The sequence below is a fragment of the Hyperoodon ampullatus genome (assembly GCF_949752795.1).
Source record: "Hyperoodon ampullatus genome assembly, chromosome: 17".
Taxonomy (NCBI): domain Eukaryota; kingdom Metazoa; phylum Chordata; class Mammalia; order Artiodactyla; family Ziphiidae; genus Hyperoodon; species Hyperoodon ampullatus.
In genome coordinates this window covers 37,252,000-37,324,088 of record NC_136930.1, presented here as the reverse complement: position 1 = coordinate 37,324,088, position 72,089 = coordinate 37,252,000, and the positions used below count along the sequence as shown (strand labels likewise).

General features: G+C 41.9%; 1 protein-coding gene across 2 annotated transcripts; it reads right to left on the bottom strand.

Moving 5' to 3' along the window:
• Positions 1 to 42,607: 42,607 nt before the first annotated feature.
• On the bottom strand, positions 42,608 to 48,263 carry PDP1 (pyruvate dehydrogenase phosphatase catalytic subunit 1; the record flags this gene model as incomplete). 2 transcript variants are annotated; one of them, XM_079722405.1, is made up of 3 exons in its annotated part: positions 48,182 to 48,263; positions 47,905 to 47,939; positions 42,608 to 44,268 (listed from the first exon to the last, which is right to left on the bottom strand). In XM_079722405.1, the coding sequence occupies exons 2-3, from the start codon at positions 47,933 to 47,935 to the stop codon at positions 42,608 to 42,610; spliced, it is 1,692 nt and encodes a 563-aa protein (XP_079578531.1). In that variant the 5' UTR covers positions 47,936 to 47,939; positions 48,182 to 48,263. The 2 variants fall into 2 exon arrangements, with proteins under 2 accessions (XP_079578531.1, XP_079578532.1); XM_079722406.1 differs by lacking the exon at positions 48,182 to 48,263 and having other exon boundaries at positions 47,905 to 48,161.
• Between the last annotated feature and the right edge of the window lie 23,826 nt (positions 48,264 to 72,089).

Genomic DNA, 72,089 nt, shown 5'->3' with positions numbered 1-72,089 from the left:
ATCATGTGCCTCAGTGCAGGTTTCTTTCATCGCTGCATGGTTGCCTAGCAACCAGCCCCACTCCTTCCTGCTCTTTTGCTTACATTGGTCCTCACAGGTTTTTTTTCTGTTTGTTTTGCCCCACAGAAGCAGGATCTGAACACCCAATACCTGCAAGGATGCCTTAGAAGTTGTCCAGGATAGTGTGGCAGTCCTCAGACGCCAAGCTGTGGAGTCTCTCCCTCATTTGGGAAATGATGGGGAGCCACTGCTATTCTGAAGCAGCGACAGGATAAGAGCTGGCTCCTGCTGAGGAAGTTGTGAGTAACAGACCACAGCGATGACCATCAGAATGGAAAAGAGGGTGTGGATGAGACTCATGTGCCTGCAGGAGAAGCAGCGCCAGGCTGTGAGGGCCCTGGAGATACCAACGGTGTAGGCATAGCTTCAGACCTAGGGGCGGGGCCCTCTACAGGAGCAGCGAGTCAGGAAGGTGTGTGCCAAGTTAGACATAATGAATCTGAAGTGTCAGAGGAACAGAGAGGTCAAGATGCCCACATTTTTTCCCAAAGTGTCCTCCAGGAGGTCTGTCACCAGAGAGGCTATTCCAGGAACAGGAGCTTTACTCGGTGACTTCCTTCAAATCATAAAGATACTGCGAGGAAGTGGACACATTGGGACAGCTGTTAGTGATTTCTTCAGAAGCCCCACCATGCCACCACCCACCCACAGGGCTGTCACATGACCCAGGCTGATCCGAGCGTAGCACCTCCTCCCACTGGCCCCATGATTGGTCCAAGCTGGGCAGGGGTCCTTGGCTGAGGAATCAAATTCCCTGGAAATGTCTTCAATGGAAGCTCAAAGAACAAAGGTTTTTATCTGGAAAGACTTGAGTCTAGAGCATGTTCCCTGCTGTTGAATGCTGCCCATCTTCAGAAGGAGAGAATGAAACCAAATTTCAGAGTCAGCAAAGAAGAGAACCTGACAGTCCTGGTAGTGATCCAGTCCTTGAATCCAGCCAGCTCTGAGGTGAAGCTTTTCCTTGGCTGGGCCCCATGAGCTAACAAGAGTTCCTTTGTGGATGAAGCAATTCAGGTTGAGTTTCTATCACTTGCAGCTTAAGGAGTTCTGAGCAGTATCGTATTGCCATCTTGATTTTACAGAGAGGGGAAATGATGCTCAGAGAAGTTAGCTAAATCCCTTGTGATCACAAGAACACATTAGGGTACAAGCTTCGGAACCTGAGTTTGCCTGGAACCCAAAGCCAGTGTTCTTTTCTTTTTTTTCTTTTTTTTTTTTTGCAGTACGCAGGCCTCTCAATGTTGGGGCCTCTACTGTTACAGAGCACAGGCTCCGGACGCACAGGCTCAGCAGCCATGGCTCACGGGTCCAGCCGCTCCGTGTCGTGTGGGATCTTCCCAGACCGGGGCACGAACCCATGTTCCCTGCATCAGCAGGCGGACTCTCAACCACTGCACCACCAGGGAAGCCCCAGTGTTCTTTTCTTTATACCATTCTGCCTCTCAACTTGTCCCACAGCTGTGGTGCTCAAGAGAAGAGGTAAATAAACAGGTGTGTCTGGATCTCTGCACATTGTCCGTAATCCTCTAATGAAACCATCTGTGACATTTTTAAATGCCCGATGCCGTGGAAAACAGGAGGTCTGTTCATTTTACAAATGTTCTCCATTCTTCTTTCAATGACAACTCTTCCACCTGCTCCAGCTTTACAAACAAAACACCTACTTTCAGCTTGAGAAGAACCATCAGACAGGCTATTTGCAGCTTGCCACTTAAAGGGAGTGTGAGAGAACTTTGTGTTTTGGGGCACAAGTCTTCACTAAGGACCAGGGTGGAGAAGGGGAAAAATGCTCTAAATGGGGCAGCCATCCACCTTCCAGCTTGCGAAGAACAGGAGCTGACTCAGTTGAAGAAAGTGTGGCTGGGGATTCAGGATTGCATAACATCATGAAACCTTCTCTCTAGAACATTCTTGTTAGCATGTGTTGGTTCCAGCAAAGACAACTTCTGAGCTTGTTCGGTCCAAATTTCAGATTCACAGAAGACAGATACTGCTTCGCACAGGACGGATCAGAGGACAAACCCTAAATTACTCACCCAGGGAGGGGGCCAGGGTCACACAGGTCAGCGGGACCATAGGGGCCAGAGGAGAGAGGGTGGTGGTGAGTCAAGCAGACATCCTAGGAGAGGTTCTCTGCAGCATGATGGTGGCCCGGAGGTGGTGATAACATACTCTCTAGCTCTGCGGGCAGGGCCTTGGGAGGACCGAGAGATCATGGCAGATGTTACTTGCCTATGAGCAAATGTGAGACACAACCTGGAGACCCAGCAACATGAACGATGAGGCAGCTAGTGTGGTTAAAAATGAATAGTAATTGTTATCAGTTACTCAGCCCACATGTACACAGCCCCGTCCTCAGCTCTTACTTGTGCTAACTCATTTAATCCTCACCACCACCCTATACAATAGGCACTACTGCACTGGACAAGTGAGTAAACCAAGGATGGAGAGATTGAGTGACTTCAAGGTTACACGCAACGGAGAGCAACGTCTTGGCTTTGAACCCAGACACTTCAACTCCAGAGGCCCTGTGCCTTACAGTATTTTACTCAGCAAATGCGGCAATGAAACATGGGTATTGCTCTTATAGGGGCCCCATTTGAAGCCACAGATTACAGTCAGGCCTGCTGGGGGCATTTGGCTTGTGTTCTGTGTTGCTTTAGATCAGCCTTATTCACCACTTGACAAAACACATCCAAGGAGTAGTTAATTACTCAGAAATACTTTACTCTTCAGAATCCACATATGTCCTCACATATGAAACTGTCCACATCCTTGTGGCTACAACAACCTTTCTCTGTTGTAACCCATAATGATGATACCATTACATCCCATAGCATGCAATCACTCTGTCTCATGTACAGATACTCAACTGTGTCATCCAGGGGCTTGTCCAAAGGGTACCTAAGTCTGGACTCGTATATTCACAGAACCACCCAGTCCTTTCTAGAGGAAGGCATGGTGCACACCTGCTGGGATTTTGTGTTTATTTAGAAGTTGCTGCTACTGTTGTTTTTAGTTCTTCCTCTGGCATTCGTCTTAATGGTCCAAATAGCATTTACTTTTGAACTAGACCTTACCATGCTGATATACATCTGCTAGAGGCTTTCCTAAGTCAACAAGTATGGATTTGTACACACATATCCAGAGTCAGGAATGGGGCTGGAGGGTGAAGCAGCAGCTTGTGCAAGTGGGTTTTAAACAGATAAACCACCAGAGGGAACTATACAGGAATGCATTCAGGGAATGGAGCAATTCATATTCACAATCCCGGAAGAGTCAACGAATAAGGTCTTTATCCAAGAAAGACTGTGGTCTGGGGCTACATTTCTGTCATGAAGAAGATTTCCCATCTAATTCCTGCATGTTTAGCTAATTATATTTTCTCAGCTCCCCTTAATTATACAGACCAGACTCTTTATGACTAGAAATAAACTCAAAAAGAGAAAGAGCATCAAAGAAAAATCGTCTGTGACAAAGAGTCATAAATTGAAAGAAACCAACAAATTAAGTAGTCTAGTCACAGTCACAATTCACTTGTTGCAGTTCATCTTCTGAATTCAATTAGTTTTAGCACTGACTGTAATGATAAGCATTTTTAAAAATTGGAGGCAAAGTATTTTGGTTGTTTTCTATTCTTTTTTCTTTTTTGAGTAAGCAGTAAAGGAAGATACCAATGCTAATTTCCAAATCCTTTAAAGGAAAAGTTCATCAACTGGAGAATGCGGTCCAGAAAATCCTTTGGTAGTGCTCATTTTTTTAAATTAATTTTTAACTATACAAGTAATACATGAATACATTCTCCTTGTTAAAAAAAAGTCCCCTTTGAACAACACCCACAGTCTTCCCCCACCCTCCATCTCCCTGGCGATAATCAGGATTTCCTGTTAGTGTGTTTTCTTCTGGACTCTTCTCTAATTGTTTATGTAGGTGATGATACCCTATCTGAAGGACACATTTCCCTTATACCTTCCAATCAGCCAGGCTTGTGTGAGGCCTTACAAGACATTGTAAAAAGCACTGGGCTTGGATTTTGTTGGCCTACATTTGAATCTCTACTCTGTTCCCTGTTATGTGGCTGACTTTGGAAAAGCCATGTAAAGTGCCCTGCAAATGGGATTAGCAAAACCTGCTTCACACATGTGCTCGTTCATTTATTCTACAAATATTTTACTGAATTCCTTCTAAGTGCCAGGCACCTGGGCAAAGCTCTGGTCTAAGGTGGCTCACAAAGAAGTAAACAGACAATTAAAATATGATATAGTATAATAAGGATCATGTTCCAGAAGTACAGAGTGCTCTGGGATCATGGCACCCAGGAGTCAGGGATGGCTTCCTGGAAGAGGTGATGACTAAACTGCAATCTGAATGATAAGAAGACATAATCGAGCAAATAGGAGTTTGGGGTGTGGATCAATGTGTTGGAAGTTTGGGGAGGTAGAAGCAGTTTTCTAGACAGAGAAAGTGTTCTGTCCAAAAGCTCCCTGGCTGAAGAGAATGAAATACATTTTAGATTAAAAAAAAAAAGTTCAGTAAGCTGAAGCTTGGTTGAAACAGATAATTTGGAGGGGACATAGCTAAAGATGAGGTGGGAGAGCTTGGCAAGGACTTTATATACCATGTGAGGGAGTCAGAGCTGATACCATGGACAGTGGGGAGCCACTCAATTTAGCCAGGTGCATGCTGTGTTCAGATTTGCCCTGGAAATGGTGAGTGCTAATAATATTAGCTATTTCTCACACACTATATTCCTTTAGCCAACATAGCCTGCACTGTTGTCAACAGTGGTTGCTATCTAAGAACCAATTTCCAAGAGAAGAAGGAAAAGAAAGAGAAGGCTGGCTGGGGAGGGGCGGTGTGACAATTGCCAGTGGTCATTTGGAATCAATACTCCTTTACTTGAACCCTTCATCCCAGTGGTCGCTGTGGAGTCCAACTGTGACTTTCACCTTTTTCCTTCCCTAAAACCAGAGACCGAGAAAAGATTGAAGGAGAAAGACAGGCAGATTTCCCTAAATCTGCCCAGGAGCACAGAATCCAGAGACTCAGGGCTCCAGGTCATCGCTGGTCCTGTCCTGTTGGGAGAATTTCTGCTGTTTAGGTAACCCCCTGGGACTCACGTGAGCGGGATCATCGCGTTAGAGGCCAGGCTCCACTGATCTCACACATGACGCCTGGAGCCTTGCTGCTCTCAGGATCTCTTTCAGCACAGGACCAGGTCATCAGACGGGAGAAGAAGACTACAATTCATGTGGCATGTTCTTGATGAGGCCACCCCTCATTTCTCCTCATTACACTCTCCACATCTCATGTATTCATTGTTAAAGAGGAGGGAGATGCGAGGCAGGGTGTGAAGAAAATGGTTGACATTGCCATCTTTTCTAGCTCACACATCCCATGATACTTGCATTTGGTGAACCTGCCCAAAACAGCTCAGTAGAAGCCAGTGTCTCCGATTCTCCTGGGAAAATCGCTACCTTCATAGGGTGCTAGAAAGCGCACTGCACCAGTCCCAGCCAGATGTCTACCTGGGGATGAAGCCACAGAAGCATCAGCAGGAAGACAGAGATAGTGCCATGGGACGTCTTGAAATATTAATTGAGGCATTTTCCCTTCTCGTCATTAGAACCAGACCAGACTTACTGTGCTAAGGAAGGGAAGACACAAAGGAACCCCAAGAGAACAGTTCCATTCTTGACTTTGAGTTCCAAGAGTCTTAAAGTCATGGTTCTCAGTTGCAAGAACCAAGCAATAGGGTGGGAGTTGGGAAGGGGTAGATTTCTTTGGATTCCAAAAGCTTAGCTTTAAATATCTGGTGCCAAACCTAGAGGATTCAGAGCCTAGAACAGAGGTCAGCAAACTCTTCTGTAAAGGGCCAAAGTCCTCATCTCAATGACTCAACCCCGCCATTGTGCAGGCAGCTCACAGACAGTAAGTAGACAAATGAGTGAGCTGTGTTCCAATGTAACTTCATTCACAAAAACAGGCTTCAACCAGATTTGCCACATGAGCCTTAACCTAGGGTGTTTTTGGAAACCAGAGAATAGGAAAGAATAAGGTCCTTTTCTCTTATTCGTCTGGGGGGAAAGTTTTAGAAGGGAATGGAACAGGAAAGCAAGGAAATGGAAGTGCTAGTGTAGCCTTCATCTCTTTGCCCTCACCTGAGTGGACAAGGGAGGTGGTAATAAAATCTTGGATGGGCTTGGAGATTTGGAAACAGAGGGCCTTGTACCCATTATTCTTCCTAACTGTAGGAGGAAACAGTCCTAAAGAATACCCCCACATCATCATAGGATGGCCAGAGGAGAGCAGAAAAGGCTGTGTGGTGAGTTTAGCACAGAGGGTCTGGGTCAGCCCTCCCACACCCCCAGGTCTTCCTTGCCTCCCACAGTACAAAGAGGAAATCTGAACTTTCCACATGCCCAAGTAGGGGTGTGGAAGGAGTCTTGGAGAGTCCTGATCTGGTCAAGAGGATGGCGAAGAGTGAAGAGAGAAGACCCCATAGCAGAGCCAGCAGGTGTGACGCACAGAGGGAAATCACTTTGGTCGGAGCCAAGTGGATGCTTGGTCAGCAGAAGACCTCACCTAGCTCCCAAGCAGTCCTCAAGACTGGCCTTGCTAAAAGAAGGGACAAGTAACATTAGTGATGGATGTCCGGGGAAGAGAATCCGTGGAGCTCAGGCTTCTTTCCCGGCACCATCACATGTGTGATGATATACAAACTCCTCGGCTTAAGTTCCTGCTGGGAAAGAGGAAAGAAGAGAAAGAGGGAATCAGAGATTGTCTAGGGATTGAAATATTAATTGAGGCATTTGCCCTTCTCATCATTAGTACCCAGAGGGACATAGGGTCTAAACTGGAATCACCTGGAATTGGCAAGATTTGGCTTTCTATCACAGCATGAGAAGAGGCTCTTTGAGAATGATCCTAAGTTCAAGTATAGGGAAACAAAGTTATATTTGGGAGCAGCAGACTTTGTGACTATGAAATTGAACTTAGCTGTTTAGGATAAGAAGGGAGAAACCAAGGCAAGAGCATGAAAATGTGCGCAGGTCCCTAAGGTAGACAGTGTTTGCACCTCAGGGACACATTCAAGTCTGTCCTGGGTTTCAGGTTATATAGACGGTCAACTTGACCCCATCACTGAGGCCTGATGGAGTCTGAAGAAGGCATAATTTTTGAGTGGAGGATTGCAAGGCCTCAGAGGCTAAGGTGTAGAGTCTTTCTGAAGTCTGTGGGTTCGGCTGGTCCATACCTGCAAGTGTGTCCAGCCTGTGTAGGTGTCCTCACTTCAAACAAACATTGACATCTCGGGGGCAGAGACGGGGAGGCCCTGAGTGCTTAGAGTTTCCAGCAAATTTCTTTTCACAGCTTATGATTCACAGAGTAAGTAATTATCCAGCATCTGACACGGGGCTTGCATATAGCAGTTTGAATTAATTAATTAGTTAATGAATACCTCTACCATTTCCTCCTGGTTCAGTTATTTGCTCATCTTGTCATTGTCTCATAGCAATTATGCCACACTGTAATTATTTGTTGAGCTCTTTGTCTCCCCAGGTGAACTCAAGGGCAAGGACTGTGCCTTTATTACTTTTAGCTTCTATTTATGCAAATAGATAAAACGTAAAATGAATTTCCAAATACTCGATCCATCACTGTTTCCTGAGAGAGAGGCGGGAGTGCAGGGACACTGAGTGGTTGGCTCAGGGCTGACCGAGTCCCGGCAGGGTGGGTGACGGGGCTTGTCTTCTGCCAGCCACATACCGCTGTCTTTCCCAAGTTCCATTTCACAACCTGTTTTAAATATGTAGACCCATAGTTTAAATCATTGAAGACACTGTCTTAGATGGAATATTTATAGCATTTTAAGGTATTTTTGTGTTTTCATTCTATCTCAGATTATTTCCACAAAAGGACTCTCAAAATTTGGATCGGTGATGATCAACACTGAACTTTACACAGAAAATGTACAACTGATGTGAATTGATTGGGGATGAATAACCTGCTCCATCACAAGGAAGAGTTAAGACAATTTTTGCTGAGAACATAGCATAGACTTATCACTAGCATCACAAAACAGTCCCCACTAACTACAATAGTTAGAGGTAGAACTAGATGATAAATTAAATTGATGGTCCACCTCTATTAGTTTTCTATTCTGCTGTAACAAATTACCACAAACTTCTTGGCTTAAAACAACACAAATTTATTATCTTACAGTTCTGGAAATCAGAAGTCCTAAAATCAAGGTGTCAGCAGGGTTACATTTCTTCTGGAGGCTCTAGAGGAGAATTCATTTCTGTGCCTTTTCCAGCTTCTAGAGGCTGCTTGCATTTCTTTTCTCATGTTCCCTTCCTCAAATCATTCTGACCTCTGTTTCTGTCATCACATCTCCTTCTCTGACTCTGACCTTCCTGCCTCATTCATATAAGGATCCTTGTGATTACATTGGGACTGCCTGGGTAATCTAGAATAATCTCCCCACCTCAGCATCGCTAACTTAATCACAACAGCAAGTCCCTTTTTCCATGTATGGTAACATATTCACAGGTCCCAGAGATTAAGACATGGACATCTTGGGGGTGTGGGGGGTATTATTTAGCCTATAATACCACCCTTGACATGATGTCAGAACCAGAGCAAGCCTGCCACAGGAAGGCATCCCTTGATCTGCCTGACCCTGGATGAGAAACTTAAGGTCTGGAATAACCAGAAAAATAAGCAGCTATAGCTCTTCTCATCCTTTCCTCTCCCTTTGCTCCACCTTGTTCTACATTCAGTCCGAGATTGTCAGAACGCAATTAGAAAACAAGTGAGATTGGGACTGGGGGACCAGCAGAGGCACACTGCATCCTGGGAAATGTATTTCCTACAAGTAAAGTGCTGTGGGAAGGGCTGGTGACCAGGAGACCCTAATAGAAGTGCACTCTGGTAGTTGTAAGCTGTCGTGTCCTAGCTCCGCCAGAGAATCTGAGGACAAGGTAATGGAGATAGGGATGCAGACTGCCTCTAGTCAGGAGAACTGACTAAGATAAAAGACAGCTAGAGAGGGTATTGTGAACATCCTCCTGCCATTTAGCTAAGGAGCTGAAAGGGGGCTTTGGTCTCTTCTTTTGGTTTGGCTTCTTTCAGTCTGGGAGTCCACCTAAACAGTCTAGAGAGATCTTTTCATATCTGACCCACAACTGAGAGCTAAATTCAAGTTTTATCCCTTGGCAATCCTAGGTCCAAGCCAAACAAGGAATAAGGATTTCCACTTATGTTATGAAAAATAAGGTAATTAGGACCAATCCACCCACTGAGGACAACCAGAAAAAGCTGGAAGAAAAAAAAATTTGTAAAGCATCAAAGAACAAACAAGTTAGTGAGGAATTTCTGGGTTCAAATCTAGGGAAGGATAAGAACTCAGAGAGGTAAGCCCAGTGTTCAAAGTTCCCTTTGTCCTGAAAGCATTTGCTGATACAAAAGAAACAACTGAATGCTGTGTCTGGCAGATATCCAGGCTCAAGAAGATAAAACTCAAAGCCCAGAGCCCACCAAAAATACATACTGTGTTAAAACATCCCCTATTTAAGCTGGGACCCCAAAGGGCCTTAGCCTCAGAATAAGGTGAACCAGAAGGAAACCTTGTAGTGACCCATAGCCTAGTTTTATCACATCTTAGCAGTGGGAGAAAACTCAAGACTTAAACTTAGATGAACAGAGTCCTGGACTAGAAACACCCCTAGGCACCCAGCAAAAATAAATGAAAAAGCTCTCAGGAAAGACATGTCCTCATCCTACGCCTCATAATTAATATTACAAAGAACTTTTCAAAAACAATGACCAGCACATAGTGAAAGATAACCAGACATACTCAGAAACCAGAAATTCAAACACCAGATTCCATAAGTAAAAAGGAGCAGAAAGACCAAACAACAGAAATAGATGTACAAAGACCTAACTACTAGAATTATCATATTCAAACTATAAAACAACTAGGCTTACTATGTTTTTAGAAATAAAACACAGGCTCAAAAGTTTCAGCAAGGACCTGAAAATTGCATTTTAAAAGTAATATGGCAGAGCTGAAAAAGAACCAAATAGAAATTATATAATTTTAAAATGCAATAAGTAAACTTAATAGCTCAGTAGAGGGTTTAACAGTAAATTGTACATAGCTGAAGAGAGACTTGGCAAAGTGGAAGATGGGAGAGAAGAAACTATTAGATGCAGCACAGAGAAACAGAGAGATGGAAAATACGAAACAAAAAATAAGAGACTCCAAGGATCCAGTGAGAAAATCTAACAGGTTTTGAAGTTCTGGAAGAAGAGAGGGGAAAGAATGCAGTAGAGGCAATATCTGAAGAAAGAAATAATTTGGATATGGATATCAGATTCCCTGAATATTCCATCAGAGATTAACTTCCTGAAACATTCCCAAATTAGTTGCCTGGTTAGTTCAGAGCACACAGGAGTCATCTAGGGGGCAGCGTTGCCTAATGCCAAACACCAGTCTGAACACTGCAGATATGAAAAAGTCCAAATGCTCTGGTGGAAGAGGATGCAGTTAGCCAGAGGCACAGGGGAAAGAGAGTTCCAACCTAAGTAAGTTGCATATGCAGAGGCTGGAAGACAGAAGGAGAGTAAGAGACAAAGACAGAGAGGGAGAGGGAATATGAATAACTCCTAAAAACAGAATGTCCGGGGCATAGAAGGGGAGGACAAGATGATTAAAAAGCCCCCAAAGGGACATGAAGAAACTCATGGACCATGAGGACATTAAGGTCTCATTCTGTGGGCTATGGAATTTAAAAAGGGAAGTTAGAAGAATCAGTCTGGGTAGAGTATGGAGAATTGATTAGAGTGGGGAGAGTGATGGCTGGGGACCACTAAGAGACTGTTGTAAGTCATCCAGGTGGGAGCTGAGCGTGACCTGCTTCAGGTAATGGCATTTAAGAAATGACAATACCTAATGTTGGAGCAGGTGCAGGAAATGGGCATTCTCAAACGCTGCTGTTGAGATAGTTGCAACTTTTTGGAAAGCAATTTAGTAAAATGTAACAAAACTTAAAAATGGATATAACCTTTGATTCAATAATTCCCCTTCTAGGATTTATTCTAAATAAATAATTAAGAATGTGCAGTTCATCACAATATTAATTATAAAAGAAAAATGTTGAAAACAACCTAAATGTCCAACACTGGGAATCAAATATATGTACACAAATAATACCTTAGACATTAAAAACATATTTTAAAAGATTCATTTTTTTCTTTATGCTTTTAGCTTTAAAATTTTTCTCTAATGTACATGGACTACTTTGTAATTAGGAACAAATCAATGAAAATGTTTAGAATTTATGAAAACATATACAAAAATTCACAAAGAACACAGGAATAAGTTTCAAAAATGAAAATTATGCAAGGCATATGCTTCAGCCACTAGAAAATAAAATTCAAAAGTAACACGATATGTATAACTCACTCCACCCAGGAGGGATGCAAGTAATACCACATTTTATTTATTTCTCAAATTAATTGGAACTGGTTTGAGTCCCCACATTCCAGACTGGTGAGAGGTCATGGACTTCATTCTTGGGCCTTTCTCTTATCCATGGGCCCTTACACTCTTCCAAGGGGTTCATTTAGGCAGTTTAAAAAGGAAAACGGGCAGGCTTTTATTCTGAAGCAAAGAAGAACTCTAGCTTCTTTAAGCCTGCTGCCACCTTCACCATAGTTGCTCCTTGCTTCACAAGACAATTTTGCTAGCCTGGGTCTTCCTCCATCTGTACAGAACTGCTGGTCCCTGTGTCCCAAGTCATGTCTCAACAATGTCCTTCAAAAGGGAGCAGCATTGTGAGCAAACCCACTTCTTCCATGTGAAGCTCACTCCCCTTACATGGGCCCCGGTATTGCAGCTCTTGGTATCTGGACCTGTCTTCACACACAGCCACTTTCCTCCAAGGTCCTACACTTCAGAGATGTTTTGCAAAAGGGGGTTCCATCATCCTCTCTTCCTTAAACCAGTCTGTATTCCCAGGACTTGGAGATCACACCTCGGACTGGAGTGCCTTATTTCTTCATCCACTATCACACATCTCCAAACCCTCCTCCTGAAATTAAAGGTCCATCAGGTTCCTTGCTTTTAGAACAGGGCTTGCTTGTCTGTGATGAAGTGTCAAACTTTAGAAATACACACATCCTTTCTACTCAAAGAGGGATGAGGATGGAAAGATAGTTCCCATTCTTTCCTGATGAGTTACTATTCTTCAAGGACAGATCAGAAGACTTTCTGCTGAAAGAGAAATAAGCAGTGTGAAGATCATCCTAACTATAAAGATAACAAAAACTTGAAAGAGTCTTGGACAATAAGAAAACAAAACAAAACAAAACAACTCTCCTAAATACTTGGGGCACACAAGAAGCTAAAGCATAGTTTATAGACAATACTATACTCATTTGAAATTTATGGAATATTGTCAAAGCTATGCTCAGAGGCAAATAAGTAACCTTAAATGTTTTCTTTATTAAACAAGATAAAATAAGCTCCAATTAAATATTCAATGTACAAAATTAGAAATCTAACTTAGGCAAACTAAAAAAAGGTCAAATTTAATGAATTAGAAACAGAGAAACTGTAAATTGTTTCAAGTTCTATTTCTTTGCTGGGAAAAATAGCAACAAAAGCAGTTACAACAAAAAAATCTCTAGTAAATCTAATTAGTGAAAAAAAGGAAAGCAAAATAAACATAAAGCATTAAAAGGAGGGAATGTAAGAAGAAATAAATGTAAAAACTTTAATAGAATAAATTATTCTCTGGAAAAATATAAATTATCAATGTTTATCTAAAATGTTGAAAGGTGAATACACTGTCATGTAAGAAATTAGAAACTTTTTCAAAGGAGTATCTGCAAAAAAGAGTTCAGAGCCAAATAAATGTTACCAATTCCTTGCTATGTGAATTACTTCAGAAAACAGAAAAGGTTAAAAAAAACTTCACAAACTATTTTACAAAACCAGCATTACCCTAATGCCAAGATCTAACTAAGATAACAACCAAAAAAGTAAAATTATTGAGATGTATATATGTGTATTTATGTCAATTTATATATGAATAAAGGTGCAAAAATCCCACATAAACACTAGATAATCAAACTCAACCATATTTGGGGGGGGTGGGGTTAAAGGTACTGCTTTTTCAAAAAAAAGTTTTTCAATTTTTTTATACAATTTTTAAAGTTTACTTTCCATTTATAGTTATTACAAAATATTGGCTATATTCCTCATGTTGTACAATAATCCTTAAGCCTGTCTTACAGCCAATAGTTTGTACCTCTCACTGCCCTAACCCTATATTGCCCCTCCTCCCTCTCTCCACTGGTAACCACTAGATTGTTCTCTGTATCTGTGAGTCTGCTTCTTTTTGTTACATTCACTAGTTTGTTGTTAGATTCTACATATAAGTGATACCATACAGTATTTGTCTTTTTCTGACTTATTTCACTTATCATAATACCCTCCAAGTCCATCCATGTTGCTACAAATGGCAAAATGCTGTTCTTTTTTATGGCTGACTAGTTCTTTTTTATTCCACCTTTTCTTTATCCATTCATCTGCTGATGGACACTTAGGTTGCTTCCATATCTTGGCAATTGTAAATAATGCTGCTATGAACATTGGGGTGTATCTTTTCAAATTAATGCTTTAGTTTTCTTTGGATATGTACCCAGGAGTGGAATTGCTCATTCCACTCATATGGTAGTTCAATTTTTTAGTTTTTTGAGAAACTTCCATACTGTTTTCCACAGTGGCTGCACCAGTTTACATTCCCACCAACAGTGCACAAATGTTCCTTTTGCTCCACATCCTCGCCAACACTTGTTATTTGTATTCTTTTGATGATAGCCATTCTGACAGGTGAGAGGTGATATCTCATTGTGGTTTGATTTTCATTTTTTCATGTTGAACTTCTTTTCCTGTGCCTATTGGCCATCTGCAGTTCCTCTTTGGAAAAATGTCTGCTCAATTCTTCTGCCCATAATTTAATCAGGTTGTTTGTTTTTTTGATGTTGAGTTGTATGAGCTGTTATATATGTTGGATATTAATCCCTTATCAGTCATATAATTTGCAAATATTTTCTCCCAATCAGTACATTGTTTTTCCATTTTGTCAATGGTTTCTTTTACTGTGCAAAAGGTTTTAAGTTTAATTAGGTCCTGTTTGTTTATTTTTGCTTTTATTTCCTTTATTTTAGGAGAGGAGTCCAAAAAGTACTGCTGTGATTTATATCAAAGAGCATTCTGCTTATGTTTTCCTCTAGGAGTTTTGTAGTATCCATATATTTAAAAACACTATTTTAAGTCAACCATATATTTTATTTTATTTTATTTTATTTTTTTATTTTTTTTTTTTTGCGGTATGTGGGCCTCTCACTGTTGTGGCCTCTCCCGTTGCGGAGCACAGGCTCCGGACACGCAGGCTCAATGGCCATGGCTCATGGGCCAAGCCGCTCCGCGGCATGTGGGATCCTCCCAGACCGGGGCACGAACCCATGTCCCCTGCATCGGCAGGTGGACTCTCAACCACTGCGCCACCAGGGAAGCCCAACCATATATTTTAAAATGCTATTTTAGTTTTTAAAAACCTATGCTATAATACATTTCAAAAAGGAAAAAAAGAGATCAGCTCAATATATGTCAAATTACATTTGATAATATTCAAAACCTAATGCTGGCTTAAAAATGTCTCACTAAAATATAAAAAGAAGAATATTTACCAAATATAATATAAAAGTATAGAATACAGTATATATAGTAAATACAATGTATCAAACCACCAGTCAAGATCACACTTAATGAACACTGGAATCATTTCCTGTGAAATAAGGAATAAAAAGGAGTTATTCATTACCACTCCTCTTATGTAAATTCTTTTCCTCTTACATAACTTTTTTTTTTTTTTTTTTTTGCGGTATGCGGGCCTCTCACTGTTGTGGCCTTTCCCGTTGCGGAGCACAGGCTCCGGACGTGCAGGCTCAGCGGCCATGGCTCACGGACCCAGCTGCTCTGCGGCATGTGGGATCTTCCCGGACCAGGGCACGAACCAGTATCCCCTGCATTGGCAGGTGGACTCTCAACCACTGTGCCACCAGGGAAGCCCCCTCTTACATAATTTTAACTTGAAAAATAGTGTAATAAGAAACTCCAATGGAAGATTGGTTCAAGATGGCGGAGTAGGACATGCTCTCACTCCCTCTTTTGAGAACACTGGAATCACAACTAACTGCTGCACAGTCATCGACAGGAAGACACTGGAGCTCACCAAAAAAGATAAACCAAATGCAAAGACAAAGGAGAAGCTGCAATGAGATGGTACGAGGGGTGCTATCACAATAAAATCAAATCCCATAACTGCTGGGTGGGTGACTCACAAACTGGAGAAAAATTATACCACAGAAGTCCACCCACTGGAGTGAAGGTTCTGAGCCACATGTCAGGCTTCCCAACCTGGGGGCCTGGCAACGGGAGGAGGAATTCCTAGAAAATCAGACTTTGAAGTCTAGTGGGATTTGATTGCAGGACTTCGACAGGACTGGTGGAAACAGAGACTCCACTCTTGGAGGGCACACACAAAGTAGTGTGCACATCGGGACCCAGGGCAAGGAGCAGTGACACCAGGGGAGATTGAACCAGACCTACCTGCTAGTGTTGGAGGGTCTCCTGCAGAGGCAGGAGGGGGCTGTGGCTCACAGTGGGGACAAGGACACTGGCAGCAGAAGTTCTGGGAAGTATTCCTTGGCGTGAGCCCTCCCAGAGTCTGCCATTAGCTCCACCAAAGAGCCTGGGTAAGCTCCAGTTTTGGGTCACCTCAGGCCAAACAACCAACAGAGAGAGAACCCAGACCCACCCATCAGCAGACAAGAGGATTAAAGTTTTACTGAGCTCTGCCCACCAGAGCAAAAGCCCTCCACCAGTCCCTCCCATCAGGAAACTTCCACAAGCCTCTTAGATAGCCTCATCCACCAGAGGGCAGACAGCAGAAGCAAGCAGAACTACAGTCCTGCAGCATGTGGAACAAAAACCACATTCACAGAAAGATAGACAAAATGAAAAGGCAGAGGGCTAGGTACCAGATGAAGGAACAAGATAAAACCCCAGAAAAACAACTAAATGAAATGGAGCTAGGTAACCTTCCAGAAAAAGAATTCAGAATAATGATAGTGAAGATGATCCAGGACCTCGGAAAAAGAATGGAGCCAAAGATCAAGAAGATGCAACAAATGTTTAACAGAGATCTAGAAGAATTAAAGAACAAACAAACAGAGATGAACAATACAATAACTGAAATGAAAAATACACTAGAAAGAATCAATAGCAGAATAACTGAGGCAGAAGAACGGATAAATGACCTGGAAGACAGAATGGTGGAATTCACTGCTGCAGAACAAAATAAAGAAAAAAGAATGAAAAGAAATGAAGACAGCCTAAGAGACCTCTGGGACAACATTAAATGCAACAATATTCGCATTATAGGGGTCCCAGAAGGAGAAGAGAGAGAGAAAGGACCCATGAAAATATTTGAAGAGATTATAGTCGAAAACTTCCCTAACATGGGAAAGGAAATAGCCACCCAAGTCCAGGAAGCGCAGCGAGTCCCATACAGGATAAACCCAAGGAGAAACATGCCGAGACACATAGTAATCAATTTGGCAAAAATTAAAGACACAGAAAAATTACTGAAAGCAGCAAGGGAAAAACGAGAAACAACATAGAAGGGAACTCCCATACGGTTAACAGCTGATTTCTCAGCAGAAATTCTACAAGCAAGAAGGGAGTGGCATGATATACTTAAAGTGATGAAAGGGAAGAACCAAGATTACTCTGCCTGGCAAGGATTTCATTCAGATCCGATGGAGAAATCAAAGACTTTACAGACAAGCAAAAGCCAAGAGAATTCAGCATCACCAAACCAGCTCTACAACAAATGCTAAAGGAACTTCTCTAAGTGGGAAACACAAGAGAAGAAAAGAACCCACAAAAACAAACCCAAAACGATTAAGAAAATGGTCATAGGAACATACATATTGATAATTACCTTAAAGGTGAATGGATTAAATGCTCCAACCAAAAGACACAGGCTTGCTGAATGGATACAAAAACAAGACACATATATATATGCTGTCTACAAGAGACCCACTTCAGACTTAGGGACACATACAGACTGAAAGTGAGGGGATGGAAAAAGATATTCCATGCAAATGGAAATCAAAAGAAAGCTGGAGTAGCTATACTCATATCAGATAAAATAGACTTTAAAATAAAGAATGTGACAAGAGACAAGGAAGGACACTACATAATGATCAAGGGATCAATCCAAGAAGAAGATATAACAATTTTAAATATATATGCACCCAACATAGGAGCACCTCAATACATAAGGCAACTGCTAACAGCTATAAAAGAGGAAATTGACAGTAACACAATAATAGTGGGGGACTTTAACACCTCACTTACACCAATGGACAGATCATCCAAACAGAAAATTAATAAGGACACACAAGCTTTAAATGACACAATAGACCAGATAGATTCAATTGATATTTATAGGACATTCCATCCAAAAACAGCAGATTAAACTTTCTTCTCAAGTGCGCATGGAACATTCTCCAGGATAGATCACATCTTGGGTCACAAATCAAGCCTCAGTGAATTTAAGAAAATTGAAATCATATCAAGCATCTTTTCTGACCACAACGCTATGAGATTAGAAATCAATTACAGGGGAAAAAAAAGAAAAAAACACAAATACATGGAGGCTAAACAATACATTACTAAATAACCAAGAGATCACTGAAGAAATCAAAGAGGAAATCAAAAAATACCTAGAGACAAATGACAATGAAAACACGATGATCCAAAACCTATGGGATGCAGCAAAAGCAGTTCTAAGACGGAAGTTTATAGCTACACAAGCCTACCTCAAGAAACAAGAAAAATCTCAAATAAACAATCTAACCTTACACTGAAAGGAATTAGAGAAAGAAGAACAAACAAAACCCAAAATTAGCAGAAGGAAAGAAATCATAAAGATCAGAGCAGAAATAAATGAAATAGGAACAAAGAAAATAATAGCAAAGATCAATAAAGCTAAAAGCTGGTTCTCTGAGAAGATAAACAAAATTGACAAACTGTTAGATTCATTAAGAAAAAGAGGGAGAGGACTCATATCAATAAAATTAGAAATGAAAAAGGAGAAGTTACAACAGACACGGCAGAAATACAAAGCATCCTAAGAGACTACTACAAGCAACTCTATGCCAATAAAATGGACAACAAGGAAGAAATGGACAAATTCTTAGAAAGGTATAACCTTCCAAGACTGAACCAGGAAGAAATAGAAAATATGAACAGACCAATCACAAGGAATGAAATTGAAACTGTGATTAAAAATCTTCCAACAAACAAAAGTTCAGGACCAGATGGCTTCACAGGTGAATTCTATCAAACATTTAGAGAAGAGTTAATACCTATTCGTCTCAAACTCTTCCAAAAAATTGCAGAGGAAGGAACACTCCCAAACTTATTCTATGAGGCCACCATCATCCTGATACCAAAACCAGACCAAGATACTACAAAAAAGAAAATTACAGACCAATATCACTGATGAATATAGATGCAAAAATCCTCAAAAAAATACTAGCAAAGAGAATCCAACAACACATTAAAAGGATCATACACCATGATCAAGTGGGATTTATCCCAGGGATGCAAGGATTCTTCAATATATGGAAATCAATGTGATACGCAATATTAACAAACTGAAGAATAAAAACCATATGATCATCTCAATAGATGCAGAAAAAGCTTTTGACAAACTTCAACACCCATTTATGATAAAAACACTCCAGAAAGTGGGCATAGAGGGAGCCTACCTCAACATAATAAAGGCCATATACGACAAACCCACAGCAAACATCATTCTCAATGGTGAAAAACTGAAAGTATTTCCTCTAAGATCAGGAACAAGACAAGGATGTCCAATCTCACCACTGTTATTCAACATAGTCTTGGAAGTCCTAGCCACGGCAATCAGAGAAGAAAAAGAAACAAAAGGAATACAAATTGGAAAAGAAGAAGTAAAACTGTCACTGTTTGCAGATGACATGATACTATACATAGAGAATCCTAAAAATGCCACCAGAAAACTACTAGAGCTAATCAATGCATTTGGTAAAGTTGCAGGATACAAAATTAATGCACAGAAATCTCTTGCATTCCTATACACTAATGATGAAAAATCTGAAAGAGAAATTAAGGAAACACTCCCATTTACCATTGCAACAAAAAGAATAAACTACCTAGGAATAAACCTACGTAGGGAGACATAAGACCTGTATGCAGAAAACTATAAGACACTGATGAAAGAAATTAAAGATGATACCAACAGATGGAGAGATATACCATGTTCTTGGATTGGAAAAATCAATATTGTGAGAATGATTATACTATGCAAAGCAATCTACAGATTCAATGCAATCCCTATCAAAGTACCAATGGCATTTTTTATGGAACTAGAACAAATAATCTCAAAATTTGTATGGAGACACAAAAGACACCGAATAGCCAAAGCAGTCTTGAGGGAAAAAAAACAGAGCTGGAGGAATCAGACTCCCTGACTTCAGACTATACTACAAAGCTACAGTAATCAAGACAATATGGTACTGGCACAAAAATAGAAACATAGATCAATGGAACAAGATAGAAAGCCCAGAGATAAACCCCATGCACCTATGGTCAACTAATCTATGACAAACGAGGCAAAGATATACAATGGAGAAAAGACAGTCTCTTCAATAAGTGGTGCTGGGAAAACTGGACAGCTACATGTAAAAGAACGAAATTAGAACACTCCCGAACACCATACACAAAAATAAACTCAAAATGGATTAGAGACCTAAATGTAAGGCCAGACACTATAAAACTCTTAGAGGAAAACATAGGAAGAACACTCTTTGACATAAATCACAGCAAGATCTTTTTTGATCCACCTCCTAGAGTAATGGAAATAAAAACAAAAATAAACAAATGGGACCTAATGAAACTTCAAAGCTTTTGCACAGCAAAGGAAACCATAAACAAGATGAAAAGACAACCCTCAGAATGGGAGAAAATATTTGCAAATGAATCAACGGACAAAGGATTAATCTCCAAAATATATAAACAGCTCATGCAGCTCAATATTAAAGAAACAAACAACCCAATCCAAAAATGGGCAGAAGACCTAAAAAGACATTTCTCCAAAGAAGACATACAGATGGCCAAGAAGCACATGAAAAGCTACTCAACATCACTAATAATTAGAGAGATGCAAATCAAAACTACAATGAGGTATCACCTCACACCAGTTAGGATGGGCATCATCAGAAAATCTACAAACAACAAATGCTGGAGAGGGTGTGAAGAAAAGGGAACCCTCCTGCACTGTTGGTGGGAATGTAAATTGATACAGCCACTATGGAGAACAGTATGGAGGTTCCTTAAAGAACTAAAAATAGAATTATCATATGACCCCGCAATCCCACTACTGGGCATATACCCAGAGAAAACCACAATTCAAAAAGACACATGCACCCCAATGTTCATTGCAGCACTATTTACAATAGCTAGGTCATGGAAGCAACCTAAATGCCCATCGACAGACGAATGGATAAAGTAGTTGTAGTACATATATACAATGGAATATTACTCAGCCATAAAAAGGAACGAAATTGGTTCATTTGTAGATATGTGGATGCATGTAGAGACTGTCATTCAGAGTGAAGTAAGTCAGAAAGAGAAAAACAAATATTGTATATTAACGCATATATGTGGAACCTAGAAAATGGTACAGATGAACCAGTTTGCATAGCAGAAATTGAGACACAGAAGTAGAGAAAAAAACGTATGGACACCAGCGGGGGAAAGCGGCTGGGGGTGGGGGTTGTGGTGTGATGAATTGGGTGATTGGGATTGACATGTATACACTGATGTGTATAAAATGGATGACTAATAAGAAAATAAATAAAAAAACATAAAAAAAGAAAGTCCAATGAAATAAGAAAGGAAAGTAAGAGTTGTTGGAAAAAGAGATAAATGTATCCTTATTTTCAGATTACATCATCTTCTATCTACAAAACTCAAGCAAATTAATTTAAGCTATTATAATTAATAACAGAAGTTAGTGAAGAATTAAGAGAAAGAGAGAAAAGAGGAGAGTGATAGGAAAAATGAAAGAGGAGATGGCAAAGGAAGGGGAAAAAAAAGAAAAGAGAGAAACCATTGTCTCTGCTTTGTCATAGGCACCAAATTCTTCTAATCTTTTTTTTTTTGGCTGCGTTGGGTCTTTGTTGCTGTGTGCGGGCTTCTTTCTAGTTGTGGTGAGCAGGGGCTACTCTTCATTGTGGTGCGCGGGCTTCTCATTGTGGTGGCTTCTCTTGTTGTGGAGCACAGGTTCTAGGTGCATGGGCTTTAGTAGTTGCGGTGTGTGGGCTCAGTAGTTGTGGTGCATGGGCTCGTGCAGGCTTCAGTAGTTGTGGCATGCGGGCTCAGTAGTTGTGGCTCACTGGCTCTAGAGCGCAGGCTCGGTAGTTGTGGTGCATGGGCTTAGTTGCTCTGTGGCATGTGGGATCTTCCTGAACCAGGGATCAAACCCATGTTTCCTGCATTGGCAGGTGGATTGTTAACCACTGTGCCACCAGGGAAGTCCCCATAGACACCAAATTCTAAGTGCTATCCCTACTGTTGGAAGTCTAATCAGTAATAGGAGATGATTTCCAGGGATCGTTTATTGAGTGCATTTTATGAGACAAGAATTGTTTACGTACTTTTTGTGAGTTTGGGGCATTTTTGACTTGTTAGCTGGGACTCAGACACTGTGAACAGAGAAAACATACCCATAGCCAGGCCCCAGAGTCTCTGTGCATTCACTCATATATCTGGAGCTTCATTTGTGTTACTCGTGATTGAAAGAGGAATTTGAAGAGAAACGATGAGCAAGTTTTTTTTTTTTCTGGCTCCTTGGATAGCGTTTAAGCCCAGAAACTGAACTATATTTCTTGAAACAGTTAGTGGGCTCATGGGCCAGAGGTTATACCCAGAGGTGAAGAAACAGAAAAACTTTTGAGGCTCCGGGCACAGTCTGAGCTATTTCAGGGCTCAGGAAACAAAGTTGCAAGAACTAGGGAATAGGCTATTGTCTTCTTCATGGAACCCAACATTACTCTGGTACCCACCAAGAAGTGGAAACTTTTGTTAACAACTATAGGGATAACCTTGATATGAACATTGGCATTCTTGTGAGCAGGAGGGGCTTTCACCCAAGTGACTTTCAGGGGCTGCAGACTTGGATAACTGGGAGTCAGAGAAGAAGAGTGGGAAGACACTGGATGGTCACCCTGGAGACAATCTGATTTGGAAACTCATACAAGCCCTGCCCTTTTGGACTCAGATACTAATGTGATACACTTCAAGGACACTAATTTCTAGTACTTCAGGGCATAGGAAACTGACTCACTGGTTCTAAAATTCATGTGGCAATGCAAAAGCTCAAGGAGAATGAAGGAATCTTAAAAAAAAAGACTTTAAAAAAGCCTGAAGACTTAAAACCCCCAGATACCAAGACCTATTGCAAAGCTTTAGCAGTTAAGACAGTGTGGCATTTCCACCAGGATAGCCAAAAAGGCCAATGGAGCAGAACACAGTTATACATGAACAGAAACCTAACTTATGACAAAGGGGACAGTGCCATATCCTTTTCAGAGGCGAAAGGATGATTTTTTCATAAATAGTGCTGGGTCAATTGGATATATAATGGGGAAAAATATATATTGACCCCTACCTCACATCATAAACAAAAATGCATTTCAGATGAATCACAGATCTAAATGTAAAAGGTAAAATAATAAAGCTTTGAGAAGGTAACACAGGACATCCTCAAGATCTTAGAGTAGGCAATGATTTCATAAACAAGACAAAAAGGGGGCTCACCATAAAAGTAAAAATGGAAATATTTACAATGTTAAAATTTAGAGCTTCTGTTCACCAAAAGACATCATTAATAGAGTGAAAAAGCAACCAGAGTAGGATAAGATATTTGTGATACATATATCCAACAAAGCCTTATACCAAATATATAAAGAATCATACAAATCAATACAAAGAAACCCACCACAGATGATTCAATTAAAAAAGTGTGCAAAAGATTTAAACCGATATTTCACAAAAGAGAATATCCAAAATGTTCAACAAACATATGAGAAGATGTTAGATTTCCTTAGCCATGAAGGAAATGTACTTTAAAACCACTATGAGATAACACTATACCTCCATCAGAATGGCAAAAATGAAAATAAAAATACCAAGTTCTGGAAAAAATATGGTGCAACCAGAACTCTCATAGACTACTGGATATATAAATTGGTTCCAATCACTTTGGAAAACTATTTAGCAATATCTACTAAAACTTAACATATGCATAGCCTGTGACCCTCTAATTTCACTCCTGGGTGTATACTCAACAGAAACACAAGCATATGTTCACCAAAATGCATGTACTAGACTTTTTAGAATTTTCATAAACCGTACTATTTTTAGGAGCCAAAACCAGAAAGTTACCTAAATGTCCATTAACCAAGAAAGGGTAAATAAATGGTGGGGTATTCACACAATGGAATATCATATGGCATTGAAAATGAATGACCTCGAACTACATGCAACAATATGGATGAATCTCATAAGTGTAATGTTGAGTAGAAGAAGCTGGGCAAAAATTGTACCTAATATAAGATTCCACTTATATAAAGTACAAATACAGGTACAACTAATCTATGCTGTTAGAAGTCAGGATAGTGGTGACCTGGGAGGGTGGCCAGTGACCAGAGGAGCATAAGGGGGACCCCTGGAATGATGGTATCTTCTGTTTCTTGATCTGGGTACTTATTACATGGATGTATTCAGTTCATTAATATCCAATGACTGCATATTTATGATATGTGCAGTTTTGAGTATGTATATTATACTTCAGTAAATATTTTTTAAGTAAAAACCTATGTGACCTGTAGTCACATGACTATTCTGTAGTCACGACCATATGGTAGAGTTACTATTATATCCACTATACAGAATAATTGAGGCTCAAAGAAATTAAATAACTGGCACGGAGTCACACAGACCTTATGTGATAGAGCTTGGACTGGCATTGAAATCTGTGGAAATCCAAGGTCATGTGAAAGATTACTCTAGCCTTTCTTCAGGTTCTGATCCTTCCCGATAACCTTCATAACTCTATGTCTTTTGTCTATTTGTCTTTTCTACCTAGAGTGCTCTTACCTCTCTCCTCTACCAAGAAAATTTCTACTCAGTTTTCAAGGACCAGCTTAAGGTCTTACCCTCTGTGAAGTGTCCCCTTATAACTCTACCTCCTTTCTCATCTCCAGCTGTTTACAGTAGAGATTCCAAAGGGCCCCAGCAGGTACTGTAAACGAGGGAAGCAGCAGCAATAACAGGGAGAAGTGAGGAATGTGACAAAATGCAGTGGGCAAACTCCATCTAAAGGTAGGAGCAGCTACTGCATTCCAACCAATTGATGCAACTCAGGAATACAATATCGCTGAAGCCAGAAATCTAGATTATTCTATGAAATCTTTCTTTTAAATATTACTTTTTAAAAATTAAAACCAAACGCAAACACAAAACACCATCAGCCAAATGCAGCATGTCCGAGGGCCAGATTTAACTTATGAGTCCCAAACTGCAACCTCTGTTTAATTTGGCAGGGTCAGACAAACTCCAGCTGATTAAAAACTGACAGACTTCTTTCCTAGGCGTTTTGCCTTCTTCCTGCTGGAGATGCTCTTCAGATATGGCAGAGGAGGGTTGCTTACTAAAGTTCCAAGCTTTCATTTTTACTTCCGCATCTGTCCCCCAAAACCTGTGAGGAAGGGATGGAAGAAATGTTTTGAGTCCCCTTCAAGCCCACCACTGCCCCTCAATGTCCTATGATGTACTCACTCAGAAACCATTCCTCATTAATAGGTTGTTTCTCAAGGAAGCATGAGAGAAAAGATGAGGCAGCATTTGAAGTAGAAGGAAATCTGCCACATCGGGGCAGTATAACCACATCGGGGCAGCAATCCCCAACCACACGGGATTCCAGGTCCCAGCCCCCAATCCCTAAAGAGCGGCCCCAGGCGATGAATGAAGCACACAAACAGGGAGAGGCTTACAGAGGGCAAAGCATCCATTTGGGGCATTAAAATCTCTAGTTTAGAACAAAAATTGAACTTGAAAATACGTAGATCCATATTTTGAGGGAGAATCAAGAGGGAGTTCAAGAATAGAGGAAAATGCATTATCAGGGATCTTACTGGTGTTTTTCCCTTGGGGGTTTCAAAATGGGTAGGTTTTCTCTATGAGTTAGCCAGGTAAACACCTTGTCACGGATCTGCTGTGTTTGGAAGCAATCTAAGTGAAATCTGCTTTTATTAGCAACAAACATCCAATTTCTTTTTTCTATTCAATAGACAGGAGAACTGAATAAACATACCCGAGCTTACAAAAAGGTCATTTCCAAAAGTGTGCCGTTAGGCTAATTTTTTGGAAGTTAGAATGCATTTTTGCACAGAACCAAAGTGATCTCTGAGAATTAACTTTTCATGAACAAGTCAAAAGAAACGATTTAGCCCATAATGAAACTAAAATATTACTTTTGCAATTCAGAATAGAAAATAACTCTGTACTAAGAAAGAATAACTTAGGACTTCCCTGGTGGCGCAGTGGTTGAGAGTCCGCCTGCCGATTCAGGGGACACGGGTTCGTGCCCCGGTCCGGGAAGATCCCACGTGCCGCGGAGCGGCTGGGCCCGTGAGCCATGGCCGCTGAGCCTGTGCGTCCGGAGCACAGTGGGAGAGGCCACAACAGTGAGAGGCCCGCGTACCGCAAAAAAAAAAAAAAAAAAAAGAAAGAATAACTTAGAAATCAGCCAACACATTGAATAATTTAGTAATCATTTATTACATATTTGCTTGTACAAGATACAGTTGATTTGAGTTTTATGTTTGGAGGATCAGCAGTAGCCTGTGAGAGCAGACTTAGTGGGGTGAGAGAAACAAATGCCTGATGAAAGTGGATGAAGGTGGAAGAGGCGGTGAGAAAGTGGAACCAAGTAAGATTGTTCTTTCTAGGACCCTGACTGGGGAAAAAGGAGAATGTCATCACGATAGCTGGAGAAGGATTCAGGACCAAGGGGTCAGAGCTCTTTGAGTATGCTTTTAGGCAACTGGAAAGCCAAGACAGAGGGAGAGGCAAAAATACAGGTTAAAGGGGGTATAATCAATGGATCTATATTCTTGTGACAAAGACTAGTAGTTGTCTCTGCTCTCTGATCTCTGCCTATCTAGGATGAGAACACTGACTGTAATCAGGGTACTGATGCACGTAGCTAGAAGGCCACATTCTCCAGCCTCCCTTGCAGCTAGGTGTGGCCTTATGACTACGTTCTGGCCCAAGAGATATAAGCAGAAATTTTAGGTGGGACGTTTAGGGAGATTGTGGACTCAGGCGGGAGAAAGCCCTTCTGTCCTTCCTGCTGTTGAAAACTATAAATGTTAAAAATGTAATTCCCACACATTACCTGAGCACATGCCACAGTATAATTAATTCATTAATGAGGGGAGCCAGCAAGATGACATAGCTGGTTTAGTAGGGAAAAAAAGAAATCCTGGAATAAGAATGCTAATAAGATACAAAAATGGCAAATGTTCTTCAAGGTAATAAAACCATCTATCCTGAGAAAACTTCATTTGCGTCTTATTGATTTTTTACAAATTAACATCTAATTTTAGAGTCTGAACCCTGATCAAGGGTAACTAAAGGGTCATTCTCCAAGTGAGATGACCCTTGGGGGAACTTGACAGTGTTCTCCTATGACATTGGTAGGACACACAGCCATCCTTTTGCTTTATTTCCAAGTTTTGGATAACTTTCCTGAACACCACCTTCCTTCTGCCTGCTGTCTGGAATGTGGATGCAGTGGCTGGAGCTGTAGCAGTCACGAGGATGGAAGCCATGAACTGGAAAGGCAGGGCAGAAAGGGAGAAGGAGCCTGGGTCCCTGATGACTGTGGAACCACCAAAACGGCCCTGCACCACTTTACTCCTGGACTTTTTTTATGAGACAGAGAGAAGGAGAGAAATAAACTTCTCTCTTAAGCCACTGCTGTTTTGGATTTCTTTTATAAGTGGCCAAGCTTAATCTTCTAATGGGGCAGGAGGCAGACAGAGAGAGAAATCATTATTAAAGAATGTTGGAAATCCAGTGGACCATTGCACTCAGTGAAGTTGCCTATAGGAAGGGATTCAGGCAGGGAAGCCTCTTAGTGAAACTATCAATGGAGGTATGGAAGACATAGGGCTTTTCAGACCACACACAGTGAAATGCGGTGTCATTCACTACCCACTAGTGGGTAGTGGTGGCTTTACTACAATCTGGAAGAAGAAACTGAAGAACCAGCTAAGGGCTGGAGAGGAACTGATAAAGTTATCTAGGAAAACTAGGATGGTGACAGCAAATGGGAAGATGGAATATTCATTAGTTTGTTCAAGGTTCCTAAAAAGCTTACTTAAGTAATCCCTCTTTGGAATTTCATGCTATATATTACTGTATACTTTGTGTAGTCTTATGCAGTATATATACCTTACACCTATATATTACTGTCTGCTTGGTACATTCACACCTATACATTACTTTACAGGACTGTATTCTCAAAGCCACTTTTGACCTATTGTTGTGGATTATTTAATTACTATGTGTGACTTTTCCCTATGTACTGACTTAAGAACCTAATCTCCACCTTAAGATGTGATTCTACCCTAGAGAAGCTGAAGGTGGATCTGATTAACAAGGCTGGTGGAGAAGAGAGACTTAAAACAAGAGAGAAGGAGGGAGGTATAGAAACAGATAAAGTTGTTGGCTAGGAAGTAGGAAATTAAGCAAGTTCTCACTTGATTACTTCAATGTCCTCAGTATGAGACAGCCATCTGTTCAGAGGTGATGGGGTATTAAAGAGGAAGACTTACAGGAGCTTGGGGAAGTGATGGAGCTTTGAAATAGCTGCTCCGGGGAATGGGCTTGAGAACTGACCAAGGACTTGCAAGAAGATAAGCAAAGGGATATGCTTAAGCCTGAGACGTGATTGTGATTTGGCCTCAAATTGGCATCCTCTTCCTCTCTCTCTGTTTCTAGTCCCCACTGGGAGAATAGGGGGACAGGGAGGAAAAAGATCGAGCAGTTATGTATTAAACCTGTCCACTCAGAGTAAATACAGTCAAATTTGTAAATAACATCTGGCAAGTTGTGCAATTTGATTACATTTGGCTAAGAGCTGATATTTTAGTCACTCGTTTTAAACCTAATTTTATTTAATTTTTAATATTCGTTTTTAATTGAAATATAACTGATTTACAATATTATATTAGTTTCAGGTGCACAATATCATGATTCAATATTTTTATAGATTATACTCCGTTTAAAATTATTATAAAATAATGACTATATTTCCCTGTGTCACTCTTAAAAATCTAAGGATGCATGGGTGGTTGTCCCCCTCATATGTCAATTTAGTTCACTAGTTTGTCTCCTATAAAACCAAATGGATCCTAGGAGTGGATTCCCACCAATTCAACTAAGCAGAAGCTCTAATTGCAACTGTCATGCTAGTATCATTACTAAAGTAAGTCAACGTGGCTTCTGGCTCATGGTAGATGACCACTGATCTGGCAAATGTGTTGTCTTCTATTCTCATCAGAAGAGAGTAGTAGAAGCTGCTTGCATTCACGTGGGATAGTATACATTTACAGTCTCTCTTTAGCTTTTACGTTAACTCATGCCCTCTGTCATAATATAGTCCCAAGGGCCTCAGACTAACTGGAACTTCTGTAAAACGTTTTATTGGTCTCCATACTGATGACATTATGTTCATTGAACTGATGAGTGGGAAGTGGCAAGCATGTTGGAGGCCGTAGTAAGTGTTTTAAACTTATTTTAGAATTAAATTCTCTTCCTGATGCATAGTAGTCACTTAATAACTGTTAGAATGATTGGCCAAATACAAGCAACTGAGTGGCCTGTAGCTGTCTGAATTCTGCAGAAGCCATTGTTTAGAAGAAAGACTTGTCAAGAAAAGATCCCCATAAGTGGCAAAGAATTCACCTGCACCCCACCTGTGAAGACCTGGGGAGCTTGTATGTCTGTTGCTGCTGTTTCTTCTTGCTTCCGAGGGCGTAACTTCCTTTTTCTTAAAAAAAAAAAAAAAAAAAAAAATCCTTTAAAGTCAAAAAGAATCAGGGAAAGGCGTCCTGAGAGAAAAGGATTTACATGAAGGTTAGAATCTTACATAACATATATTTTTTTATACCACAGTTTAAACCTAATACCGTTTCCTTTAGTGTCTATATTTATTTTTGAGAACACCGTATTTTAAAATTGCATGCTGGGCTGAATTGCTCTACACTGTCTAGTCTACCCCAGGACTTTCTGACATCACTGGAGTAGCTGGCTGTGTTGGGCGTTCACAAATGTTAATGAAGCAAGGCAGCATCTTTTGTGGATCTAAAGGTGGGAAGCACCTTTCATCTCCCCCAGGGTTTTAGACCACGATCAAATCAAAGAGGAGGCAGGAGGCAGAATCTGGCAGCAGCCACCCAGTCTTATCAGCCTTTTCTCATGAACATGGAGCTCAATTTCTTGGTGTCTAAGGGAGGTAAATTCAGTTTGCCATGAGAGGAAGGAAATCCATTTCTCTCTGCAGAAAGTAAACGTCTTCGGTAACTAAAGGAATTTAGTTGAGCCAAGACAGGGAAAGACTTCCTCTTCAGGACATGGGCAAAGGTGACCCCGAATGGAGAATAGACTGGCTATAGGACAGAGTTGACAGACCCAGAAAACTTAGTTTGAATTGTCTCCCCCAGTGATCAAACATGAACTTTGCATCCAACTTTTGTGATGGTAGCCAGCTTTCGCCTGAGTTACCCTCACTGTTGTTGTAAGAGAGCTGGTGACGTGACAAAGAGGAGACCAGCAAGTTTGCCACTAAGCTACAAATGCAGAGCCAGATCAGCTTTCTCGAACTCCTACTACGTGCCAGACAAAGAGGCCAGCATACTAAACTCTAAACGGGCTCAGGCCCTGGAGCAGCCGCCACAAAGTCAGGAAGCAGCTGCTCCTCACCCCCAAGTGGGCTTGGCTGCCAGTCTATCTGCTCTGCCTGTCGCCAAGGTTGGGGAGCTGTAAGTAAGAGGTGAGGGGCAGGCCTTTTCCCCAGAAAGGGAAATGAAACTACAAGGCAAAGATGGTCAAACTCACATGCAGATGAGGTACAGCATAAAGGGGCATTGGTGAGGAACACGTGAGCCACTGTCCAAAGAAAGAAGATAACTTGCCGAAGTATAATAACAATAATTCTTTTACGAACACGAATTTTAAAAATATACACACAAACACTAAGATAAAGTCCAAAACCTCAGAAGCTTAATGTGACTGAAATGCAACTGGACAAAATCATTTGGGTGTTGTCCTGTTAGCCTCCTGCTTTGTCTCCTCTGCCAGCTGCGTAGATGGGGAAGGGGGAGGGGAGAGAAGAGGTGGGAAGTGTTGGATCGGACTCACCAGAGAAGAGGGGCAGAAGGGAGGGATCTGGGCAAGCCAGGAGGGAAATGGGAGGCCCCTAGGATTTATTAGGTTTGAGAGAAGAGTTGAGGATAAAGGGTTTAAAGATTAATCACGAATTATGACTTGGATTATTTAAAAGTTTTAGAGATGTAAGACTGAAATGCCTGTTTGAGCTGTGCTTCTTCAAGTAAGTGTCCATTTTGAGACTAGACTGTGTGGGCTGCGACTGTGTAAGTATTCTCCAAGCAGGATCATGAGGCTGTCTTTTTGCCCTTTTGTGAGCACAGGAAATTGCAGAAAATGGAGTCATTCTCTTTGATTATTTCAAGTACCTTCTCTGCTACCCAAGACCAATCATGTGCCAACTTCTTCATAACCTCCAAATTATGGCAGAATACATCCTTACATTTATCTGGGGGCAGGGAGAGGCAGGGAGCAGGTCATAGCTCAAATGCCATAGATCCTCACTGTTCTGAGATTTAGTAGGTTTTCTTGAATAAATGTTTCTTCATTTGCTGTATGCCCTCAGGACAATCTCCAGAGATTTTAAATGGTTGCGTTTTAAAAAATTACTTTCATCAGTTATGATTGTTTCACTGGACAGCAGGTCTGAGAAGTTCCTCCTGCCACCATTCCAGAATTGGATCTTTGGTACTTGTATTTGGCATTTTAGTAGAGAGGCAAAGCATAGTTCAAGTCAGGTTGGGAGCCAGAGAAAAGAAATGAGAACTTGGAAGCCAAAAAGAATCCATTGGTCATGGTTACTTACCTGCTGGGGATTTTGTGGTCCAGCTCACTGTAGAGTTAGAACCTTCTTGGCTGAACCAGCAACAGCAAAGCTGTGGGCAGTGGTGTATGACAGCCTAGATCCACTGTGAGGCATTGATGTTATAGACAGGTTGCTCTTCTGACCAGAGACCAGAAAAAAAGTGGGCTAGAGAAATAAGGCAAAAATGGGGTGGGGTGGGTGTGGGATAAGGGTCCAACTTCATTCTTCTGCATGTAGATATATAATTTTCCAAGCACCATTTATTGAGAGACTATCCTTTCCATTTTGTGTGTTCTTGGCACCCTTGTTGAAGATCAGTTGACTATGTATTCATGTTTTTATTTCTGGGCTCTCGATTCTGTTTCATTGGTCTATAGGTATGTTTTTATGCTAGTACCATAATGTTTTGATTACTTTAGCTTTCTAATATATATTGAAATCAGGATGTATGATGCCTACACCTTTGTTCTTCTTGCTTAAAACTATTTTGGCTATTTGGGTTCTTTTCTGGTTCCATATGAATTTTAGGATTGTTTTTTCTATTTCTGTGAAAATTGCCATTGGAATTTTGATAGGAATTGCATTGATTTGTAGATTGCTTTGGGTAGAATGGACATTTTAACAATGTTAATTCTTCTAATTCATGAACATGGGATAACTAAAAAGATATTTGTCATAAATTATTAAGTGGACAAACAGGTTACAAATCAATATGTATAGTATGATCTGATTTTATATTAAATGTATATATGCATATCAAAAGATCTGGAAGGATAATAGTGAAAATGACTCCCAGAACACTTTATATGCATTATTCTTTATAATCCTCACAAAAAGCCTATGAAGAAAATACTATTGTTATCTCCATTTTACAGATGGGGAATCTGAGGCACCAAGAGGTAAAACAATTTCTGGGAGCTGGTCAACTTGGGACACATATTTAGGTCAACCTGTATCTAAGCCAGTGTTAATTCCACTATACTATACTGTCTCCTGATATACTGACTTGTTAATAATTGTTATCATTGAATAGCAAGATAATGGTTCAACTTGATTATCTATTAATTATGTCTGCTTATGTGTATTTTCTAATTTTCTACATTGAGCACTTATTATCTATATAATAGAAATAGAGTCAAATTAATTTTTTTAAATAGGCTTGTAATAAACAGGGTCATATTATACAACTTGATTTTTTTGACTCAATATATCTCAGAAATGTTTTCTGCATAAAAATATATATATATTTGGTCATTGCACATCTTGTTTACCAGATAACGTTCAAATTGGAGACATCATCTGTTCAGAAAACAGTTGAATGACCAATGTCTGGATAACCAAATGTAAAATTTTCAAGAGCATAACAAATTGCTTCAAATCTTAATGTCAAAAACAATGAACAGTTATTTCTGTGAAAATTAATATAGGCATACCTCAGAGATATTGTGGGTTTGGTTCCAGACCATCACAGTAAAGCAGATATTGAAATAAAGTGAGTCACACAAAATTTTTGGTTTCCCAGTTCATATAAAAGTTATGTTTACATTATACTGTAGTCTACTAAGTGTGCAATAGCATCATGTCTGAAAGAACAATGTACATACCTTAATTTAAAAAGACTTTATTGCTAAAAATGCTAACTATTAACTATCATCCGAGCCTTCAGTAGTAACATCACAGTAGTAACATCAAAGACTAAAGATCACTGATCACAGATCACCATAATAAATATGATAATAATGAAAAAGTTTGAAATAGTTTGAGAATTGCCAAAATGTGACACAGAGACAGGATGTGAGTGAATGTTGGAAAAATGGCACTGATAGACTGACTCAACTCAGGGTTGCCACTCAACTTGTAAAAAACACAATATGTGCAAAGCAAAATAAAATAAAGCACAATGAAATGAGGTTTGCCTATGAATAGAAACCTCATTGAAAATGAGGAGGTCCAGGGACTTTTCTGGTGGCGCAGTGGTTAAGAATCCTCCTGCCAATGCAGGGGACACGGGTTCGAGCCCTGGTCCCGGAAGATCCCACATGCCGCAGAGCAACTAAGCCTGTGCACCACAACTACTGAGCCTGTGCTCTAGAACCCACATGCCGCGACTACTGAAGCCCACGCGCCTAGAGCCCGTGCTCCGCAACAAGAGAAGCCACCGTGGTGAGAAGCCCGCGCACCGCAGCGGAGAGTAGCCCCTGCTCGCCGCAACTAGAGAAAAGCCCGCGCACAGCAACGAAGACCCAACTCAGCATCCCCAGCAAAAAAAAAAAAAAAAAAAAGAGGAGGTCCAGAAGGGGGAGCTCTCATGCTGTACCACTGGAAATCAATTGCAGACCCAACTGGAAGAGATGTACCTTTGCAGTTACAACAGGAAGAAAGTTACATTACTACCCAGTAGGAGGAAGGAAGAATTTCTACTTGCCTGGCAACAACCCAGCCAATGAGAGACTGTCACAACTCAGCCAATGAAAATCCACTATACTTCAAACTCTCAGTTTCCTCCAATGGACTCTTGTTTATAACAGCCCGTCCCCCTTCTCCTCTCTATATATAAAAAAAGGTCCTCTCTTGTGTTCTCCAAATGTGCCTGTGATTTGCCATAGATTGAGTGTCCTAAATTGCAATTTTTCACTGTTCCTGAATAAACCCATTTTGCTAGTAAAATAACTGGCTGCATTTTATGAGGGTTTAGAATTTGGGTGCAGCTTTTCTGGCTCAGGATCCCTCATGAGGGTGTTAATCATGCTGTCAGCCGGAGTTGCAGCCTTTGGAAACTTGACTGGAGCTGCAAGGTCTGCTTCCAAGTCCACTCGTGTCTATTGCCAGGAGGCACCGGTCTCTTTCCATGTGGTTCTCTCTACAAGGTTGCTCACAACATGGCTCCTCCCAAGAGAGAGTAAGAGTGACCAAGACAGAAACTGCAGTGTCTTTTATAATCTGATCTCAGGAGGGACATGCCATCACAACTGCTGCATTCCACTGGTCACACAAACAAATCCTGGGAGCATATTACACAGGGCATAAATGCCAGGCGATAGGGATCATTGGGAGCCATCTTGGAAGGTGGTTTACCACATAGCCAAGTACCCAAAACAATGAACTAGCCCAGTAAACACTTGCTAGGTTGGACTGAACTAACTGGTGGCTGGCAATTCAATCCAGTTACAATGTTCCAAGACTTTGATGGGTGACTGGTTAGGTCTCCCAAGTTCAGTTGTCAAGTTACCACACACCGGAGTAGAGCTCAGTGATCGTGCACCATCAAGAGGAACAAAAATACGACTGTGTTTGAACAAAACATACCAGCTCATTAAATGTGAATGTACACACATGAATGACTAACGGCAATATGTAAATCGCAGAGATGTTCTCTTGCCTAACCACCAATCCTTCCTCATTCAGAATTAGTCAAGTCTCCCACCTATGAGTAGCTAGAAGCCAGATTTCAGCCTGGCATGGCTCTGGCTAACATCGTTTTGTACTTCTTCCTCCCACCCCTGCCTCTACCAACTCTTGCATCCCATGCCTGCTTGGCTAGTCTTTGCCATCTCAAGGAGTTCTCTAAATATATGCTAGCTGCAAGGATGCTACGGCCATTGTGTACAGTTGACCCTTGAACAACAAGGATTTGAACGTGCTAGTCCGCTTATATGTGGATTTTTTTCAATAGTAAATACTACAGTGCTACTTGATCTATGGTTGGTTGAATCTGCAGATATGGAATCACAGATACAGAGGAACCATAGATCTGGAGAAACCAAGTATATGGAGGGCTGACTGTAAGTTATACCTGGATTTTCCTGTATGTTGGGAGGTTTGGGGCCCCTAGTCCCCTTCTCGTTCAAGGCTCAAATGTACTATCTACCTAAGGCTTTTTCTGCAGTTCCTATCTTTCTATCTCATCTCCCATCGTGGAGATTTCAACAAATGAATTGGGAAACTGAGGAACTGCATACCTGGACACTGCAATGCACTCCTCACTTGGCACACTCTGTGGGTGGCTCCATTCCCTACGTGCTAGACTAACTGCTGGCCTACATCAGTCTTTGCTGCTTCTTCTGAGGATCGTTGTCTCTGCTTTGCAAGGGCTCACTTGTCTATTGGCCACTTGACAGTCCTCGGGTCTTCTCAATTCCAAAGGGATCATTCTGGTTACACGGAGAGGCTGGGCAATGTGATGTGGTGATTAAACATGCAGGCTCTGGAATATACAGGTATGGCTTTGTTTGGTGTGTGATGCTGGACAGGTTACCGTGCCTCTTTGCACTAGGTAAAATAGGGGAAATCATACTTCAGTTTGTTTTAAGGATTGTATTGGTCAGGTCCTGGTAGGAAACTGATTTCACCTTACATTGTTCAAATGAATGGATTACTCACAGAGGTGTGAGCAAGGATGAGGGAACTGACAGGGTTGTTGAGGCACCCAGAGACGAGCAGCAGTAGGAAGCCTTTACCATCCCTAAGGCTGAAAGGACAAAGGGAGGAATAGCGTGACTTGAGCCCACTGAGAACCGGAAGTGTGGAAGAGGTGCAGCCCTAAGGGGCTATAGTGTGCAGGGACACAGCTAAGGCTGGAGATGTAGCTTGAAACATGGAGAGAACTAGGAAGAAATATCCCAGCATCTCTCTCATCCCACCCTCCAATCACCTGTTGGTGCTACCCACTGGTTGGATGGAAATGATAATCAGAAGACAAGCGAGGGACTTTCCAGGTGGCGCAGTGGTTAAGAATCCTTCTGCCAATGCAGGGGACATAGGATCGATCCCTGGTCCGGGAAGATCCCACATGCTGCGGAGCAACTAAGCTCGTGTGCCACAACTACTGAGCCTGCGCTCTAGAGCCCGCGAGCCACAAATACTGAGCCCGTGCACCACAACTACTGAAGCCCACGTGTTCTAGGACCTGCGTGCTGCAACAAGAGAAGCCACTGCAATGAGAAGCCCGTGCAATGCGACAAAGAGTAGCCCTGGCTCGCTGCAACTAGAGAAAGCCCGCGCACAGCAACAAAGACCCAACGCAGCCCCCAAAAAAGAAGACAAGCAAGCCTGGGAGGTGCAGCCTGGAGGAGCTTCCAGGCACACAGGGCAGGGCAGAGATGGCTTAGAGAAGGGGTTGAGGGGCCAAACAGAGACTAGCAGCACAAGTATTAAATGAGAAAGCATAGGGTATATCTTCCACAGGACCTGGCACATAGTAAGTGCTCGAGAAACAGTAATCGTGGTTACCATTAGCATTACTAAGGCTGCGAGGTCACTGGACTTTCCCGTTATACCTGAAGCCATCTTTGCCCGTCTAAGCAAGAGCCACAGGTGTGTGACTCCACAGTCATGAGGCTTGGTTTAGTAACATACTCTCTCTGGTCTGCTCAGTCTCACAGCTCTGTTTCTACTGACACCAGGACTTTAATGATCTAGTCTCTGTTTTCATTAGGTGAAATTAGGCTGTTTAACTTGTCCCCAGATTTGGAACAAGAAAAAATAATTTCTAAGCAAATTTCCTTTGAGAAAACTGTCCATCTGGTCAGTTTCCCTTTCCATGTGGTCAAAGACTTTCCTTTTTCCCTCTTATCTAATGAGCCAAGACAAAATGGTCACGCTAATGGAAACTGCCTTGCATTCCAACTGCTGCTGTCCTAGCATAAAATCCATGATTGCATAAGGGCTTAAAAGTGTTTTTTAAAATCCTTTATGTCACCACTATTCAGCTGGCTGCTGTTTTTCCTCTGCTTTGCTTTCATCCCTGTCACTGGTCCAAGGTGTCAGAGGATCTGATGCTCCCTGCCCCCATTACTGCCTCTAATCACATCACTCTCTTCCTTCTCTCGCCTTTTCTTTTTTCTTTCCCTTAGATCTGTCACGTTTCCCATTCTTCTCAGCTTTTATGCTTGAAGGCTGGCCTCTTCGTCAACACTGCCAGCCAATCAAATTGGTCTTGTCCTTCAAGGAGACAGATTGATTAAATCACCGCAGATGAGATAAAATCTTTGGTTCTTTGACTCTTCTTGGCTGCTTGTTGTGGCTCAGTGCTCCAGGTCTGAGGTTTCTGAAAGGCTGAATAGGATCACTAACCTCCTTGCACTGTAGTAAAATCTGATTGTTTGGGTTGGTTGAGCATGTGATGCAGGCAGGAAGTACGTCAGTGAACTGGGTATGGCTTCGAAGAGCAGAGAGGTGTGGCTCTAGGGGAGGGTCTTACGGCCCCCTTGGGGTAGGAAGGTGAACCAACGTGAATTACTGAGCTCTTTTGGAGCTGGGTGCCAGGTGCTTCCAAACAGTAGCTAAAGTTCTTCGCAGGCCCTCAGAGGGCACGCCTCCCACCATGTGTATAAAAGGAGCTGGGGAAGAGGGCAAGGGTTAGATGGGGACCAGTTAGCAAAGTTTTACTGGGGGAAATGAACTGACTTTTGGGGTCCGATTGACTCACTTGACAATTGAGTCTTTGAGGTCTCTCCCAATGAACACAAGAAGCATTCTCCCATTGAGGGCTAAAGGTGTGATGGGCCAATTTGTATAGTGGTACTTTTTTTTCTTTTGAATATTCTTTGCAACAGGAAACTAGTTCAATTTTTAGAAATCATTGACTTTTAACTATAAAATGAAACTAAATTACAGGAATTATTTCTCTGCATCTGGATTAATGTTAACTTCTGACAAATGAAGAATTTCTTAAAGTTCGCTTAGGTTTTTTTTTTTAATTGACGATATGTCTCTAATGTACAATAAAGTGGATGCAGAACATTTTTTATTCAACATTGTCTTGGCTCAGAGAGAGAAACAAAATCCACGGGCCCTGACCTTAAAGAACTGAAAATCTTGATGGACAAACAAGGTAAAGTTAAAAATTAGAACAATTTTAAACCAGATATGTGCATATTTTACGAACCTAAATATTGGCTACATAACTGAGTCTAAATTGTGTGGTTCTTAAAATATGTGCATTGGATAATCATTATTAATGGCACAGGAAATGCATGAATTTCACCATTCTTAATATATTTACTTTGAAGACTTATAATTTGAAAGCTATTTAGAAGACAATACTGTGTATTGTTAGGATTCAATCCAAGGTATAAATTTTGTCATAAGAACTGGGCTGACTGGATTTAATAAGATTAAGCTTGGCTTTCAAAGTAAATTCTGAATGGAACAAAGGAAGTGACCGTCATACTGTAACAAGTCAACTCAGATACCATTAACATGTCTTCATTTACCCAGCATGCCCAGGCCTCAGCTTTTGATGATCTGAAAAATTCTAGTGAATAGCAATTGTTTTATTTATGATAAAGATCATAATTAAGGTATGTTTACCTACAGACTAAGGATAGCAGTTACCTAGACCCTCTTGCTATACCCAAAGACAGAGCTAACAATAACCCATATTCAGGCATGTGTTTGACTAGTGAGCAGGAAAGCTTGTTCTAGGAAGTATTAATTTAGTTTAATAAAAGCAGAGATAATCAAGTCAGCTACACCATCCCAGTCCTAATTTAACGGTCAGCATTTAAGCCACTTCCTTCCCCATCCCTAATCATAGCAATGGCCGATGGAGTGATAAACCAGGACCATCAAAAACCGAGGTATTATTTGTCTTTTTCTTATAGGATAGTCATTAGCTCAATCACTTAATGAACTAAATTAACTCAACAAGATTATCAGTGGGAGAGGTACAGAGAGGTCATTAGCAAAGGACCACACCCTAATCCCTCCAAATTTTTCACCATGAAACATTTTCATCACTTGTTTAAAGGGCTTTTTTTTTTTTTTTTTTTTTTGCGGTACGCGGGCCTCTCACTGTTGTGGCCTCTCCCGTTGCGGAGCACAGGCTCCGGACGCACAGGCTCAGTGGCCATGGCTCACGGGCCCAGCCGCTCCGCGGCATGTGGGATCTTCCCGGACCGGGGCACGAACCCGTGTCCCCTGCATCGGCAGGTGGACTCTCAACCACTGTGCCACCAGGGAAGCCCTAAAGGGCATTTTTTTAAAAGTCCTGGCATTTTTTTAAAAGTCCTAGCATTAAGGTACGGAACATAAAACTCACCTGTAATCAATCACATCTGCAATGTTAAATCTATACTTCAACCAAATAATATCCCTGGGAATTGCTAACCTAAAAGTTAGCTCTAAAAGGGGAGAGGAAGGGGGCTAATAATGCCCGTCAACAATGGATAAATTGTGATATATTCATACTATGGAATGCTACTTGGTAATAAGGAAGGGACTAAAAATACACTCAACATAAATGAATCTCAAAAAAATGAACAACCGTCAGATACAAAAGAGTACATATGATATGATTTCATTTGTATGAATTTCTAGAACAAGTAACACTATCTATGGTGATAGAAGTCAGAACAATAGTTTTGTGGGGAGGGATTAACTGGAAAGTGGCATGAGGGAATTTTCTGCTGGAGTAATGGAAAAGTTCTATATCTTGATTGGGTTGTGGTTACCAAATCTCAAACTACACATTTAAAATCTGTGCATTTTACTGAATGTAAATTATACCCTAGTTTTTTTTTAAAGTACTATCTATCTAGAGGATCCTAAAGTTAAGTATAATCTACCCCCATAGAAAGCATCTAATGAATCTTACTATTAATTAAAAACCAACACAGGTCATTCAGAAAGCAGATATGAAGCTTTAATTCACTGTGGGCATTTCTCTGACCATTCTCTATATTATATATGAACTTTTCACATTTCTTCACACAGATACAAGACAGTTTTTTTTCCCCAAGTACTGTGTACCATACCACCATTCCATTTAACTAGCTAAGGACGTATTATAAATACCATGAGCCACTGACTACATACAGAAGTTGATACATATGTTAGAAAGTATAAATTTAAAAAAGTTTAAGAAAGGCTAAACACCATGAAAGTTTACACATATTCTTTAATTCTAGATATCACATCACAGTGACAACCAATTGTAATAAAATCACAACTTCTTTTAGATGATAATATTCATATTTCTAACATCCAATTATTTTCATTTCCATTATTTTCATTTCCACACTGTTAACTCCACACTGCATTTTCATTTCTATAGAGAGTAGACAGGCTTTTGGACTGCAGACCAAGTTTCTTGTGTAATAATAAGAATTACTATCTTGATCATGACCATGGGAAACCAAATTTATATATACTGTACTATACAGAGACGAGACTTTACTAAGTATAAGATAATGTGGAACTCTTTAGTGGTGGTGTTCAAGAGAAATTCAAATAGTAGCCTGAAAATGAGTTTTAACTGCTACTGCATTCTACATATATTTCATTAAAAGATGAAGTCTCTGTCAAAACATTTATAAATAAGTATATAGTACAATAGCTTTTCCCCCTCCAAAATACTGCCTGGGAGGAAAGTTTCAAGCTGACTCAAGGGGAAAAAAAAAAGGAAAAAAAAATAGACCTCAGAAAACAAACATTATATGGTCCTCCGAGCTGCAATCTTCCTGAGTCTATTTTCAATTGGAACAAATTTTGCAGCCAATTCTACCTTGCTTCAGTGTCCACAGTCCAGAGGGAGTCCTTGAATATCTAGTTCATATTCTACAGAAATCTGAAAGGACCTAAACACCCCTCAACTAATTACACAAGGGAAAACTGATCATGTTTTGTATTAAAATCTATGTGAAAATCAAACATAGTCATAGCCATTCTTTTATCAGTGATGCTACAATAAGTGATGAAAATATATGCACAGCTGTACATGGATCACCATTAAACACAGGAACAAAATGCCATTTGATGCATATTAAATAAGCTCCCCAAAAGCCAATTTGAATATATGTATTTTCATTTACTTTGATACAGCATTGGAAGAGACTGCATATAATTATGGCGACTGCTGCAAACAATACTTGATGCTGCTAAGTGTTCCATTAAGCATCAGGCATGCACAATACTTACCTTTAAAAATTTCTCATGTATATATCTTAACATTCCTATTTATAAGCTACAATATGTTTAAAAGCATTTAGTAATTTTTAAACCAATTATTTTAATTGACCTACATCTAAGTGGGGAAAAACAAAAAACTTCCTCCTCGTTTCAGCACCCAAAGGTAATATTAAACCTTACTCCCCAAAATTATATATTTAAATTTATTTTATATGTGTCATCCTTAAAAGTCCAAAAGTGATGAAAATTATTATCACTACTAAATTAGAAGTATGATTTCCCAGCAGCAGTCTACCCAGCACACACAGCATGCCACGCTTCGGGGGATTACATGATAAGAGTGACGTGCTGGTGGTTGCAGATGACAGTAATTGAACATATCAGTCTCTTCTCTTCATTCTGGATCTTTTATTTCAAACTAAATAAAGCTTTTCATTAATATAAACTGAAAAAATTATTTTTCCTTTATTTAACATCAATAAGAGTAGATAAAACTAAACACCTTTATTGTCTTCAAGTGTGTGGCAAGATAGAAACTGTTTCAATCACATTAGGTAATCAGGGGAGGGGAAGGGGGTAGCATTTGTTTTTCCATTTAAGCAGGATTCCAGTCAAATAAGCACACACACTTACAAATTCAGATTACTTGGTTCTCGGTCCTTTATGGCTTAAAGCACTGGATTTGAAAACTACTTCAGGTTAAAATAAAGTTATATGAATAATGCATAGGCTGTATATCTAGGAGATCATGCAATAAATAAATGTTCTCATGTACAGTGAAATCTTGGTGATGAAAGCGGTCTGCAGCTGTGTAATGTTTTTTCGTTTTACCAAGAGAATATGCCCAGCAAGTTCCTTGCTTTGGGCCTGTTCAAGATCCTGTTTGTAAGGTCATCCTGATTTTCTCAGATTGAAAAAAGAAGCCAATGTCATAAGACATCTGCAGTAAGGAACTGACGTGCCTCAAGTGCAAGTGCTGTGAGGTCCGAGCTAAGCAGAAGGAGACTCAGGATCCTGCCACCCGGATACAAAGTCAATGTGGACTACTTGGCTGACTAGAGTATCAAATGGGGAAATGCTTAGAATGACCCACTGGAAATGTTTACTATATTAGTATCTTTTTAAAATCTATCTGCTCTTTAAATCTATTTCCTTCGAGAACTGCCAGGGTTAAGACCCACTCACTGTTCCTGGTGTTGATATGCCCCCACGACATGAGAATTGAACTGAACTACAATGATTGTAATGTCATCCCTGTACATCCTAGCAAGCTCTTCAGGAAGACTAAGCATTTTGGAGAGGCGCTCGTGATCGACAGCCCCAAACTCATTGTTGCCCACAGCATGGCGAATTAGATGGGTTGCTGCGTTCTGATCCTCAAATACTGATGACATCTTGGCTCTCCTTTCTGTTAAAAGGCCATGCATCTGTCCCAGAGTCACCTTATAGCCACCAACAGCTATTGGCTGCTGGTGATGCATGCCTGTTAGGTACTCGCCCACAATCCTAACCACATCCTGCCTATGCATTGTCTCCCACAATCCATCAGTCGCCAATACCAGAAATTTATCCTGTGGCCTTAATCGGTGGTAAGTTACTTCTGGCTCAGCAGTGAGATAAGGAGGTGTGTAATAATTAGGAGGGATAAACTTGGTATATTCGTTGTCATTCAGCTGGTCTGGGCCAGATTCTATCACTCTCTTTTGAAGGTCAATGCTCCATTTGAACTTTACGTCTCCAAAAGCCCTAAAAGGCATCAGTAAGCCAAGTAGCCGATCCTGTTTCACCACACTCTTGGCCTCATTCTTCGGGTGCTCCAATTTCAGGCGTTCCACTTCTCTTTCATTCTGAGCATTGTGGTCATTAGATAGAGTGACTGCCGACCAAGAGCCGTCCTCTTCCTGCACGCCCAGCATGGCTCTGCTATCACCAGTATTGGCCACATGAAGGTCAACACCATCCACATGGGCCACACAAGCTGTGGCCCCAGAAAATGCCACTCGAAGCACCAGGTAGTTGAGGAAAGAATTGGGATCACCGACTTGAGCCTCCAAGGAGATGTCATTATCAAGCCTCTTGAAAGCATTAACCAAAGCCTCCTTAACATCAATTTCAGTCGACTCCCCAGTGTTCAGGTCTATAAGCTCTTGCCAGTAAGTCCTCAAGCTGTTGAAATATAATTTGGACGCCTCCTTACTGAAGTAATCGTTGGGATGCTTGTGCCACTGGAGAATGGGGAGCAGTGCTCGACCGCTCTCCACCGCATTTTCAATCTCTAGCAAAGTCTCATGGGGTAACAGAGAGACAGCAATATAATAAAAGAGTCTTTCACTGACCGCCTGGGAGCAAGCACAGCCTGCATGGCCGTCGAAAACCCCCAAAAGCATCCCTCTGGTCTGCAAGCAGGTTGCTGCACTTCTCCGGTCCTCAATGGGTGCATTCGCAGGCAGCTGATTGCTGTCAAATCCAAGGACAGAACTGACATTTTTGCCATCAAATTCTGGCACTTTGAAACTGTATTCATTAGCTTTCAGGATGCTGTTGACTTGTGGAGGTGTAAGGTAAAATTTCTGTGGTGTGGAAGCATATCTCCTTCCTTGGGTGTACTGCCACCAGCTCTCCTTTGGCCTATAAAAGGTAGCATATGCCGGATGGGGTGTGTATCTCAGGCGACTCTGAGGAATGTAAGAGGGTGAGCAGCAGAGATGTCTGTGGTGGCAGTAACACGCAGTGCCATAGATTCTGCTCAGTTCACAATGACGGATCAGAGGGAAAAACAGTTGAGTTGGTGCTGGCATGGCATCAGAGAACAGCGGCAGGCTGGAACTTCTGACTGGGATTCCTAGACAGCAAAAGTTACATTCAGATTACTTAATCTATTTTTGCTTTCATAACAAATGTTTAGCAGGTGAATCCACAGGCTCCCTGTGCCTCCTAAGGCACTACATTTTACACACATATCATGTACTATTTCTACAGGATATACTCTGCTAAGCACACCTCCCAATCACTTATGGAGCCAGGATTGAAATGTCGTCGAGCTTTACTTTTCTCTCTTCCTTGTATTTCTCTGTGCAGCAGAAACTGTGCAGAATGTACAATAGATCTGGCTGCGGAGAGTGGAGGAGACAAAGGTTATATAACATGATGCAGTGGCAGTCTACCTGGCCAATCACCCTTCTCCCTATCCTTAAAAAAGGCCGTGGATCTCCCAAATTGCACAGGGACTTCTCCCATTTATGAAGATCCTGTTTCTAGACCAGTGGTCAATTGTTAGCATTTGATACACATGGCTACTACCATAAAAGTGTTGAGATGCAGCCCTAACCTGTGTGTATTCATGAATTATTTGTAAGTTTTATACATATGCTACTACATTAATATAATGTTCATTATAACCTGTACAAGAAAAATTTTACATAATGAATAAAAATAGAAGTTCCAAAATGCCCTCCCTGCATCCTAGTAGATGGTCTTGCAAACAATGTTTCTCCAGACCACTGTGCCAATGTGGCAAGTTTAGGGACGTAGGTCTGCCACCAATTCACCACATAATCCTGTAAAAGCTGGATCACCGCTTTGAGCCTTGCTTTCCTAAGCTGTACATGAACACATCAGAGTAGATGCTATCTGAGCCCGCTTCTTGGACTCTGTGCCTTTATAAAAAGTGCGCATTGAAGTGAGGCTTTGATATCAAATGCAGGGTTCATTTACTTGTTGTTTAATTTTAGTGTATTCTTTGTGATTAAAAAAACCTAAGTATTCTAGCAGCTCTAAAACTTTGTTTGTAACGTAAATGGTCACAGTTCTGAAATTTAATTTACTTGCTACCGTTTTCCTCTGTTTATCAGCCATGAAAGAAAGCTACAGAAATATGATTTTCGTCTATAATGGATCCCAAGTAGAATTCACCCCTAGAAAAATATTTTCTCTTACATTTAAAAAAAAAGGTTATCTATTTGCCCTTGGAAATTAATAAACAGTGAAATAGTAGTCTAATGGTCTAAGGTTTGGCTAAAAAAGGTAGAGCATTATAATCATGAATAAACCAAAATCATACCACATACTACGTGACACTGAAAACATTATGCTGGGCATTTATCTAGAAAATTTAATAAACATATATCATTAATTCAGATAATTTTTACAAGAAGAGAATCCCTCTTGTAACATATATTTCCCCTGAATTCTTGAGGTATTGCCTCAAAGTATTCATCTGGCCTATAAATAAACAGGCTTTATATTTTAAATAAGAAAACAAATGCAGTAAACAAAAAGGAATAAGGAATGTAAAACCATCTGAGTCTTAATATCAACTATTCCTTCCTAAGGTTGAACGCATTAAGAAAAAATTTTAGATATCATAGAGAGTGTTAGAATATATTACATTATTTTCACGCACCCTCTTTTGAAACACAGTTAGAAAAAAGATAAGTGGAATGCGGGGAGGGGGGCAGAGAAAACACTGAATTTGCTTCTGTAATAAGTGCTGTATAAGCCAGTCATATAGAACCCCTTTTGCATGTGATAGAAAATACCATTATTTTAACTACACTATTTAAGAAGGGATTTGTTTACAAAATTGAGGACAAGATTAGGCAATAGAAGAAAATGATTAGAATTTTGGAAATAAGATCAATAACTAAATAAGTATTCTGAAAGGCAGTCACGAAAAACAGAAATTCCAGAACAGGAATCTATCAAGACTAACCACTTAACTAACAGCACTTCAAACTGAATACCTGAAAGTCATCCAAAGGTTAAGTGTACATGACTGAGCCAGGAGATGTGCTCAAACGTGGGGCCACATGACACTGGCTTCCAGATATGAATTATATCTCTTGCTAGGTTTGTATGCAGAAAGCACATTAACTTATTTCATGCTTTGTATAAAGATTTTTTGTTATTAAAAATGTAAATAGACACCAATCTTAATGAAAATAAATTTTCTCTGTAACTTTATGTACGTTTGCATTTATACTTACTTTAAAACTTAAGAATCTTAGAGGAAAAACATGTGTATTTCTGCATGGAATGTAGCTTGAATCAAAGTACTGTGTGTGTGTGTGTGTGTGTGTGTGTGTGTGTGTGTGTGTGTGTTTGGAGGAGGGTTTGACAGATAGATGCATACCAGCATTTGGCTATATGATGTCTGATCAAGGAATAACAAGTCCAGGAAACCCACACTTTCCTTAAATTCCTTTGCTTTGACAATCCTCCTGCTTTTGTAATTGACTGCAAAATGAACTACTGTGGCAAAAAGAACTGATTCATGCAGCAGATGCTTTGAATAATACGTAAATTCAAACAGCAAGCACTCTAACATACATTTTTCCTTCAGGCATAAATTCTCGACATTAAAAACAAAAAAGCAGAGAGTGAATTTTATTAACTGTATCTTTCAGTTACTCAGGGGCTTAGCATATGGACTGAGACTCCCAACATGCCTCCAAAAGTCAAATTCTTAGGGAAGTTACCTACTCTGTGATTAATGAACATTCTATCACCACCAATACAAGTAACATACTCTCTCCATCAGACCAGTTACTACTAGAAGTCGAAGTACTTTCAAATGCTTTCATAAACCATTAAGTGAGCATTCAAAAAACTCTGTGAGTATCCTTCTGAATATCCTGTGATTCAACAACAAAACCCCATGAAATCAAAACTTCTGTCGACAAACTTACTAAATTAATGAAGTAGACGGCTCTTGATGAGGCAGGAAGAACAGCAGCAAGGTACAGTTGTGGTAAACTGAAGCACTGTCAAATTTTCCAGTTATTTCTGGCCACAATTTCACTTAAAAGGTCCTATCCCATGATACAGACTTAGCCACCTTATATGCAGCATCTTAGTCTCAGGCAGATTTTGCCAATTTTGCCAACGACTAATACGGAAAGATGAGCTGTAACCAGAAACAGGAAAGAGGTCCATCCATTCTTACTGATGTGCTCAACAGAGTTTGTGCCAAGAAATGATTCAACTTCATCAATAAACTCACAGAAGAAATTAGAGAATGCAATTACTGCACCGACTCCAGAGCTCTTTAGGTTTGCAAAGATTTTGGTGTAAACGAAAAAAAATGCTATACTAATCATTAAATGTGTCAGAACCCCAGTTTACGTAATTTGATTGCATTAAACACCCTGCATAAAGACTCTCTGCGATTTTTCAGCATTTTTGGGCAATGTCTAGCCATTTCACAGCTCCTGTTATCTCTACATGAATGAAGAAACCGGTTGCCTTCGGAAGACACGAAGCCCCAAGCCAGCACTTGTTTGATTAGTTTCCTTTGTCCCTACCTGAAAATTGCACTCCCTAAGGCATAAAAGCTATCCTGGTCCAGGATGCCTCTGTCCCCCTTTTTCTATCTATCTCACCTCTTAATTCCACGCCGACCCACCTAAAACCATCCACACACAAAATCAGTCATCATCCTTCCTGGGTACCCAACGCAGGTAGTTAAGTGAATACCTACCAATTCGTCTGGGCCCGGGACACACACACATTCTCCTGTCATCACAACACGGAGCCGACAACATCCACAACCCGCGCGGACAGCAGCAGCGACAGCAGCACCGGCCCATTGAAAGCAAGGCAGAGATGCTCATTAGAGGAGGCGGCGGCAGGGTAGGCGGGAGCGGAGGAGGGGCGAGGTCTCGCCCCAGCCCGGTGAATGGGGCTAGGAGGGGGGAAGAGGATGGAGGAGGAAGAAAGGGGTGGGGAGAAGAAGGAAACCAAACAAACAAACCCACCCCGCGGGAGAGGCAGAGCTACAGTGGAGGCGGCAGGGGCCCCAACGCCCGCGGAGGCGCGACCCGGGACCGGCCCGTCCATCCAGCCCGGGAGTGGAGCCCATGGGCGCGCGGCATCCTCCGCCCGCCCACGCCGCACCGGCTTCAGTCCTGAAAACAGGGTCGGCCCGCGGCGGCTGCCGGTGGGATCACCCTGGACTCGGGGTGTGTAAGGGGGAACCCTCAGGCAGTGACGCCGCGCCACCTGCGCCGCACCTCCCAGGAGCCCACCCTCCCGCGGGTCCCCACGGCGCCCCCCGCGCTGACAGCGGGCGCGGCGGGCCCGCCCACCACCCCGAGCCTGCGGCTGCCCCCAGCGCCGCCACGCCCGCTGCGGCCCCGACGCCCTCACGCGCACCTGGCGCTCCGGGGCTAGTCCCTCCGCACGCCCGCGGTCGCCGCTCCCCACGAGCGCCAGCCGCCCCCTCACAACTTTGGGCTGGTGGAGGAGGATTCCGGCTCGGGGCCCGGAGTAGGGAATACGAACCGGGCACGGCAGGGGAGGAGCCGCTTCTTCTCAACAAGGAGGCGGCCGCGGCGGCGGCACCTCCGGGCGGTCCTTCCACGCAGCCCGGCGCAACTCCCTGTAGCTCGGCCCCTTGCCCCAGCCCGGCCCACTCAGCGACCCTGCCCCGCAGGGCCGCCACCCTACCCCGCCCACACGTTCGGGCCGGAGCTCTTCCCGCCTTCCGATTGGCTGCGCAGTGGCGAGTGGGAGGAGAGGAGGAGAGCGGGCCGAGGCCCGGCGCGTGGGAGCGGAAGAGCGGCGCGCTCCCCGCCGGCTTTGTGACGTCATGGGGGTCAGACAATCCCTTCCATTCCGCGCGAGGTGCCCATTGGTTCCGCGGGCCCGCCTCACGTGACCGCGCCCGCGCCTGGTAGCCTGGGGGAGGGTGGGGCTGCGCGCGGTTACTGGGTTGGCGGCGGAACGGGCTGGAGGAAGCGTCTGCCCCGGACCAGCGTCCCCAAGCGAGCTGGGCCCCGGGACCGGCTTCTGCCTGCCGGGCAGGCTTCCGCGAATCCCTGGCACCTCGGCGGGGGGCTGGCCGAGCCTCCCCCGCGCCTTGCGGGTGGGCCGGGGCTTCGTAGGTTTAGGCTGTTGGGGCGGCTCCCTGCCCAACGGGAAACTGCATTCGCTGCAGTCGCCCCTGCCTGGAATAACAAGGCGTGATAACCCGGGAGTATCTGTGGCCTCATTCATTTGATACTTTGCAGATTTTAGGAGTGCTGCTGTGGACGATGTTTTCTATCATTTTCTGGGCACCTCGCAGGGCCCAGGGAGAGGAAGGCGGTCTAAACAGCAGCAAGAGGAAGTTGTGATGAAGGAATTCTTTACCCTGTAGAGTAGGTGTGTGCTCACGTTTTCTAAAGGGCTTTGAAATCAGTATTGACTTACTTGCCCTGAATGGTTACGAGGAAAAGGGTAGAATGCAGTCTGCATTTGTGACGAAGTGGGAAGAACCCTGGACTCTTGTGTCAGGACTTTCATACAAGTCATTTCCGCTCCATAAGACTCAGTTTCCCCTTCTGTGAGACGAGTTGGATTTGGGGTGGTATTGGCAGCCTGGGGTTAAAGGGAAGGCACGTCAAGGGCTATTTCACTTGCTTCTGTCCACACGTAATCCCCTCTTTATGGGAAATGAGTCACTGATAGTGGCTTCTAAAAGCTTCCTCGGAGATGGTATCAGGTAGATCATTGCACTTAACCCACCTACTGTTAAACAGTTTACTTTGATTTATTAAGCATATCTGCTTACTAGCCAATAAAGTTCATAAAGTGATGTGGGCTGGATATAAAAACTGTCGTGTTAACAGTATTGTGGAGTTTTGTTTTTATTAATTTGCATTATCTGATTTTTATGTAATAAAGGAAAACTTTTATAGACACAAAACAGTGCCAGTAACTGGTTCTTTATAACTCCTACGTCTTTCCAACTGCCTCCTCTATTCTCTAAATAAATTAGAGGGCCTTTTTGCCCAGCCCCAGGCTGCCCATGGAACTCTTGGGGCTATTTTTATGTGGCCTTCATCCCATTTTACGTGGGTCTTGCCTCACTTCACCCCTCCTTTCTACTTCTCAAATGAGCGTCCCATAATTTTGTAAATATTTTTCATTGTCCTTTATTCTGTTGAGTATCTGATTTATGTATCTGGTTTTCTGTGGTCTCATAGAGGCAGTATAGGGTGGTATAGCAAAGTGAGTAAGAGCACAGCTGGAGATAGACTGCCTGAGTTCCAGTCCCAGCTCTGCAGCTTACTGTGTGGCCTTGGGCAACCTCTTCCTGGCTCAGTTCTTTCATAAGTAAGATAGCAATAAAAATAGTAATATTTTAAAACTTTTTAACCTCACAGGGTTGTATTGAGTTGATACATATCATGCTAAGTAAGTACAAGCAAGTAGTAAGGGCTATATAAGTATCAGCTATTATTAACATTATAGACATGTCCAGATGAGTGTGTTTGTTTTAATTAAGGACTCCTAGCAAGTAGGAAACCCAGACCCTCAAGTGGAATATGTTCTACAGCTAGATACTAAGAAGTCATAAGATTGGAGATCCTTAGAACCTTAGGAAGTCAGGTTAAAGTAATTTATTTACATGAGGAATGTCACTGCCTCTTAGCCCCTACCTTGCAGACATGGAGACCAGGTAATTGAAGGTAAGTGGATTTTTATTTTGACAATTTCTGCCTGAGGACTCAGAAATGAAGTTTATATTAGGCTTGCCTGTTGTCCATAAACTTTTTCCTAGTGATAGTGAAAATAGAGTCATGAGACTCCAGAATATATACATCCATATCAGTGACCTTCAGATCATCTTGGTAGCATATCTCATTATTCCACACCAACATTGCCATTATTCAGAGCACTTTTTAAATTACCTTTTCAAATTGTTTTTGGATCTGCACAGGAAACTCCAACTTAGTTTACTATAACTAACACCTTGGTTTTCATACCAGAATAGTATTGATTCCCTCCTGCTAATAGTCTTAGTTCTCAATGACCTATTTCTGATAATAACACGCACTCTCAAAAAATTGGTATTCGCCACCAGTAAATATAGTCAAAAGAATTTGTCTGAAGGCAATGCCAAGGTATTTCTGGAGTCAGAATAACGGCTCCCCAAAGTGATGGCTTTGAAATAAACTCATTTAGAGGTGTAAGTTTTGTTCTCTAGCTACAAAGTTGTATGATTCAGTGATAAGTATGTTCTAAATAAAATCACAGTCCTTCTGCAGAGGAACCAACTGCTTGTACCACTGGGGGAGATTCTTTAGTATCTCAACCTTGTCTTTCCTCTGGCCTGGCTGTCTTCCTGTCTCTAGATGGAGCTCCATTTGGCCACCCAGTAGATAGGCTTGCTTCAGAAGTGCTGTTTGTTATCACATGGCCATCTGGCCAAGGCCAGGGAAGGTCTTTGGGTTTGCTGCTCTGACCCCACGGACTGTTTTAGTCACCAGAACACCTGTTGACCCTGTGACATTGGAAGGTAGATAAAAGTAGCACCGAACAACCCAGGATTGTTGTAAGGGCAGGCAAGGAGAAAGGAAGGGGCTTCTAAAATAGTATGGTACAAAGAAAGCACTGCACAAAAGTACCTGTTTTGTTTGCACAATGCTTTTTGTGATACCAAAAATGAAAGACAGTTCCTGAATTAGACCATTAACATGTAGTCATTTTCTTGCCCTAGAATAAACCTGGAGACGAGCAAGTGCTCAGCCAGATTGGCCTGGTGTTCTTGTGGGTGGATGATAAAAACCCTTGGGGGTATTGAAGGTTAGCTGTGACAACATGGAGATGGTCCAGTGGTGCCAGCCAGGAAGCTTAAAATAGACCTGCAAGTGGGTCTGAGATGCTGTCAGCCTGATGCCTGATGAGCTACCATGGCCTTTGCCAAAATCAATGATTAGAGGGAAGAGAGGCTGCTAGACACTCCTCTTTAACTCCTCCAGGTCTTGGATAGGAAATCAACAAGTACTTACCAAGTATATAAGCAATAGGTACCTGTTTTATTACCATCCTGAGGTTGAGAACTGCTTCTTTGAAATTAAATTATTTGGAGTTATGCACTGAGATCAACAAATCATTTGTAAGAAAGAAACAGATCATGTACTGTGGCTCATTTCTTGTGGGCCAGAGGCTGTTATAGGTGCATTCAGTTTTGCCTTATTTAATATTTTAAATAAATATTAAATAAGACAATTCTCATCATGTTTGAGGAAAAAATATATATATCATCATTCTCTTGCAGAATTAGGGACAAAAATCTCCTGGGAAGAAGGAAGTTTCTGTGCATTAATTTAACGTGACAAAGAATACGAAAAGTGGGTATCTAGAGTTGCTTTATTTCAGAAATCCCTGCTTATGACAGTGTCTTTAAATATTAAGAATGATATGTTTGGGGGAAGGGGTATTCTTCTCCAGCCATCAGATAATCAGGCAGGATTACTTTTTCATTCATTACTTTTTGTAATTCTGCAGATAATTCTCCAGAATACAGAGGGTAAAAGGTGAAGGGTTTCAGGGGAACTGAGACCTTGGGGTGGTCTAGAGCACTTTACAGCAGGTGCCTGGTCATGAGTGCCCCTGAAGCAGGTCATGCCAATATGCGGACTTCAGCAGAAGCTCCCACACTGTGAACTCAAAAATAGTAGCTGCTGATCTGCACACTTCTTAAAAACTATAATCCTTTGCTTACCTGTACACCTTAACTGTAAGAGTATAAGCTTCTCAAGGGCAGGGATCCTGTCTCTTTTATACACCCATATAAACCCACAGCTTGGCGTATAGTGAGAACTAACAGGTAGTGAGTGCTTACTTTATACTATCCCCTGTTCTAAATGCATTGTCTCATTATAACCTCATAACTCTCATATGAGGTAGGTGTTACCATTATATCCATTTCACAGGAGAGGAAACTTGAGTCTCAGTGAGGGTGATTTACACTATTTACATAAGTAGGAAGTAGTACAATCATCTGCCTTGCATCTTAGCTTGCATTCTAAAGCACTATGTTATAGTGATGACTGCACACAATAGGTGCTCAATAATGAACTCGTTTCAAATAGAGATAAAAGTAGCATGTTGCAACAGGTGAACTGTGATAATTAAGGAACTACAGAAAGTTTCACATTTTCATTATGGATTTGAGGATAAACTATATCTTTATAATTGCAAAATTTCCACCCTTGTTATTGTATCTGTAACCAGCAATAAATTTTGCACAGATAAGTGTATCGCCACTGAATGGCCGTTCTTGTCAGAGCACTGAAGGGTTTGGTTATGGTTTTTCAGGAAAAACAATTGTAGTTATGAGGTAGGAGATAGATGGGCCCCAGGCTGAGCAGCTACAACCGGCCCCTGCTAATACCTTGAGATAAGACACCTGCAGGAGCATCAGGCCCTGACTGGGTGAAAGACAGAGTGACCACATTTTCCACATTCTTGTGGTCGAAGGGATTTCCTAGCCAACACAGGCATAGAGAAAGTCCTCAGGGTTCAAAGGAAGGAGGGGGGGGTCAACCCATAATATGTCCTGCCAAGCTCCCAGAAACCTTCACACTGGAATCCATCTGGATTGAGAGATTCATGTACTAGGGAGGGCCCTGAGTCCAGCCAAGTATGGACACAAGTGAGATGATTGGCCAGAGACACTCTGGAAGACCGTATCCATGTAAGCAACCTAAGCCATCCCCATTCTGCGCCTCACTCTGAGTCCACCTGTATGATCTTCCACACGTACTTTGCTCCTAATAAATGCTTTATCTCCTTCACAATCTGTCTCTTTGCTGAATTCTTTCTTCAAAGAAGACAAGGATTGAGGTCCTGCTTCAAGCCGCCACACCCCTTACCCCAAGATATCAGCTATAAAACCATGTTTTCCTTGGAAACTGGATATTATAAATATTTGTAGATGAATACCTAATGTATTCAATTCACATCCTAGTAATAAACTATAGTTTATAATAAACTATAGACATATGATATGAAGTGAACAATTTAATCTATTTAAAGCTATATGTTCAGTTTACAATATTTTATATTTAAGCAGTATCCACAGGAGAGGGAAAAGTTCACGGAGAGAAAGAAGACAGAGGAAGAATGTTAATAAGAGCTATTGAATTATGTATCCAGTTTCTGCTAGGAATAATGGACTCGGGAAGTCTAATCAGAATATATAGGGGACTTCCCTGGTGGCCCACTGGGTAAGACTCCACGCTCCCAATGCAAGGGGTCTGGGATTGATCCCTGGTCAGGAAACTAGATCCCACGTGCCGCAACTAAGAGTTCGTATGCTGCAACTAAAGATCCCACACCAGCAACAAAGACCCCACATGCTGCAGCTGAGACCTGGCACAGCCAAATAAATAAATATTAAAAAAAAAAGTTTAGGGAATTACTAAGGTACAATATCTGGGTTGTGATTTTATCCCTTCTGAAAGCATTGTGGTTTTGTAAAATGAGCATAAGTTGGAGCCAGAGACACCGGAGTTCAAATCCTAGCTCTGCTTCTTACTAGCTGGCTAATCTTTCCAAATTTACCCAGTAGTTTCAACACTTTTAAAATCTAAAGAGCGTTATAAGGATTAATGATAATCTAAAGGAAAATGCCAAATGATGGCTGGCAAATAGCACAAAATGGTAGCACCTAAATGAATTTCCTATTGCTGTTGTAACAAATTACCACAAATTTAGTGGCTTAAAATGGCACACATAGCTTACAGTTCTGGAAGTCAGAAGTCTAAAATGGGTCTCAGTTGGCTAAAATCAAGGTGTCAGCAGAGCTGCATTCCCTTCTGGAGGCTTTAGGTGAGAATCTGTTTTCTTGCCTCAGCCAGTGATGAAGTGCTACTGCAGTCCTTGACTCATGGCTCCTTTCTCCATCTTCAAAGGGAGAGAGTAGCATCTTCAGATCACTCTCACTGTGATCTCTATTGCCTTCTCGTGATTATATTGGGCCTGCTGGGTGATAATCCAGGATAATCTCTTTACTTTAAAGTCAGTTCATCAACAACCATAAATCCATCTGCATACTTAATTCCCCTCTTGCCATGTAGCATAGCATATTCACAGGTTCTGGGCATTGTGGTGTGGACATCTTTTAGAAAGGGGCGTTGCTCTGCATACCATAGTGCTTTTCTCCCTTAACACTTGTTCATTCATTCACATACTTATTAAAGGAAAATATGAATAATAAAAGTATCCTTACCCCCCCAAGAATCCTTCTGTTTAGGTAGAGAGCTTAGATTTATACATAAAAAAATTAACTGATAATACAAGATAGTATGAACAAGCCCCAATATGAGCCATTCAAGAGGAGAGATCACTTAGATGAATGAGGGAGAAAAAAAGAATCACTGAAAACTTTGATTTTCTACAATAAATAATAAGGGTGCCCCCTTCCCTCCACAGAAGGTAAATGTGATCTTAGTTTGCATTAAGGTAAGAACAAAGGAGGGGATAGCCTCCCTCCATTTTACCTTGGTGAATCCCCAACAAACTTTGAAGGGTATAAAAAATCTTCAGTGGAGCCAGAGGAGGGCAGCCAACAGGGTGAAGAGCCTAGAATCAGAACATGTAAGAAATTTAGGGATATTTATGGTGTGGTCTTCAAATACCTAAGTGACAGACATATGAAAAGAAATCTAGATTTATCTTTGAAACCTCTGGAGTTTGAAAAGACTAGAGTAAATATGTAGAAGTTAGATTTAAACTCAATGTGATAACTTTATTTGGTTATAGTTTTCTGAAATGGAATGAGCTACCTGAGTTTCCTGTCCCTGGAGGTATTCAAATAGAATCTAGACAAGTGTCAAAGAATGTGCTCCCAAAGCACTTTGTTCAGGTCTTGAACATTGTACTTACATTGTAATCATTTGCATTCCAATCTCCCTGTGCAAACTGCGACCTCTTTTTGGGCTGAATCTATCATATTCATTTTTACTTGGCTTAGAAGTTACCAAATGAATGTTGGGTTGGTGAATAGGTGATGTATGAATGAGGTTGAGTGTTGGACAGAGTAACCTTTGAAGTCCTTCCAACTCAGACTCTCAGTTCTCAGCTAGGATTTCAACTAGGTTTAAAGGATGGAATTGCTGCAGAAAGGGAGTGGTGGTGTTGCGTTCTGGATTTCACAGTACAGAAAAGGCCCAGAGACAAGAGGGAGCAAATGTGAGTGGAAGAGCTATGTTGGGTGAAGAACAGGAATTAGAGTTGGGGCAGGTGTTTGGGTCTTGATTCTCGAAGTTCTTTAATATCAAAGATGTCAGATTTTCTCATGCTGCAGTCTGGATCCAGGCTGACACTTGACTAAATCCTGATGAAAGAAGAGAGAAAAAGTGCTCTTACAATCATATTCATTTTGGTTCTACTGGGAAAGACTGGAGACTTGCTATGGACTGAAATGTCCCCCACAATTCTTTTTTTTTATTTTTTAACATCTTTATTGGAGTATAATTGCTTTACAATGGTGTGTTAGTTTCTGCTGTATTACAAAGTGAATCAGCTATACATATACATACATCCACCTATCTCCTCCCTCTCGTGTCTCCCTCCCTAACCCCCAATGTGATGGATTAGGATGTGGGGCCTTTGGGAGGTGATTAGGTTTGGATGAGATCATGAGGATGGGGCCCTCATGAATGGGGGTGGGAGGGGTTAGTTCCCTTATAAAAAGAAACACCAGGGAGATTTCTCTCTCTCTCTTTCCTTTTCTCTCCCTCTACCATGTTAGGACACATGGAGAAGGGGGCCATCTACAAGCCAGGAAAAAGCACCCTCACCAGGAAACAGAATCAGCCAGTACCTTGCTTTTGGATTTCCCAGCCTCCAAAACTGTGAGAAATTAGTGTCTCTTGTTTAAGCTGCCGAGTCTATGGTATTTTGTTATGGCAGCCCGAGCTGACTAATACAGGGCTATTGCCTAAATATGAGAGGAAAGAGTTAAAACTCAGAGCTAGGCAGCGGCAGCAAGAATATAAAGGAGGGGTCAGATGGGAAGAGACATTACTGAAAACATTAAGACTTGGTGGTGAGGTCAATATGGAAGGGTTTAAAGGGGAGGGTATCAAAGAGGCCCAAAGCTTTGAGCATGAGTGACCATGAGGGTGGACATTTATGTCCACTGAGTTTCTTATTGCAATGTAAGGAATATGAGAAACTATTTGGAATATCCAGGATTTTCCACAGCTGTTTCCATTAAGTTTATGGGGTAAAAAGGACTATTTTTAATATTGATGGGAATGAAAAGTCAAGAGTATTAGGCTGTGAAGGGAAAACCTTTTTTAGAGATGAGCTGTAGTACTGGTAAAACTCTGCCCTGAATGGCAGTAGTAACAGCAGACACTGTTGTATAAGCCCCACTATGGGCTGGTATGATACGAGACATAGTGTCATCATCCCATTTCCTTAAATTACCCCTGAGTGTGAAGACCTGAGCCTGTACCCCACACAGTGTCTGCTTTAGGGAGTGCCCAAGGAAAATTCTCATCCATGTTAGCACTAAGTATAATTATATGTCTCTTCAATAATTGGATTTTCTTGGGCTTCCCTGGTGGCACTGTGGTTAGGAGTCCGCCTGCCAATGCAGGGGAAACGGGTTCGTGCCCCGGTCCGGGAAGATCCCACATGCCGCGGAGCAGCATGGCCGTGAGACATGGCCGCTGAGCCTGCGCGTCCGGAGCCTGTGCTCCGCAATGGGAGAGGCCACAACAGTGAGAGGCCCGCGTACCACACACACACAAAAAAATGGGATTTTGTTTTTAAAATTTTTGGACTCTGAGCTAACATCTGACCTTGTGTGTGTGTGGTGCAGCTGGGGTGGGGGGTGGGGTAGGAGGAGGCTGGAGGAATTATGCTAAATTTCAGAGCCAGATTGTGGCCCAGTTTTAACATGTGTGTAATGTATTATTTTTTAACCTCTTTCCCATTTCTTATTTTTCCCCTATTGTTGTTTTTTTATCCTCCCTCCTCTTTTAATCTATGCTTCCTTATATTTTATGTAGCCCTGAAAGTAGTCCTAAATTTGTTCTGGAACAAAGGACACTAAGTATAAATATATTTCTATTTATATCAGTCCCCACTTTGTAGATGAAGAAGCAGAGGCTCAATTCATTTATCTAACTTACCCAAGATCACAGTGGGTGTATTAGTTACCTATTGCTGAGTAACAAATCACCTCCAAAATTATCAGCTTAAACCAACAAACACATATTTTCTCACTTGGTTCCTGAGGGCCAGGAATCTGGGAGCGGCTTAGCTGGGTGGCTCTAGCTCAGTGGCTGCTAAGGTTGCAGTCAAGCTGTCTGCTGGGGCTGTAGTCATCTGAAAGCTTGACTGGGGCTGGAGACTGCTTCCAACTCACTCACATGGCTGTTCACAGAACATTTCAGTTTCTTGCCTCACAGGCCTCTCTTTAGGGCTGCTCACAACATAGGAGCTGGCTTTTCCAGAGGCAGTGATCTGAGAGAGACAAAGAGAGAGACTTCGAGACAGAAGCTGCAAAGTCTTTTATAACTTAATCTCAGAAGTGACATACAATCACTTCTGTATTCTATTGGTCACGCAAACCAACCCTGGTAAAGTTTGGAAAGGAGTCCACAGGGCATGAGTCCCAGGGGTGGGATCCTTGGGGCCTGCCAGCCTCAGTGAGGAAATAATGTAGCTGTGCCTGCATGATGTTGCTTCTACAAAAGCACTGGATTCAGATATGCTCAAGTGTGGCCCCCAGAGCTGTTTTCATTTCTTCAGCCTGAAGAATAGGTGAATGAGCACAGCAAGCTGTGAAGTTCTGGGTTTCAGTTTTCTTCCTCTGATCCCGCTTACAGTTGCCAGTGCTGCCACAATTTTATCCATAAAGCTTCATGTAGCTTCATAACTATTTAATCACTGCTAAAGGTAAATTTAAATTTGATCCATAGGACACCACTAAATGATTTAACTGTTGGATACCACTAAGAAGTGAAAAGTAATAGCTAACATAACACTATATAGGCTGACAGCCTCTGAATTTGTCAATTGTTTCTTAAGAGACTGTCTAAGAAACAATTGATTATAATTTTAATTCCTTCCACTTTTTATGTTCTTTGCTTCATGGAGATATATGTGTATAAAGGATAGAAGTTTTTGGTGATTCAGCCCCCCATAAGGTGATTCCACCCCTCATTTGTCAATGTGATGTGAAAATCCATAAAGATATTTTTATGGAATATATTTTTACTGCATTGCTGATCTGTGGCCAAATTATGTCAGGGTAATAAATTAGGACATGTTGTTTTCCTGAATTTAGGAAACTGCCGGCTCAGTGTTCAGTATTCAGACCACAGATTCATGACTCACCAATAAACCACCTGGATAAATGAACACAGAGGATCTCATCTGCTGCTGGCTATTACCCCACCTCTTGATTCTTACTCTGTTCTGCATCCGGAAATTCCATTTTCATTTGAAGTATGTATAAATCGATGTCACACTCCATGTTTAAACATGACCCCAAACCAATTTCTTAGCCGAGATTGTTTTTCAGAACAATGGTGTTGACTAATTATTTAAACTTCAATTAAAATTTGCAAGCCATAGCTGCGTGCCAATGGTATTTGATGTTGTTATAACTTTCTTTACATATCTCTAGGACCTCCCTCCAGGGCCTATTGTGGTATGCCAGTTTGCAAATAAGATGGTCAGTTTTGTCTAGGGAGAGAATTTTCTCTTTACATTTGACTGACTTATGTACAAATTAATTTGATAAATTCTCTTAGAGTCCTTACTGTGTTCTAAGCTTTGTGCCATGTTCTGTAAGTGGATAAAAGGGTAAGACACAATCTTTGTGCCTTTAAAAACTTGTGGTCTAGCTGCTAGATAAATATTAACAGGAATAATTATGAAACAATGTGATATAGCAGAAGTATTCACAAAATGCTTGAGGAGAAAGGAGAGGATTAGTTCCGCCCATGGGTGGAGGGAGATGATAATCAGGAAAGACCTCTTTTAGATCAGTGGCGGCCAAATGTTGGTCCCAGGACCAGTGCCAGTCTCTAACAGAAATTTCACTGACTTGTGGCAGAGTGAGAAAAAAACTAAATTCCATAAGCTAACTTTAAGATTTAAAAAAATTCTTGGGCTTCCCTGGTGGCGCAGTGGTTGAGAGTCCGCCTGCCGATGCAGGGGACGCGGGTTCGTGCCCCGGTCCAGGAAGATCCCACGTGCCGCGGAGCGGCTGGGCCCGTGAGCTATGGCCGCTGAGCCTGCGCATCCAGAGCCTGTGCTCCGCAACGGGAGAGGTCACAGCAGGGAGAGGCCCGCGTACCGCAAAAAAAAAAAAAAAAAAAAAAATTAAAAAAAATTCTTTATCTTGAAACTATGTACTGACATTCTTTCTCCTGTTATGTTGTCCTTTGCTTTATGAAGTCATGGTGGTAATATGTATTATTATTTGTTTTCTTTCATTGCAAATTGAAACTTGGCAACCTTGAATCATCCAAAGTTTCATGTGTTCATTCATTTATTGGTCCTTGAAATCTAAAAGGTTAGGAGCCCTTGTTATGGATGGTTATATTTGTGCTGGGGTTGGAAGAAAGATACACTCATATAAAGGCATTCCTGCTGTTTGCCTGTCAGTGGTTTAACCACATCTACATTAAGGGGAAATTAAGTTGTGAGAAAGAAAAAAATACACTTGCTTTTTAAAACTGGTTTTGAATGTTTTTCTAGTATGTGTCTGGGGGAGTGCAGGGGGAGGGTAGGTATAAGAGGAAAAAACTGTGCCTGCACTGGTGCAGAATTTGAATTGCAGCTTTGGAAAGCCGCGGTTGCCAACATGAATACTAGTTTTAGAAAGATTCCCACCCCCGTCTCACCCCCACCCACATAAAATCTTAAGAAGTTTAGATAAAATTAAGCTTGATGATTGTAAACCTTCTACTTCTTTCCAGGTGTTGGATTAAAAAATAACCTTTGTATATACGGGCCCTTTATTTCCCCTAATTTTTCACCAGGGGACAGGAGAAAGTAAGCCGTTGTATCTGTGTGTCTGAGCAAGTCAGTGGTAATAGAATATTTAACGTGACACGTTTTCAGTCTGCCTTGTTCATCTCACCTACAGTAGAAAAGCTTTTCATCTATTTGCAAATGGATGCCTCTCAGGAGTTGAGCTATATCCATAATTTTAGAGAATGTTTCATCTTTGAAGAGGGATTCAAGGAGAATGACAAAGATGATAAAAGGGCTGAATATCAAAAGATATTAGATTTAAGAAGAACACTATAGGGATTCCCCTATGTGAACTCTGGGGCAGTGATCTTACAGGAACTTATCTGCCCTTAGTTCCTCCCAGCATAAATACTTTAAGAAATGATCAAAGATTTCCTTGAAAATTTGCAAGACAACACTTGTAAATAACAGGCTCTTCTTCTACTGTGCATTTGGAAGCAGCCCCGTGTGCGGTGAAGTAAGAGCCTCTGAAGTCAGAGGATTCAAATTCTTGCTCACTCCTCACTACTGTCAAGTCACAACCTTGCTAAGCTTTAGTTTCCTCCTCTCTACAATGGGAATAATAGTCTTACTGCATAGGGCTGTTGTAAAACAAGTAATAAGCAAGCAACAAGCACAAACCACTACTTACATTTAAATTTTTTATATTTATAACTTATATTTAAATTTTTAATTATTATATTTAAATTTTTATTACTGCTACTTTCTCCTGGAAGGAGAGCCTCTCTCCTGGCCCTTCTCTCCTTCTCTGCTCTGCACTGTCTTCCATCTCTGAGTCTGGAGGGTCCTGATTCAAGTGAGCATGTGTATTGGTTGATTCTTTCAGCTTCCTTGAAACCTCCATCTGCACATGAACAATGACAACAAAATAATGTTTATAGGGCAGATCATTTATTTTGCTTAACTGTCATATATTAAAGCAAATTAATCAAAATTGTATGTCACAATATTTCTAGACAAAATCAAGTACAGAAAAAATGTTATTTAAGGTCTTCCCTGGTGGCGCAGTGGTTGAGAGTCCGCCTGCCGAGGAAGGGGACGTGGGTTCGTGTCCCGGTCCGGGAAGATCCCACATGCCGCGGAGCGACTGGGCCCGTGAGCCATGGCCGCTGAGCCTGCGCGTCCGGAGCCTGTGCTCTGCAATGGGAGAGGCCACAACAGTGAGAGGCCCGCGTACCGCAAAAAAAAAAAAAAAGTTATTTTAGCAAATTATACACTCTATTAACAATCCACAGGCTTCGCTCTCCCCATGACCTTTAGCAACTCAGCAATGGAATATTGGAAGGATATAAACACACTAGTGATGATGAGATGATGGAATATTCCATGTCCTTCCTGGTTCCTGCTTTGCAAAAAGAGAGAGAGAGGGAGAGAGAGAGGGAAACATGGCCTCAAGGGATAGAATTGTGATGTGGTCTGGCACACAGAGGTGTGCTGTCCACCCTGAAATGACCAGCTAAGCTGTTGGAGGTTAAGATAGAGAAGCTAAGAAGGGCCCTTTACACACACTCCCAAGCAGCAAATTTTGTAATTAAGTTAAAAGAGGGTGAAAGGGCCATGAGGTTACATCTCTTGCTTAGAAATGTTGAACTGACCTAACCTTGAAGAGTACTGAGTCATTCCTTCATTCAACCAGTAATTGTTGGACACCCAACGTGCACCAGACACTGTTCTGGACCCTGGAGGGCAAACAGGACCAAGCCCCTGTTCTCATGGAACTTGCAATCAAGTGGGAAAATCAGTGTGTTAGGGAAAACACTGACTGAAGCTGCCCACCCTGGCCAGCACCACAGTAACCATTTGCATGAGTTATTTTACAACAGGAGGTCCTGGTAAGGACATGGAACTAACAAGCCACCACCAACCAGAAGAATTCGGGAAAGGTCAGAAGGAGACGCCAGCCCGTATGTCCTACCAACCTCTCAGAATCCTCCTCGCTGGAATCCAGCTTGGCTGAGCGATGCATGCACCACCAGGAAGGACCCTGAGTCAGAATGATCGGCCGGAGACTAACCCAGAAATTAATCCCATCACCATAAAACCCGGGACTGTGAGCCACGTGGCACAGCAGTTCTCCTGGGTTCCCTTTCCCTCCTGCTCTCCACCCGGGGGCCCCTTCCCACTAAAATCTCTTGCTTTGTCAGCACGTGTGTCTCCTCGGACAATTCATTTCCGAGCGTTAGACAAGAGCTCACTCTTGGACCCTGGAAAGGGTCCCCCTTCCTGCAACCAATACAGAAACAACTCCACAGGAATTCACAGCAGAACCAAACTTCCGGTGGCATAGGAAGGCCCTGAGGGTGGCCTCGGTGACTGATGGGTCATAATCACCCTTCTTAATATTCACTCAGAGATTTAGGTATGTTTTCGTGTTATTATACTAATTACCAAGGCAGTAATTTCCAATTAAAGCCACAAGGGCTTTTGACCTCTCAAAAATGATTGGCATGGCTTTGGAGATCTATTTTTGTCCTGCTTTCTCAAGTTCATGTTCTTTGTGGTAGCCAACAAGGAAAATACCACGCTGCCACAAGTGTAATTTTATAAGCTCTATGTTATCCATGATACTTGGGCTGTCTTGATGCTGACATGCTGAGAAGCAAACCTTTGATTTACCTCATGTCGTTTTGTGCTTTAAGCATTGGGGTTATTTACTCTTTGATATAGTTAACATTTTTTGGTATGCCTTCTTAAGTTTCAAAGTAAATTTTAATGAGTCAGAAATCTTGCCTGAGACCAAAACCTCGATAATATTATATGTGCCAGTGAAGCCATGAGAGTGACCTTCAGATTTCTGTGGGCAGGTGGTTTGTAAAGGAGGAGGGTTAGTTTTAACCTTAACCCCCCTAGAACCCGTATGAAAAACATGCGGTAAATCAAGCAGGGCATGTTAGGTGTTGCATTTCAGCTGTGGAGTGATATCTAATACCAAGTCAGCATTTGTTGTTTACTCTGGATGTACTGTATTAAGTAGTTAAGAACAAGTCTTCTCTCAAATACCCCTGCAGATAATTCATTCATTACAACAGGAAAAAAATGGTAACTCTACAGTGGGGAGACCTGACAGGTACCACCATCACCAGCGAACCCGACATCCTCAGCCATGGCGGTTGTTGACTGTGACTGTGAGGTCCTGCCAGAGATGCCATGGGAAGTGCACAGCCTCACCTGGGTAATATTCCTACCAAAGAATGGTTAACCTGAATCTAATCATGAGGAAACAAGCAGACAAAACCAGACTGTGGGACACTCTGTTAGGCAATTGGCTCAGACTCTTCAAAAGTGTAATGTTGGGAAGGATAAAAAAAAAAAGTGGGTAAATGCTCCAAATTAAAAGAGAAAGAGACCTGGCAGCTGGAGGATAGGGTGCTGAAGGAAACTGAAGGAAAGGACAGTAGAGGGAAGGGGAGGGGAGGAAGAAAAAAAAAAATCTATAAAAGATATTTGGGAGGAAATTGGAGAAATTTGAATATAACCTTTATTCGATTATCCTTTTGGTGTTAAATTCCTTGAATCTGATCATTATGAAGGAGAATGTCTTTGCTCTTAGGAGATACACGCTGAAACATTTTAGATGTGAAATGTCCTAAGGTCTGCAAACTTTCAAGTGCTCAAGACAAAAGTAAACACAGAAAGAATAAGAGAGAGGAATAAACATGGCAAAATGTTAACTGGTGAGTGTAGGTGTAGGGAATATGTGTGTTCATTGTGTTATTCTTTCAATGTATCTTCTAAAGTTTTTCAAAACAAAAAAGGGGGAGACAAGGGAAGTCTACTTGAGGGAAATTATTATAGAAATCTGGAACAAAAACAAGAAGTAAGAAAACATACATGCATACAACTTAGCTGTGATGCCTCAGAGGAATAAAGCCCAGGACAGGGGACAGACCCTGGAGCGGGAGTCACAAAGGTTGTGTTCTGGTGTGTCCTCGGCCATCACCCTCCCTGTGATCATGGGCAGTTTGCCTAACTCTCTGTATTCATTTCCTAGGTCTGCTCTAACAAGTGCCACAAACCACGTGGCTTGAAACAACAGAAATGTATTGTCTCACAGTTCTGGAGGCTGAAGTCTGAAATCAAAGTGTTGGCAGGGTCAGGCTCCCTCTGAAATCCAGGGGGGAGCATGCTTCCTCTCCTCTTGCTCGGTTCTGGGGGGTTGCCAGCAGTCCTAGGCGTTCTCGGCTCGCAGCTGCAGCTCTTCAATCTCTCCCTCCATCTGTTACGTGGTGTTCTTCCCTCGTGTGTTCTGTCCCAGTATCCCTCCTCCTCTAGTAAGGACAGCAGTTGTATTGGATTAGGGCCACCCTAGTGACCTCATCTGAAGCTTGATTACATCTGCAGAGACTCTGTTTCCAAATACGTTTGCATTCACAAGTGCTGGGGTTAAGGCTTTGACAAATCTTTTCAGGGGATACAATTCAACCCATAACACCCTCCATCCTTGTTTCTCCAACTCCCAACAGGTGTGGGGTATGTGGTGGAGCTGGACAAACAGAAAGCACTCTGAGGTCCCTTCAGCTCAGAGAGTCTGAGGCTCTGAGTGTCCACCATTCTAAGTGCAGAATTAGTCATCCTTGGGCAACTAAGGAGCCCAAGAGAGAATGATTAGAAGGAAGTTCCAGGTCATTATAAAACAGATAAGAAACGTGGTCTTTGGAAACATGATTCATGTACATTCTTGGCATAGCAGGCTGTTTTATTTTGCTCGTCACAGTCACCTTTTTTGTTTTCATTTTTATTTGTTGAATGATTGTTGGTCAAAAGTTTTCTAAGCTGAATTCCCACCCTGTTACCCATAAAATTACATAAAATGTGATGCTAGAGTTAAAAAAAAATAACTTTCACATCACAACTGATTTTAGATGTTGGCTAGGCTGCCAGCTGGAGCAGATTAACAAGGAAAATCAAGACTCCTCTCTCTGTCTTTGTCCTTCAGGCTAAAAAAAGGCAAGATAAGAAGAGAGGACGCTCTGTAATGAATAAGGGTGTTCGTGCCTCCTGCTGGGTCAGCCCTGGGTATCTGGAGGAGGAGACCCTTTGAGGCCCTGGGGGTGGGTTCTGGCTGGGAGGAGAACTGCAAGTGGAGGGGTGGGGGCAGCCTAAATGGAGATGAGAACTGTCTACACTCTCTCCTGATATTCCTGTCCTTCAAAGAGAAAACTGTGTCACAGCCGGTGAAGGGGAAAGCACTGATCACTGAGTTGAAAGAGGACATTTTCCCAGAGTTCTAGGCCCACAGTCCTCAGTGTGACATGTGTACAAAGATGCATCTGCCTCCCTCTTGCGTCTCCCTCCACGTGACCTAAGGTGGACACCAGATATATAAACAAGGACAGGGCAGTGTCCCGTCTGGAAATCTCTGACTCGTGTGCCAAAAACCTCAGCAAAATGGAATCTTCTCCAAAATTAAATACTGCTATTTTTTCCTGGCTTTCAGAAATTATTTAGATAATCAATGGGAAATTTAATTATAATATTATTATGAAAGCCAGTCCTGTCACTTGCTGCCAACGCAAGGTGAAAACACTGGGAATTCACACTGTGTTGTTATTATTCTGGTCTTTCTTTGCCATTCCTTCAGCAATGGGAGTTATGGATTTGTCAGCATTTCCATTATTACCTCTTATTTTCAGGGCGTTTGTCTTAGTTGCTGAAATTGCATTGTACTGGATGGAAGCCTAGACGTAATTTCCTTTAGTGTTATAGCAGCTGCGTTCTTTCATGGTTGTGTGTGACTGTGCAAGTGATTTCAATATCATTTTATTAAAAAATTAATTCATGCATAAGTCTCAACTCTTTTTTTTTTTAATGCATATAGCTCTTATCCAAGATTGAGGTATGAATCATATGAAGTAAACATTTACGAACAGTCCACAACTCAAGAAAGGCATTGCCTTGGCAGTAACAAAACAAGGTGTGGCAAGGAAGTAATGAGATCAATGTGGTGATTATCAGTCATAGTTCTTTAGGGTCATACATTGTGTATCTCTGAGATTTACAATGTAAAACAGAAGGAAGAGCAGATATGGTCTTTAAATTGTGGATTTAAATGATATAAATTACGCTTGTATAGACATTCTTCTTCTCATCAAATCTTAGAATTTTAGTATCTGAAAAAGACCTTAGATCTTCTTTTATCCATCAGTTATGAATACCTATTCCATCAATTCCACATTCCCTCTTCTGCCCTTCCAGTAATAGATCAGTTATCTATTGCTGTGTAACAAACAATCCCAATACTTGTTTTTTGGTTAAGGAAACAGTCACTGAGTAGTTCACAATTCTGGGTGTTGGCAATTTGAACTGAGCTGAGCTAGTCCTGCCTGGGCTCACTCCTGTGGCTACAGTCAGCTGGCAGTTCAGCCAGAAGCTGATTGAATGTGGACGGCCTCATCACATGTCTGGTGGTTGGCTATGGTGCAGAGGCAACTGTGCCATGTGTCTGCAGCATCCAACAGGCTACCCCAGGCTTTTCACTGGCCACTGGGTTCCAAAAGCGAGCAGATCCCAATTCACAAACTCTTTTCGAGCCTCTGTTTGTATCACCCTTGCTAATGTGTCATTAGCCAAAGCAAACCACATGGCCAGGCTCAAGAGCAAAGAGGTGAAGAGATAGGACTCCATCTCTCGATGGAAGGACAACATAAATGGAAGTAGGCATCCATTTGTTTTTTATTTGGAAACTGGGGTGCCATCCTGATAGCTTCAGCTGAGATCTCCCTAGTATTCAATCTCACTTGAGAAGAAACAGAAGGGGAGATAGTTATGGGCCACTGTGCATAGGACCAAAAAACCTCCTAATGGAAGTGACAATTCATCCTAAAGAGAGAGGGGAGTCCAAGATTGTCCAAGGTCATTGAGTCAGTGATGGGGGTGGCTACAACTCAGCACAGCCCTTATCTGTCCCTCAGATGGCCCAATCCTGCCCCCATGATCTGTACACAAGACCTGGAGAAGAGGCTGCAATTAAAAGAACGAAACAGAGTTTCAGTGAAGTTTCTAGGGAAGAAGTGGGGATTTAGAGGGTGAAGGGAGTTTCCTCATTTGGGTCTCCTCTGGGGATGGGGTGCGGGGTGTTGGGCTGAACCCAGTCTGCTTCTGGACCAGAGTTGATGTGGGAGAGGAAACTGGCCTGGGACAGGCAACCAGGCGGTTGACACAGGCTTCGATGGAATGTGCAGGAGGAACTCACAGCCTGAGCAGGTCAAATCGGGAGAGAGGATTTATTCCCAAGAACACATAAGACACGTCCTCCCAGACGAACTGGAGGACATTGAGGGAACTCAATACTCAGACTCAAGTATAAGTCACAGCTCCTGTGTTTGAGCCAGTATGTGAGTATGTATGTGTCACTCTGTGATGATGTGTAAGCCATAACTTATAACATATAAGCAACAGTGCTAGAGAAGGGGATCTGGGAGCCCTCAATCAGAGAGAGACTTCAGGGAAGGGATAAGACTGAAGGTAAATCTGCAAATATGGGAGGACTCAGGAGAGGATTAAGATGGAGAATATTCCAAAGAGTAATCAAAGTAATCTACCAATGAGGGTAGTTAATACTTTACTGAAAAACCAGCTCTTTTACTAAAAGCTATTTTGTCTTAGATCACCGTGGTGGAGACATGAGAGAAATTGTAGGATCAGAGGAATTTGGGAGGAAGAATGTTCCCAGATGCCCTTAGAATCTCAATATTTAGAATCACTATGGAAATCAAGTTACTTTAGAAATGGCATTGATGAACTACTGCCAGCGTATAAATGAGTGGGGCGCGCGTGTGTGTGTGTATGTGTATGTGTGTGTATGCGTTTAGAATCTCAGTCTTTATTGGCTGCAAGGCTTAAAACACCCAGGCCCAGTGCCAGGGCTCAGATCTTGTTGAAAGCAGCAATGTCAACGCCCTGAACGTAAGGGGGCAAGAGGAAGCAGAAAGAACACAGAAGTCTTAGATAAAATGATGAATAACGTATAACCCATTTATTAATATGTATTTATTTATACGCTATCTTTTGCAGAAGAAAGGTAGGGTGACTTAAATGAATACATTCATATATTATATATTACATACATATAACTTGAGGGCATACATTTCAAACAAGGACGAAATAACGTTTGCATACTTTTTTTCTGCATTACTATATTTATAGCTTTGCACTTGTGGGGACAATTGAATGGTACTTCCATACTCCGACCTATGTAAAAAAAACAGGTGTCTGACTGTTGTGCAAGTTGGGTCCCTTCTGAGTCACCACCTACTGTGCATCAAGTTTGGAATGAATTCTACAACCTCACCCGGTTTGGGTTAAGGAATAGGCTTTACTGGGGAAAGGGAAAACCTAAAGGCAGATTACACAGAAAGAGAGTACTGGGTTCCCTACTTCCCACAGTCCCACAGAGAGACAGGCAAGGGTGCTTGGCAGGAAATATGGTGTGAGTTTATGTTCCAGGAGAGGAACAGTATCCCTCCTTATTTTGCCTTTTCTATAAAGCAAGTATAAGCTGCCTTGTCAGTGGGAGAATACTCAGGCAGCTTGATCCAGATAGTCTGGATTGGGGGGCCCAGCTGTTTACAGGGCCTGCTGGGAAAGCCAGCAGCCAAGGTCCATAGGATACTGCAGGCGAAGGATACCAAGGGAAGCCAAGCTTGGGTGTAGCACTTTTGCTGGGAGAAGGAGGTCTCTGGTGCCTGCTAGCTCATTGGCCAGGCAACCAGAGCCAGCTGCCATGGTCATTTTCAGACTGTTTTGCTCATCACACTATAGTTAGTGAGAAGTCTGCAACCAGGAAGCCTAAAACTTGCTATGGTGGCCTTACAAAAGTCTCTTCACCTGTCTGCCCCTAATTAGAGGTTCTAGTACTTAGCTTACTCTGTTGGTTGTTAGGGAATCAAATGAGATTGACCAAAAGAGAAACAACTAAAATGGGAAGCTGGCAATATAGCCAGCAATATTTTTCAGCACTCTGCTTTTAGAATTAAAAGGTAAATCATACAAGTGAATGTTCATAACTTATCCAAAGTATGCCTTCCAAATTATAAATTCAGCCCATTCTTCCAAGCCTCAAAATACTAGAACTCAGTATAATAAAATAATTGATGCTTAGAATAGTGAGCTGGGGGCATTTCAACATCCCCAATCATCAAAAAGAAGGAATATGGACCAAAGCACAGGAGAGAAAACTTAGCCAATATGTAAATCAAAATCCAAAATAATCATAATCATAATAACAATAATGGATGGTTGTGGCAGACACTGGTGGCCAGGCAGGCCCTTCTTCCTTGCTAGAACCCTCATTTTGCTTTAGCTTTCACAGGCACCTCCACAGCCTATGAGTAGACCTTTGTTATCCTAAGTCAATCATGGTGCTTCCACAGGCTTGCGATGTGATTCTGGTCAAAGAGTTGTGAGAGAAGGTCTTCAGGGGACTCATGGGAAAGGGTCTCCTTGTCCTTGAAGAAGGGTGGCTGCTGAGAGGTGTGAAGTGTGTGCTGCCTTCAGAATTGCTCACCAAGTCCCGTCCTCCGAGCCCTGTCTCTAATGAAGCTGCCTGCCCTTACGGGGTCTCCCGGATTGCTCCCTCTCCCCTGTCAGAATGACTCTCTCCTCCAGGGTGCCCCATTGTGCCGGACCCTAGGACACATTCCAGCTTGCATTATGTAAACTCTGTGGTGATGGAAAAACCATGGGCTCTGGAGCCCTGCTACCTGGGGGTGTCCCCCAGGTCCCTGGCTACCTATTTGGATGCCTGTATCCTACTATCCCATAATTATCCCGTTATTGACTTTCCCCATGTGACTGGGCCCCACTTCAGGCCCATGTCTAATCACCACAGTCTCCTCAACACCTAAAATGTTCATGGCACCAGAAGCAGCCAGAAAAGTTTTCCTGAAAGGAGTCAGAGAGGGAACTGATTTATCCCAGTTGCTTTTATTCCAAATGATGCAACCTTGCAAAAGTGATATAACCTGTGACGTTATTTCCTTACCTATAAATTGAGGTGATAACGTCTGTTTGTAAAGGTTATTGAGATAATGCATTTTTTTTAGAAACTGTAAATACTGGGGAGGAGGAAGGAAAATGAGGGAAGATCCGTGTCACATGAGTGGGAAAGACCATGTCAAGTAATAATGATACTATTAATAAGAGAGAGAACTTTTTCAATAGCTGTCACATACTAAGTATTTTATACCGTTGTCTCATTAACTACTTCCAACCCTTTGAGGAAGGGATTACTGCACCCATCATAAAGATAACAAAACTGAAACTCAGGGAGTAAAGTACTAGCCAGGTGGCAGAGCTGGGATTCAGAGCATGCCTTAGAGGCTAAGCATTAGCATCTCGGTGCCCATCTCAGGGACGAGCTGGTAGCTGGCTCCAGAGAGGCATCAGGCTGAAGACCTGGTCCAGGCTGTCCTCCTTTAACTCCTATTCTTAATAACTTAGAAGAGAGCAGGCACAGCAGGTGCTTCAAAAACCAGAGGCGGAAACCAGAGGTGACGTCCAAAGGAGCTGGTGCAGAGTGGGAGGGAGGAACTGGGATTCGGTTTGGGGAAGTACAAACCAAACTAGCCACAGGGAACTAATCCACAGCAAAGGTAGAGAGGTCAGGAGAGAAAGGACAGCTGAGAGGCTGAAAAGCACCTGGGCGGACTGATGGACGGGAACGGAGATGCTGCTCTGTAACGTGATGAGGCCACAGTGAGGCCAATTCTATTCTGGGCAGCACTCATTGGGGCTATGAAGGAGAGAGAGGGCCTGTTCCCTGCCTCTTGTTTATAGAGGTGAGTCCCTATCACAGGCCCAGTGTGTGTGTGTGTGTGTGTGTGTGTGTGGTACACACACACTTTAATACTGACCCTTGTGACCCCCATGAAACACACACATATC